General features: G+C 33.6%; 9 protein-coding genes, 1 non-coding gene and 1 pseudogene across 12 annotated transcripts in view; 4 read left to right on the forward strand and 7 right to left on the reverse strand.

Annotated features, from left to right (window-relative positions):
• Positions 1-3,113: 3,113 nt before the first annotated feature.
• On the reverse strand, positions 3,114-5,146 carry LOC11430587 (protein ECERIFERUM 26-like). The gene is made up of 2 exons (XM_003588652.3): positions 4,374-5,146; positions 3,114-4,151 (listed from the first exon to the last, which is right to left on the reverse strand). Exons 1-2 carry the CDS (start codon positions 4,791-4,793, stop codon positions 3,225-3,227), a joined length of 1,347 nt encoding a protein of 448 aa, XP_003588700.1. The 5' UTR covers positions 4,794-5,146; the 3' UTR covers positions 3,114-3,224.
• A 2,189-nt stretch (positions 5,147-7,335) lies between these two features.
• Positions 7,336-7,452, reverse strand: LOC112418848 (U5 spliceosomal RNA). The gene has a single exon (XR_003008924.1). It is a non-coding gene; the product is annotated as a U5 spliceosomal RNA (small nuclear RNA).
• LOC11432840 (AAA-ATPase At3g28540) lies at positions 7,363-9,695 on the forward strand. Of its 2 annotated transcripts, none has more exons than XM_003588654.4 (2): positions 7,363-7,772; positions 8,917-9,695. In XM_003588654.4, exon 2 carries the CDS (start codon positions 8,941-8,943, stop codon positions 9,475-9,477), a length of 537 nt encoding a protein of 178 aa, XP_003588702.2. In that variant the 5' UTR covers positions 7,363-7,772; positions 8,917-8,940; the 3' UTR covers positions 9,478-9,695. The 2 variants fall into 2 exon arrangements, with proteins under 2 accessions (XP_003588702.2, XP_039687944.1); XM_039832010.1 differs by lacking the exon at positions 7,363-7,772 and having other exon boundaries at positions 8,939-9,052; positions 9,223-9,695.
• A 701-nt stretch (positions 9,696-10,396) lies between these two features.
• LOC11434211 (6-hydroxynicotinate 3-monooxygenase) lies at positions 10,397-13,532 on the reverse strand. Its single transcript, XM_003588655.3, has 4 exons — positions 13,208-13,532; positions 12,478-12,782; positions 11,840-12,050; positions 10,397-11,112 (listed from the first exon to the last, which is right to left on the reverse strand). Exons 1-4 carry the CDS (start codon positions 13,457-13,459, stop codon positions 10,594-10,596), a joined length of 1,287 nt encoding a protein of 428 aa, XP_003588703.1. The 5' UTR covers positions 13,460-13,532; the 3' UTR covers positions 10,397-10,593.
• A 1,635-nt stretch (positions 13,533-15,167) lies between these two features.
• Positions 15,168-17,596, forward strand: LOC11434662 (6-hydroxynicotinate 3-monooxygenase-like; annotated as a pseudogene).
• A 1,352-nt stretch (positions 17,597-18,948) lies between these two features.
• LOC11433350 (protein STABILIZED1) lies at positions 18,949-22,269 on the reverse strand. Its single transcript, XM_039832016.1, has 2 exons — positions 19,347-22,269; positions 18,949-19,161 (listed from the first exon to the last, which is right to left on the reverse strand). The coding sequence occupies exon 1, from the start codon at positions 22,157-22,159 to the stop codon at positions 19,472-19,474; it is 2,688 nt and encodes an 895-aa protein (XP_039687950.1). The 5' UTR covers positions 22,160-22,269; the 3' UTR covers positions 18,949-19,161; positions 19,347-19,471.
• A 2,287-nt stretch (positions 22,270-24,556) lies between these two features.
• Positions 24,557-34,987, forward strand: LOC11433351 (carbon catabolite repressor protein 4 homolog 6). 2 transcript variants are annotated; one of them, XM_024775235.2, is made up of 16 exons: positions 24,557-24,705; positions 24,789-25,221; positions 26,130-26,296; positions 26,702-26,767; positions 27,725-27,777; positions 28,773-28,854; positions 28,995-29,026; positions 29,835-29,916; positions 31,730-31,822; positions 31,910-31,942; positions 32,027-32,115; positions 32,211-33,073; positions 33,175-33,362; positions 33,540-33,625; positions 33,912-33,996; positions 34,661-34,987. In XM_024775235.2, exons 1-16 carry the CDS (start codon positions 24,622-24,624, stop codon positions 34,742-34,744), a joined length of 2,520 nt encoding a protein of 839 aa, XP_024631003.2. In that variant the 5' UTR covers positions 24,557-24,621; the 3' UTR covers positions 34,745-34,987. The 2 variants fall into 2 exon arrangements, with proteins under 2 accessions (XP_024631003.2, XP_003588706.3); XM_003588658.4 differs by having other exon boundaries at positions 33,175-33,356.
• Positions 34,988-46,628: 11,641 nt separating this feature from the next.
• Positions 46,629-50,309, reverse strand: LOC11429815 (probable histone H2A variant 3). The gene is made up of 2 exons (XM_003588661.4): positions 50,105-50,309; positions 46,629-47,234 (listed from the first exon to the last, which is right to left on the reverse strand). Exons 1-2 carry the CDS (start codon positions 50,210-50,212, stop codon positions 46,938-46,940), a joined length of 405 nt encoding a protein of 134 aa, XP_003588709.2. The 5' UTR covers positions 50,213-50,309; the 3' UTR covers positions 46,629-46,937.
• A 4,471-nt stretch (positions 50,310-54,780) lies between these two features.
• On the reverse strand, positions 54,781-57,825 carry LOC11442215 (probable histone H2A variant 3). Its single transcript, XM_003588667.4, has 2 exons — positions 57,632-57,825; positions 54,781-55,344 (listed from the first exon to the last, which is right to left on the reverse strand). The coding sequence occupies exons 1-2, from the start codon at positions 57,737-57,739 to the stop codon at positions 55,048-55,050; spliced, it is 405 nt and encodes a 134-aa protein (XP_003588715.2). The 5' UTR covers positions 57,740-57,825; the 3' UTR covers positions 54,781-55,047.
• A 5,155-nt stretch (positions 57,826-62,980) lies between these two features.
• LOC11430590 (probable boron transporter 7) lies at positions 62,981-67,240 on the forward strand. Its single transcript, XM_039830920.1, has 11 exons — positions 62,981-63,146; positions 64,066-64,258; positions 64,476-64,614; positions 64,716-64,881; positions 65,097-65,263; positions 65,341-65,514; positions 65,599-65,694; positions 65,976-66,101; positions 66,173-66,480; positions 66,651-66,921; positions 67,103-67,240. The coding sequence occupies exons 2-11, from the start codon at positions 64,182-64,184 to the stop codon at positions 67,238-67,240; spliced, it is 1,662 nt and encodes a 553-aa protein (XP_039686854.1). The 5' UTR covers positions 62,981-63,146; positions 64,066-64,181.
• Positions 67,241-70,598: 3,358 nt separating this feature from the next.
• LOC25481920 (potassium channel AKT1) overlaps positions 70,599-70,652 on the reverse strand; it is a 5,696-nt gene continuing 5,642 nt past the window's right edge. The window contains exon 12 of the mRNA XM_024773974.2: positions 70,599-70,652. This exon is cut by the window's right edge and continues 185 nt beyond it. Coding sequence (XP_024629742.1) covers positions 70,599-70,652 — 54 coding nt within the window.

Genomic DNA, 70,652 nt, shown 5'->3' on the forward strand with positions numbered 1-70,652 from the left:
GTTACACGATAGAGATGGCCAACCAATAGAAGAAAGCAAGAGTTTTCATAATGGTATACCCTCCAAAAGGAAAGGAAGAAAGAAAAAAAACTAACATGGAAAAATAGTCCATAAAGTAAGCAAAGGTGGAAAATGACTATAGCATACCTCAAAATTGTTCCTTAGTAATAATCCTTTGCGTCACTTGTTGAAGTTGTTTTCATGGAAAATGTAATCTTATCTTTTGATGGCAATATCATCATTACTTTCTTATGATCACACATTGATTCTTGTACTACAATGCAACAGAGGGTAGGGCGAAATGCTATAGTAAGAACAAAAAAATGTGGGGTAAGACTTTAGACTTATGAGATAAATTATTGAAACAATATTATAACAAAAATCCGTGATATACGTAGGATTAGGAATTATTCAAGCAATGCTTAATGTGTGTTTTGTGTGTGCTTAATGTGAGGCTAGAAATGAGCTTGAAGTTTAAGTCATTTTTGGTATGTACTCTGCTTTACAAATTGCAATTTTATGAGAGGACTCTTCACATTGTCGGTTGTCAACTTTTTTATATAGAGTTCTTTTTTTTTGTTGACATTGCCTTTTTCTACAATGATATTTTTGAAAAATAATAATAAGTGTGAAACTTTTTGGAGTTTAAGCTTCTTCCTCGCTATTTTATATTTGGGTGTTACTTTAATGGTTCAACTGTTTTGATTTAAAAGTTGAAGAAATTGAAGGTCATAAAGTATCCCGACTCAAATTTTAGTAAAGAAAAAGTAATTGTATGTAATTTTTTTTAGAGTTTTAAGCTTCTTCCTCATTATTTTATAGGTGTCAGTTTACAATTAAATTGTTTTGAATCAAGAGTTGAAGGAATTGAAGGAGTTAAAAGTATCTAGACTCTAATCTTAGTAAAGTAAAAATACTAAAATAATAAATAATTACTAGCATTTTCTTTTGAAAATTTCATTAGTGTACTACTTTTCCTTCTCTTAATTCTAAGAAAAGTGTTTTAAATTGATTTAACGATATTTGTAAAAAAATAATAACAAGGATGTAACTTTCCCTTCTATCAATTCTAAGAAAATTGTTTTAAATTGACTTCTTCCTCGCTTTATGATTATACTTGGATTGCTACTTTAGGGTTTAAGGGTTTTAAATTAGGCTCCTTCTACCGTACACCCATATATTTGTATGTACCAATACTCCTAACTAAAATGGTCAATAGTTTTTGACAGCATGCAACAAGTAAGTTTGACTGAATTATAGAATTAGCACCACCAAACTTGTGAGTTTTGCACTTTGGAACTTTTATTTTATGATATAATTAATTTTAATTTGATTTAACAGGAAACAAATTTAAATCGTTACTTCCTCTCCTTCATTGCAACCAGCGCTGCAGTGGTCTGAAAATTGAAAAGGACAGCAAGAAGAAGAAAGAAGCTACTATTAGTTTTAATTTGCAATTATTTTTTATAGCAAAAAAGGGGATAGCTACCAAAAACACTCACGGCAGTACAAAAAAAGGGGAACAACAAGATAAACAACATGGATTGATAGATATTTAGAAGTAATAGCCAATTGGATTGATAAGAAAGATGGTCTCTTTAGCAAAGGATCATGGATTATGTTTATGTAACAACATTCCAAACGTCAAGTATAAGAAAAAACAAAATTGTGCGGGTAAAATACAAGAAAATAGGTCACCTACAAGAAAGCCATGCCATCAATTTTTCAATTAAAATTCATTAAGCAAAAATAATGGTGAGAAAGAAACGAAGGAACAGATATAGTATCTGAGTGAGAAAGAATGTTATTAAAGGAAGCCTTGTTCAAAGATGTTTGAGAGAAAATTGTGATGGTGGTTAATGATTTGGTTTTATTTTGATTAAAAAAATTAATTAATTAATTTACTGAAATAATAATTTGTACAATTTTTGGGGGTTAAATTGAATATAGAAGTGTACCAAAACAAAACTCTTTCTCTTAAGTTAATCTTTAATAATGTTGACATAGATCATTTAATTGAAATGACATTATTCTATTGGTTAAACATTTGAGAGTACCAAAACACTCAATTTTATTTGGAGTATCATAGAAATTGCCTTTAAATTAAGGGTTAATGAATTGGAGGAGTTAAATGATTTGCATTCAAAATTAGATAAAGGAGAAAATATTAACTTAAAAATTATTACTAACATACTTAAAAAAATAATTTGTATATTAGTGCCTTTTCTCCCATTTCTAACAAAAATCGCTTAAGTTAATTTTTTCAAAATTGCCTTGATGGATTTATTTGTTCAGTCATTCGTAATACATGATTATAATTAAGGGGTTCCAAACCCCCTCTCTCACTCATTATTTTAAAGCATACTTATTATTATTATTTTAAATAAAAGCTTAAGTTGGTTTGATCCTACGATATACCAAGGTTAGAGAAATCATACCATCTTATGGGATTTGAGTTTAAAATGTGGTAACTTTTTATTTCTAATTAATATTATCGAACGTCGATGAAATTTTTGATAATTTTAAATAATGAACTGTGATGAACCACTTATGAAAGTGATTCAGCGAGTAAACCTCCAAAGTTCTTCCCTCTAAAACTCTCCAAAAAAAAAAAAAAAAAAAAAAAAAACCTCCCAAACATATCCTTAGTGTACCACATTGAAAATTGGAGTATTAGCATATTCGATGTATGACGTGCAAAATACTTTTATATCAGTTTATAAAAAATGCAGCAAGAAAACTTTCAAATTGTTTGACTAATGTTTATTTCCCTTCTTTTTCTAGTAATATTAGGATGGTAAGAAGTTGACCTAACATGAGCAAATGAGTTTGGATTATTGGATTTAATTCATTTTTCTTTTTCACACTTAAAAAATAAAATAAATTGGGTTGTAATAAACTATTGAGACTTAATAATTCGATGGTCAGAAGAACATGTCCAGCACATTGATTAGTGTCCTCCATACACATATTATTTATAGTATCCATCATCATGGAATAAACTATATTTTATAATTCTTTTGGTGAGATGATGACACAAAATACCACCAACCTAGCTGATTAGCTGGGATATCTTAGTAAATTAGTAAAAGATCATCATTTTAAAGTGTTGATGATAACAATACGTGCATGTTCTTAGTAAGATAGGGATAGGGATACAATTTTATTTCAAGATAATCTCATCATTATTGACATTGACACACACATATATGCATAAAGCACTATTAATATTTCATCAAGATAGTGGGAGAAAATTGTAAAATAAATTCATCTTCACAAAGCTTAATTGCCTCCTCTTCTTGAAGTGTTACCATTACCACCCTTCCTAATGGACCCTCATCATTTGATGTTGGAAGAATCAAAACATGTCCTTCTCCAAAAACTGGCTCAATGTAATAAGACACATGAATTGGTTTAAACTTGTCTTGAAACATAGCTAAATAAGGTTCAACATTCTCTAAGCTAGTAAAAACCAAATCATGGCCGTTCATCATTGCTGATGAATTTATATCATTATTTTCAAACCACTCAATTAGACCCATTATTTCTTCATTGCCAAATTTAGTTACAACATTTCTTATGGCCTTGGTAGCTTGTGGAAATTTGTCATAATCTAAATTGAAATTTTCATCTAAATGCACCTTGTTATATAGCATGGAGTTCCCAAAGAATCCTTCATCTAAACCCAAGATTTTTCTTACATCCAAATATAGGGATGTGTCAACAAGTCCATTTTTTATTCCTTTGATTTTGCTTAAAGTGACCCAAAACAAACCTGCAAGTGCTTCAAAGGGTGTTGGTGTTGATGTTGGGCTTAATGAATCATTGGGCTGGGCCATGGATATGCAAGCCTGAACCATTTGGTCTGAGAAGCCCATAGAAATGGTAGTGTACTTGGCTTCCTTAATAGAAATGGGATTCTCAATTAAGGATTTATAGTGAGATATTAAGCTCATATATGAGTTGTTATTAGGCTTTCTGTTTTGTGGTCTTTGATGAGGTAAAGGGTGGAATATTGGAGGAGAAGTTATTTTGTTGCCTAATGAAATGTCAGCCCAAGCTTTCATGAATTTTGTTGCACAAATGGAATCTGCTAAGAGATGAGTGCAGCTTAGGCCAATTGCTAATCCACCTTCTTCAAATTCAGTCAGCTGAAATTAAGATCAGAATTTAAGATGATCATTTTAAAACATGAATATGAATTTATCTGACAAAAATGTTAACAAGAAGCTGATTCAATTATTAAGATGATCATATTGAAGCATGAATATACTTAAAAATTGAAAAAGAGTGTATTATTTATTTGCTATTAAGATCTTTAAATCTCTTAATATATCTCATCAAAAGCATTTTTCAGTACAGAAAATTCAAACCTGGACATAAAAAGTGGACCAATAATAAGGCTTTTGAAGCATATCTTCCCAATAAACAAGTTTAAGTTCTTTTTCCCTATCCACGCTTCGTAACCACTCTTCGACACTTCCTTTGGCTTTTGCCTCGACCATTCTAACACCAGCATCATTGCATTTGATCTTCCAATGTCCCATTTCATCTCTCAACAACCTTCCAGTAACTATAGGGAAATGACTGAGCATTTCTGACAAAGTCTCTCTCAACTTCTTGGTCAATTGACCAAGCTCTAAGTCTCCTGAAGTTTGGTAATAGTACACCATCCTAATATGATTTTTATCCATGAAACGATCCAAAACTGATAAGGGTAAGTACTTTCCTGGTTCAACTGCTTTTGTACTCACCACAGTTCTTTTGCAGACAATACTTACTGTGGTTGCCATTTTTATGCAGAAAGAATAGGAGGATATAACAACACTATGCACCTATTGTATCAGATCAGTAGTACAAGAGTGACTAATTTGGCTATATCTGTGATATAAGTAATGATCTTATATATGAGGTTTTACACATATCTAAGCTATATTAAGGCACAAATAGTCATATCATGTTATATATGTGAGAAATGAATAGGTGCATATAATTAGCGGATTTCAACGGGAAACAAATAGTGTGAAAGAAAAACAAACAGTCAATACATGAGGAAATGATAATTTCATGTTCCTTGAATGTTGGCTTATTTGGCAATGTTGATGAAGGAAGTTCTAGGTTAGGTAATAATAATATAGAAAAGATTAAAGTATTTAATCACAAGGGTAAAATAGATAATATTCCTTGTCACACTATATGCATTTTGAAATGTTGCACATGCTGCTACTACAGAAAAATGAACATCCAAAAAAATGTCTAAGTAATAAATAATATGCGAAAACTCGTTTGAACAGATGAACATGTGGAGGTAACATAACCATAAGTCCACAACTATCAAATTCTTATGGATTTCAATCTTTATATGGTGACCTTCACAATGCACATTTATAGATACTTAGGTTGATATAAGAAAACTTGAGATCTTTACTGATTTCGCAGCACAGAGATTAAAAGCATAGTGTAAATAATAACTTGGGAGCTAGAATACTTGTATGCATGCAAGTGAATTTTGTAAAATTATTTGGATAGGCCACTAGGCAAAAAAAAGTGAAAGGTTATCAAAAATTACATGAATTTTTATTTGATGATGAGTCTGTTATACAAATACAATAGAGGTATTTTAAGAATTACAATATTGGCATTATTCAACCTGTGATAATTGTCTCAAAAAGTAGTACAGGATTGTTACATTATGAAAGATGCGCTATGTCACTTCATTTTAGCTTCTCTGTAAACTGTCTTGGTTTCCTCTTAACATAAAAGAACCCCGTTCCAGCAGCAGACACAAGTTTTACAAACATCTGAGCCTTCTTCTTTGCATTACCCATTTCTTACTCTACAGGGAAAGAAAAAATAAAAACAAATGAATTATACAAAATCAATATATTACGAATTCAGTTTCTATCAGAACTGCGTAAGTAAGCTTTGAAAACCATAAAATCAGCTTCTGGCGGAAGACAAGAATCTCCGGCTGCTTTTGATTCAACTGCTCAGTTTTGGCTTCCTCTGTAAACGTGTATATTTTTGTCTTCATGGGCCTTTAGGTGGAAACAAAATTGCTCTTTACACACCTATGATTGCTCACAAGCACCTCGAACTACTGGAAGTACCTTAGCGGCAATTAATTACTGTTCAATGTTGACCTGGAGTTAATGTCCATTTTTGGAATGACATTTAGTTATCATTGGCTTGAACGGTAGTTAAGTATGAATTACAGAGAAAATGCACTACTTGGACATTTAGTTCATATTTTTTTTTGGGAGGGGAGGGGAGGATTTTGGAAATAAGAAAGGAGTAAGTGAAAGAAATAGAAGATATTGGGAGGAGGGAGAGGGCTTTCGAGGTTAATTTTTTACTCATAATAAAAAATCCCCCTCATCTGGGAACTCAAAAATTGTATTGGGCGAGTGTTTTGGGGTGGGGGGTTATGGAGGGTTTGTATGAATTTTTCAAATTCAATCTATGTTGTTATAATATTCTTAAAATTAAAAGTATATTAATCATAAATATTAGTTTATCATTCTCTAAAAAAATTGTTCTTTCAAAAAATGTGAATTTTTTTTGTCCATTTTTCTATATATTTCGAACCCCCAAAGTCCTTCCCTCCCTACCCCTCCAAACTCCCAAACAAAACCTTAGTTCATCTCTTTTCATATATAGTGGTGAAATCCGTGTAAATTTCATTCAATAAGAAAATAAGTATTTTTTAGACATAAAAAAAGAATAAGTGTTGAAAAAGGAATATTGTTAGCGCTCAATGATCAAGAAAACATATCTACGTACACTTTCACAAATTATTTTAACTAATTCAATATTTTTTATTTGTAGTTACAACCCAGAAATATTAAGTTACCCAAACTATTTGAAATTTAATTATAAATCATACCCTATGTTTTGTACCAAAAGAAAATAAAAAATCATACCCTATGTTCATCTTTCACTCTAGTCTTATGCTCTAGGATTGAAGAATGTTTATGGTTTAAAACTGATGACCACAATGGAGGTTGTTGTTTATTGGTTAAGGAGACATTTTAATTTGGACAAATGATTTGATTCTGAAAATTTTATGGGATATATTTTAGTCATTTTAAGATGTGTGAATTAATATTGAAGGGGCGTTATTAATAGAAAAAATGAGAATTAAAAAACTGAAGCATAACTGAACTTTTTTATTGGAACTAATCCATAAATAATTATTTTTGAGGTGAAATATTGTAGATATAAAACAATGTACAGTGTCTTATTTCAAAACCCTCCGCAAAGAGGACTAACAAAGACAAAACATTGAAATATACAAGGTCAAAGTTGGTAACTAAAATTTTAACTATATTGCAGAGTCCTCCGTTAAAAAGACTCTTCCAAAAACTAGCGTATGCCGCTAAATGTGACACTGACACGGTATTCTTTAGTAAAAGGCGAAAGAATAGTTCGCTATGTCATTATCACACGTCTCCGTGCTTTGCAAGAGCAAAGGTCATTTCATTTTATATGCAAGCAGCTCAGTTTCTCTTATACATTAGTCGATGTGGGACTTTGGTCTGAACATAACACCTCTCTCAAAAAATAACATGACTCCAGTTTCATTTCATATGGCATCTGAAATTAAATGCTCTTACAACATGTACATAACTCTACGCTCAACAGTGAAGAACCTTTTGCCATTTTAAACAAGCATTTCATGAAACCAATTGTATGGATCAAGGTTTGGAGCATGTTCTTTGAGTGATATTTCATACAACAAACTTGATATATCAGAGGAAGTTCAAGAACAGGTAAATTTATCTTACATTGGTAAACTATATGCAATTCCAAAGCATTTCAATATTTTCCTGTCATTTGTACAATATATATTCCCTTGCTGTGATTTTGAATTTCTTCAAAGCATTGTTTTTTGCAAGGATAAGAAGGAAGCATCAATTTATTGATAATTATATTCCACATATTTTAACTGTTTTAATCTCTTTCATATTGAACTCGTACATGTACATGCTCAATTCAAAAGAGCCAAAGCTCAAACAGTATTTGCTAATTTACAGTTAGCCTTAGAGAGCTACAAATGATCTCAAGAAAGAGTCCAGTGAATTACACGAAGTGCTCATAACAAGTGACGGAGAGCTAGCGGACAGTTTTGAAACGGTCTCGTCCCTTCTTAGGAAATTAAAACTTGTTGGTATTTTTAAGTACTAAATCACTGGTCATATAAAACTTTTTAATGACAATTTTTGAGACAACCTTCTTTCTCTCTTTTATTTATCAAAAACCATTGAGAGAGAGAAAAGGAAGATAGGATAAGAATATCATACGAGCATGCGAGAGAAAGTTGTTCAAATCTTGTCACAAAATGATTGGACAAATATCATTTCTCGTAAAAAAAAAGTACCTAATATTGGTGTTTATTCATTTATAAATAAAACAAATGTGAATTAACTCAAAGAGCTTGGTCCGGGGGTAAGGTGACGGGTCTTCCGGTTTGCGCCCGCCCCACCAGAGTCTTTGAAAGAGATAAATATAAATAGGTCAGATATCTCATAGAGTCCTTTAAATTTAAAGTTAGGATCATATTAATTTTTAAGTTTTTTTAGTTTTGAATTGATCCTTTATAAGTTATACAACGTTTACTACTTTGCCAATTTCAATCCATGTCGGTAAAGCAATGATGACGTGGTCGTTAAATGCTGACGTGACACGTCAAACTCATAAAAAAAATATTGTATGGGTTTCACTATCACATTGAGAAAGCAAAGATTGGTGGACATGAAGTTTCAGTGACAGAACTTGTACAGCAATAGCAGCACCGTATGACTCTTTAACTAATGTGATAACCATTGCTGAGTCAGTTAAGGAAACTTTTGATTGGAATCAAAAGTGAATCGGTTGTTGTTATTGAAGCTATTGATTCTTTGCTTGATCTTACAGGTTAAAGGAAGACAGGTTCTGAGAATGGAAAAGAAGGAATCACAAGCAGAAAATGCAACAAAAAACAATAAAATGAGTCAGATAACACTTCCAGGATTGTTGAATTTCATTGATGGGATTTGGTCAGCTAGTACTGGTGAGAGGTTAATTATATTCACTACTAACTATGCGGAGAAACTTGATCATGCTTTAATTTGTCGAGGAAGAATGGACATGCTTATCGAATTGCCTTATTGTTGTTTTGATGGATTCAAAATGTTGGCAACGAAGTATCTGAGTCTTGAATCTCATTTTTTGTTCGACAAGATTGCATGCTTGTTGGTAGAGACTAATATGACACCAGCTGATGTTGCTGAAAATTTGATGCCAAAGGTAGATAATGAAGATGTTGCGACTCCATTGTTGAGGTTGATTCAAGCACTTAGAAGCATTGAGGAAGAGGCTGAGAAAGAAGAAGGAACTAGTGCAAAGCAAGAGTCAGATGGAGAGGATTCATCAGCGGAGAAGAAAGAAGATGCTGAGATGGTCACTTCATCGATGCTAAGATTAGAGTCGTATTAAAACATTAGTATGAATATCTATTTCCATGCTTACATTACATTCTTATTTTAGATTATTATAGTTAGATTAATATTCTTAATTTGAGACATTGTTATGCTGAATTACAATCTCAATAGTCAATATCTGTACATCAGGCATTATAGTAGAGTAGGTTGAATATTTAGTATTAAGACATGGACAAGAATGTTAGAATTATGAAGAAGAATTTTAGTTTGTAATGCAAGTTTTAATGTGTGAGCTTTTGTATATTTGTTACCTAGTACTAAAAAATGTATGTTCTTGTGCAAGTCATTAAATTAGTAATGTCATCACTCATTGTTGGCTTCATTGATGTGAAGTGGTGGATGTATAATGTTTCGTTTTCTGCAGAATTTTGACTTCATTATTGCCTAGGTGATGCAGAACTTTGGCCTCGTTGTTGGCCTTTAATTTTGATCATGTTTGTTGGATGATGCTGAGGATAAGAAGGACCGGTACTTAAGAATGTTCATTTAATTTTCATTGGTGACACTTTTGGGAGGTAGAAGCTCATGGTCATTCTTATCTATGCAGCTGATACAAAGACCTGATCGATGTCAGTTCTACAAACCAAGGAAAATGAATGAGTTGAGTTTTGAGGCGCACATATTCATCTTCTCTTGTTTGTGCCGAATCAACACCAACCAAATCACTGTCTAATTTGTGAGGACGAGGTTGTGCGGACACGAAGGACCGTGAGCTTCTACTTTTGGAAAACAGCGTCTATTGTCGTTGGAGTTTCAAAAATTCTCAAACATCGCTTTAGTAAACATCCATTAAAACTAATGAAAGACCTACATATTTAATTGAATATCCTTCAGTACATGAAAACAAGTATAGAACCTTCAAAATTGTGATGCTAATTTTGGAAAAAGAAAAGTAAACGGATAAATGTTGTTCATTTAAGGGACTAAATTGACCGACTTTTACAATTTCAAGTAAAATGTCGATTCGTGCATTTGATATTCATCAGCAAAAATTAATTGCCATAATCTTAATTGTCAAATTAAACTGCCCAGGGAATCGCCTTATTAGTGTAACAATTGCATTGATGGTGAAGCAATTATTCATCAACAAAAACTATACTAACACATACAATCAAATTGAAGATGTAACAGAAGCAAATGACAAAGGAGCATCATTGAAAAAAGGTGTGTTCGTTAGTATAATCTCCTGACACTCCTCTTGCCTTGCTGACTTGGGATCAAAAGGATCTCTATCGGGGAGCACCAGACCTTGTTTTATGCGACCAAGACGCCTTGCATGAAGAACTTGCTTGGAAGTAACTGGTAGTCTAGTGAGCTGATACTCTTCCAAAGCCGATTCAAGCATTTCTGTTCCCCATTTCTCTATGCATTTGCCTAACACCGCTGCATCTAATATTGTCATATTTGTGCTTCTAAGGTAGTGAGGTGTAGTAGGGTGAGCTGCTTCCCCTACCAATACCACATTGTCCCAGAATATCTTCTCTAAGGGGTCACTATCATATATGAAATTTAAGAAAGGTTCCTTGGTTTCTTTCATGACCTTCGCTAACTCAGGAATCCATATTTTTTCTGCTTCTTGGTGCATCTTCTGGATCATGTCACTAGTTACTTTTGTCGTCACCGAGGTTCCCTGAAGAATTTTGAAACCAAAAATTACAATACAATCAACACTAGCTTATCTGGAAGCATGAATATCAATGTCATCAATCACCGAAATACTGGTATATTAAAACTCGGCTACACTTCGCAGAACAAACAATAGTGCAGTTTGTTAAAATTCCACTACACTATAGTGCTGCTATAGCCTCTATTTGATGACACAGTTGAATATCAAAATAATTGAGATACACTGATATGGCAATAAAAGGAAGCATGAAAACTATAGATTTCGGAACAAAATAGGGAGTAGGCCTGTTTGATTTAAAGAAATGTTCTCTCTTTTCTGCTTTTACTTTCAATTGTAAAATTGTTCCGTGTCTTCTCTTTGTTTTCTATAGAAATATTTGAAAACGGGAAAGGGCGGCTTAGTGTACAAGGCTCCCACCAGATGGAGTCTGGGGATGGTGAGTGTACGCAACCTTACATCCGCAAGCAAACTAAGCAAAACAATGAGAAAATTTGTTGTTAAAATTAAAAATCGAAAATAAAAACAGAAAACATATTTTGAAACTAAAGAGGCCTGAAACTAGAAAGCTTTTCCAATATCGTAACTAGGAACATAATTTAAAGACCTGTTTTGAATTGAAACATGTTTTGAAGAGCAACATGACAGCAAAATCCATTTAAGCAAATGAGGATGGTATTTATAAATTATGATAACTGTTATTAGGAGATTTGGATTTGAGGAACAATCTTACCTTCACTTCAGGCTCTGGCTGATTCACATACCAAATCCAATTGAGTTTTTTATTCGGAAGCTCATATAACACACTGTGTGTACCCGAGGCCAAGTCAAAGTACAAGCATTTTCCTAAATCAGGGTATGCCTTCTTGATACCTTTGATGGTTTCTGAATTCTCAATTTCTGAAAAATCAAGAACCCCTCTCCAAGCACAATAGCCTGAATACCTGTAAGACATAATTGACCTTAGAGAGCATTCTCCATATAGCCTGAGTACCTGATTACCTTTGATGCACTATCAGTTAGTGTTGTCAAATTGGCGGATACAGCGGCCCTATATCACTATAGCATAACATAAGTTTAACAAACTTCTGTTGTTCCGCTATACACAATTTAGTACAAAGTGTTGTCAAATATCAGCTTTTGCAGCCCTACAGCCCTATAATGTAGCATAATTTGAATAAACTGCCATGTTCTGCTCTTCGCGATTAACAATGCTGCTATTAGGGTAAGATTGTATGACTTTTAAGATAGATAAGATTGTAATCAAATATTTTTAGTGATCAAACGGATATGATTGACTGGCAGTGTAAAACGTGTATCAATTAAATCCATGTAAGAAAAGGGAAAGTTAAATTCAGTTCAAATACAGACCTTAGTTTAAAATCAGGGAGATATTTCCGGCGGATTGAAGAGAGACAACCATCTGCAGCAACAAGCAAATCTCCTACAATCTCAATAACCTCTCCAGTTTTCACAACTTTAGCCTTTACTATGACAGGACCCTTTTCATTTGCAACATGGAAAGAAAGAAAAATATGACCCCATAAAAATATTTGTGGTGGAAGTGATTCATAGAGAACACCATGAAGATCACCCCAATGTGCTGCTCTGAAGTTTAAACTTTCATCTCTTGTCAATGTCCTATTAACCTTCTTCTCACTATCAGTTACCAGGTTCTGTTCAAGATTAAAAAAAGATACAAAAACAAATAACACTTTCGTTAAGTTTAATTTTCACGCATTGTCATTGTTAAACCTTTTACACTGTCAACCCAACACAACCAATCATGTATGTTACTTTAGTAGTGATTATGATAAAAATCAAATTATTCTAATGATTTGACTGTTATGATTGATTGAAAATGTAAAAGTTCTTTACACTGACGAAGTATATGATTAAATCCTTGTCTCGTTCTTTACACCGTAGATTTATGATCAATCATTTTACAATTGTCCTACATGAGATTGGAACTCTATCAGTTAAAGTTATAAAGTCGAGCTCGTACCACTAAACAAACACTTCATTGACAAATGAGATAATTGATATTAATATAGTAACATTAAGCAAATAAAATAAAGATAAAGAGATGGTGGAAATAGACCTGATCAATAGTTAGTGGATGAGTGGTGTTGTGTAGGAATTGTGGTGGTTTTGAAATCCAAGATTGAATGATTTGTTGAGAGAGGGAGTTGAGTCCAAGACCTGCACCAGTAGGACTTCCAGTTGGAGGTGAGGTGGTTTTTTCAAGGACAAGGACATCCCAACCAGCTAAGATAAGGGCATGTGCACTTGATATCCCTCCTATGCTACCTCCAACAATCACTGCCTTTGGTTTTCTTCCTTCTCCAACCATCTTCTCTTCAATTCAATCACCTACTCATCACATTAATACTTATGGTTAGGATTTGGTCAACAATAATAAATTTGACACCTGGTGTCATGATTTTCTCCCATATATATATGCTCAATAATAATAAATCAAATATATTCAAATATTAAATTTTTTTTAGGTAATTCCTATTATTTTACTTTATTTTTTAAGCGAAATTATTTTTTTATAAATAAAAAAATTAGATTATTGAATATTTACAAACAGAATTTATGTAAACTTACCAATTGGGGAATTCCAAACACCAATGTCATGAATTTATTTTGAAAATTTTATAGGAAATAAATCAAATGCTCAAAAAAAAAAAATCAAATGCTCAAAAAAAATAAATCAAATGCATATGTTCCATATGTCTCAAACACAGAACATGATTGAAGAGTTGATGTATCAGCCTCTCAAATTGTTTAAAACCCCCTCTGATTTATTAGGTCGTAACTCCCGATCACATAAATCTAGCTGACGTTACGACCCGATCATTGTTTTTCTTACGAGGACGTAACTTTTAATTGACTTATTTTTTAGGGTTGGGCAATTTATGGAACATATAGAGCAATCACCTTTAGCAATGGAGTTGCCAAAATCCAACAATTGGAAAGACTTTTTTTTAATACTAAAAACGGGAAAGGTTGGAAAAGGAAGAAATATTCCCTTTGATACATATAGGCCAAGAAATTATAACCAAAAATATATAGGCCAAGAAACATTCCTGCAATGAAACTACAAATCTATCATAAATGATCACATGAAGAGTAGAAAAATAGAGCAAATCTGGACTCAAATTTCTTTGCTATGTTTCGTAAAATGTTGTGCTCTTTTAAAAAAAATTGAGTTACCATCTAGTTCCCGTAGGAAGGAGGTCCTGATAATTCAGATTTCAGCCAAAGATAAATAAAGTGTAATCTTGTTTCATCCATGAATCGAAATGCTTTTATAATTGTTTTGGTGTTGCGGTTACGTGACTTTACTTCAAGGCTCAAGCGCAAATATTACATTAATTTGCTAATTTTGACTATTATTTTTTATCTTTACCATCCTTTTTATCAATGAGAAGGAGATTAGTAATCTGAAGTTTGATCGGGAGGTATGTAAAGTTTAATCAAAGATTGTCTTAGCTGTGATTGAGTTCCAACTTCCATAACCATCCATCCTTAATTTGAGTTCATTAACCATTTAAGTTCATTAGCTAATTTTTGTTATGGTTTTTATAAAATCTTTTTCGTTGATTTTAATAACTCCAAATTTCATAAGTATTGTTTATCATCACCGTTGTATAAGTAATTTTAGTTTTGGTATATGTGATTTTTTTTCTTCAATGCACTAAAATTTTACATCACTATTTTTTGTCTTTTTAACACTCATTTCTGAATAGAATTCATTCGAGGTCAAGAGAATGCTAACTTGTTAACATGACATCATACATATTATAATGTGTCACCCTAGTTGAAAAAAAAAAAAAAAACAATACTTTTAATTTTTGAATGGATAAAAACCAAGAAAAATATTTCTTAAAGAACAAAACCAAAGTTTGTTCATTTTAAAAAACATATTTAACCATGTACTTATAATATCATTTTTTCAAAAAATAATTGAGTCTAAAGCAAATTAATTAAAGTTAATCATTGACCTTTGTATAATATATGGGATATATAATATGACCAATATGTCTGCAATAACCAGGTGAATGAAGAGCAAATGGATAGAGAAGGAAGAAAACCAAAAGCAGTGATTGTTGGGGGTAGCATAGCTGGTATATCAAGTGCAAATGCTCTTACTTTAGCAGGTTGGGATGTTATTGTTCTTGAAAAAACCATTTCACCTCCAACTGGAAATCCCACTGGTGCAGGTCTTGCTCTCAACCCTCTCTCTCAAAAAATCATTCACTCTTGGATCTCACATCCTCAGCTCATACAAAACATCACTGTGCCACTAACCTTTGATCAGGTCAATATCTACTACTCCCTTCGGTATCAAAATATAAGCAAAAAAACTCAAACAAAATTGTAGTCTTTCTCAGGTTAAAAATGAAAGAATTAAAGTGTTATTTGTTCTCTTTTTAATCTTGAATAGAACCAGGTTACTGATAGTGAGAAGAAGGTGAATTGGACATTGATAAGAGATGAGAGTTTCAACTTGACAGCAGTACATTAGGCTGATCTTCATGTTGTTCTCTATGATGCATTGCCACCACAAGTATTTTTATGGGGTCATCATTTTGTCTCTTTCCATGTTGCAAATGAAAAGGGAACTTCTGTCATTGTAAAGGCTATAGTTCTTCAAACTGGAGAGATCATTGAGATTGTAGGGGATTTGCTTGTTGCAGCAGATGGTTGTCTCTCTTCAATCCGCCAAAAGTATCGTCCTGATTTAAAACTGAGGTTTGTATCTTAGAATGATGGTGAGATTAACTTTCTCTTTTCTTCTATATAAAGAATGTCCTCTAAGGGTCAAGCATATATTCAGGCTATTGTGCTTGGAGAGGGGTTCTTGATTACTCGAAAATTGAGAATTCAGAAATCATCGTGGCTATCAAAAAGGCATATCCTGATTTAGGAAAATGCTTGTACTTTGACTTGGCTTTAGGTACTCACAGTGTGTTATGAGATTCAGAACAAAAAGCTCAATTGGCTTTGGTATGTGAATCAGCTAGAGCCTTTAGTAAAGGTAACATTGTTCAACAAATCCTATCTCCTAACCAGATATCTGTATCTTTATTGATCATAATTCTCACTGTTTTTCAATTAAGTTTTTCTGTCATAATGATCCTCAAATCAGAACTGTTGATTTAAAGCTATTATGTTGTGGTAGGAACTATGAAGTACTTACACACACAAACACAACACTTACCATTACATTTTAACACTGATAATCATTTGATAAGTTAAAAGTGATTGAATGTAACCGCGTGTGTTAGTGTCACAGGAGTGTAAGACACAGACGCGTGTCGGTCACTAGAATCGTGCCTTCGATCTAAGTGCTGGTGCTATAAAGGATAGGAATCTGATTTATATATAACAGCAGTGCTCTTTTATTTTTTCTTGTCAGCAACAAATCTGGGTCCATTTCAAATAGTCTGTGGATTACATTCCTAGTCAGGTTATCGGAGAAGCTGTCTAGCATAATCGTCATTTTTTTAATAGGAAAAATTGTATTAATATGAACTAATCAAAGCATAAGTTATGCTAGGATTAAGAAAAAAAAAGCCTACAGCAGAAACAATGTTTAGTTTAATTTCACTCCAGCAGTCTTACACAGAAAGAGTATCTGAATTTTCAACATACTGCTGCCGCACACTATACAAACTAAAGCAATTCAAAACCAGTTTCTGTTTACGGCCCTATACAATCCATTTTGACCCTATATCTGCAGATTTCATGCTTCCTTCTTTTGCCACGTCAGCTTCTATTGATTGTATTTTGATATTTTGCGTAGTCATTTTTCCTTTTGTTGATTGTACTTGATATTCAAGGGAAAAACTTTTTAGGGAACCTCAGTGACAATGAAAGTAACTAGTGACATGATCCACAAGATGCACCAAGAAGCAGAAAAAGTATGGATTCATGAGTTGGTAAAGGTTATAAAAGAAACAAACGAGCCCTTCTTAAACTTGATATATGATAGTGATCCCTTGGAGAAGATTTTTTGGGACAATGTGGTATTGGTTGGGGATGCAGCTCACCCTATTACTCCTCACTGCATTGGAAGCACAAACATGTCAATATTAGATGCAGCAGTGTTAGGCAAATGCTTAGAGAAGTGGGGACCAGAAAAGGTTGAATCAGCTTTGGAAGAGTATCAGTTCATTAGGCTGCCAGTTACTTCCAACCAAGTTCTTTATGCAAGGTGTCTTGGTCGCTTAAAACAAGGACTGGTCCTTCCTGATAGACATCCTTTGGACCCCAAGTTAGCAAATCCAGAGGATTACCAGGATCTTCTCCTGAGGAACACTCCTTTTTTCTATGACGTTCCTTCGTTATTTGCTTTGATTCTATCCTCTATTTGATTTTATGTGATAGTGAAATTTTTATTAGTGTGAAGAAAATGAATTTCTTATTTAACACAACTATTTGTACACTAACATGGAAATTAGCATAGCTAGCTATTTGATCAATGAAAATTCTATCCTCTAGGCAATACTATGTACTTCAAAAATAAATAAATTGCATTCAAATGTATGCTCAATTTCAAGCTAAATAAGGGCCAACTTGTTCTTTGTATTCCCTGTAGAAGATGTGGAGGCAAGAATTTTGGTTCCCTACTTGCAAGAAGTGAACTGTACCTTGATCGTCGAAGCAATCATTTCAATAGATGGGTTCTCAGATGGGCCGAGGCAAAGGCTGAAAAATGAAAGGTCTTCCATTGAGATTGCTTGTGGTTGACAGAGAGAAGAAGGACCTTTGGGTCTACAAAGAAGATGAAAGGAAGAAAGGAAGGTGTATCAACCAGCAAACAATAGAAGCAGTAGATACGCCATTTAACCAATTAAATGTTAATGTAAAAAAATGTGTTGCCTCCATTTTTAAAAGATTAAAAAGGAGCTTTATGTGCTACATAGCTTTAAAATATTAAAGAGGAGGTTTATGTGCTACATAGCAATGAACAAAACAAAATTTATAAACCCAAAGCAGCTTACTTGCAAATATTGAGATTTGATCTGATCTGCTATTATACAGTGTGATAGATGAAGATGGAAATTGGTACTACTTGTGAAAACATCATAGATATTAATAATACATATTATTTCAATGGTTTGTAACAAATACCTTCTGCCAGAAGAATATAGTGGTTGTGTACAGCCTTAGAAAACACATGCCAGAAAAGAAGAATCCATACATTTTCAAATCACACATTCAATGGGAGCATAAATGTTAAATTAGTAATTTGACAACCAAATTGTCAATGTAAAAACTTGTTAAATTATCAGAATTGGTTATTAAATAAAATATCAGAGAAATATTTTATAAAAAATTTATGCCTCGACTCACAGTGAGTTTGCAAGCCTGCACCTGCTGTGCATGCTCACGCTGTAGAAGCTTAACTGGACTAATAATTTCAGAACATTTTTACTGCAAAGAATAAAAAAGCGAACTGAACAATGATTTGCTAAGATCAGGTTTAGATTAACTTTTACGTTATAGAAGCTTCATAGGTAAAATGAGTTTGTAGTTCTTTGTTAATGGAAAAGTTGAAAACCTACAACACCATCTTATAACTTAGCCTTCAAAAACATAAGCAGTGATGAACTTCAAAGTCAGAAATCACAACTTTATAAAATAGAAAGAAGACAGACAGAAGACAAATGTTGCATTCTAGTAAATAATATTCAAGACAGATAGTGAATTATCTTCATAAAATTATACCTGAAAAACTAACTGAATTAACTATCTGAATAAAGCCACTGAATTATGAAACAGTAGCTTGACCATAAAACATAGTTACTATCATTTACTGCGTACTAAAAGCAAAAATAATTATTATTTGCCATTTGTTAGGAGAATATAATCAAGTGACATTGTTAACCGGTTTTTGGATTGGCCTTACAAAGTTATGATCAATCCATCCAAAATCGAAAGTACCAACTCAAATGCTGTCGATGGAATACATCCTTCAGTTGTACATTAATAGTGTTGATGGTCTGATGCCATCTTTCTTCATATACAACACGAATTCTGCAAAAACTTTTATAGAGATCACTGCAATATTATCCATCTTATAGAAACCAATGCTGAAGATATGGAAATTAAAATTAAGATAAACGATGCGAATAAAAATGTCACTTATAATACGTCAAGCTGACATAGCCATTAAAATAACCGAAGACATTCATTGAGAAAAGACAACCTCTACATCTCACCTTAGGATACCTATGAAAAATGGTTATAAAATCTGCAAAGTGAAAGAAAGAAAAGCATTAATTACAGGAGGAAGCTGCAAAACTAATATTTAAAAATAGCACAAGATGGATGCTCAGCTGCATTCTCATCCTTCTGAAGTGTACTTCACAACTTTCTTCAAGATGGACTCTGTTGGTTGGTGAGCGTTCTCCAATGCCTTCGAGACTGCTTGCCATTTCTCCCCGTGTTTCGGTTCAGCAGCAACACATCTCTTCAATACATCCTTCTGATTCTCCTCAGTTCCATGCTGCAGTTCAAATTTGTAGCACAAGACCCAAAAATCACCGATGTCAGGAGCAAGTGTCACAGCCGTATTCAGCAAAGTCCTGGCTTTCTCCACCTTCCTGTGGTGCCATAATAATTTGGCCGTACCAGCTATAACATGGGGATCACTGTTACATTTCTTTAGTGCATCCTTGCTTTTGGTTTTACGCTGGGGATGAGGGGCCATCTCGATTGAAGCTGCCCATAGAATTCCACTGTTGGGACACTCCTGCAATGCTTTTGCCATCAACGTATCAGCTTCTTTCTTGTATCCATGCTTTAATTCTGCTCTAATAGCTGCTAGCCAGAGTTCGGGGTTTTGAGGATTCTTCTTGCGAGCCATTGTGAAAATTACACGAACTTTACTCAGCCCATTCATCTCCTCTTCAAGATTAGCAAGAGAGAGCCAAAGCGGCACAGAATTAGGACAGTTTTTCTGTCCAGATTCATAGACCTTCTTGGCTGTCATCATGTGAGAATGCCGCTTCTCAGGCTGATCTTGTCGCTTTGTAGTCTTAGCAAGCCGTTCCTCAAGCTGGCCAAGCATCAACCACAATTTATAAAACGAAGGGAATTGCTTCAATCCTTCATTTAACATTCTCCTTTCCTCTTCAACGTTTCCGAGTTCTCTCTCAACTATAGCTGACTTCATCCAGACTCTCTCTGTACCTCCTATCTGATCTCTTGCTTTAGCCAACAACATTCTAGCTCTTTCAGGTTCGTGATTTTCAAATTCGAGCTTAAAAGCCGCAAGCCATAATTCCTCTGAATTTGGTATGGCAGCATAAGCTTCTTGGAGAAGTGCTCGAGCTGCAGGCACATCTCCGGCAAGCCATTTTTCCTTGGCAAGCATAAGCCAAAGAACTTCAACCTGTGGTATGTAGGTGACCGCTCTACGAAGTAAACCATCAAAAGATTCCCTTGTACCGTGACTTCTTTCAAGTTGTGCTGCTTTGATCCAAATGCTCTTCTTAGTTAAGAAGACATTCAAGGCATGATCATATATAGCTCTGGCAGTCTCAATAGAATCTCTTTTCTCGCATTCCTCAGCATCTGCTACCCATGTTCTCTTCCTATCTTCTTCTTCAACTCCAATTCCAATTGTATTTTTTATTATTGCTCGGCAAGTTTCAATCGAACCACCTCGTTCTGCCACCTCTGCTTCCTTCATCCAAGTTTCTCTATTGATCACCACACCTCCTTCCTCCAAAGCCTTCTGAATTCTCTTGCCAACCTTGTCTGTATTCCCATTAGCTTCTTCCAACTTGGCCATCGCTATCCATATAGTCGCCTCCTTTGGCAACCTAGAAAGTGCCTTATTGAGAACAATCTTAGCATTGTCATAAGTTTCCAACCTGGCCAGTGCAAGCCACAATTCCGCATGTAAAGGACAACACTCCACGGCTCTATGAAGTAAAAGCCTAGCATCTTCCTCATTCGCAAGCTCCACAACCGCCTTCCAAAGCCTAACCGAATTCGGAACACACTCCAACCCTTTCCTCAAAACCCTACTCTTATTCACATCATCATCTTCCAAATCCGAAGCCCGCATCCACAACTTAACAGAATTCGGAATAAACTTAACACCTTTCGCTATCACACCCTTCGTTTCATCTGGATTCACCAGCCTACAAGCCTCCAACCAAACATCCTCATTCTTCGGACATTCTTCACATCCTTTCTTAATCAATAACCTTGCTTCCTTAACCTTCCCCGCCAACTCCTCCAACCTGGCAGCCGCAATCCATCCACAAGCATACTTCGGATTCGTTCGAGTAACACTCTTTAACAACAACCTCGCCTTATTAAAATCTGAAACCTCAGTATCACTAGCAATAACATTGTTACAAAGAACACTAAGATACCCCTTTGGATCAACATTAGTCATCCCCGAAACCGAATCCGATAACCTATCCAATTTCAATGACAAAACATTTCCTCTACCCTCACCAACAGCATTCAAATCATTTCCACCAATTACTGACACATGTTGCTTCTCTTTCATTACTTTCTCAAGAAGAGTATCAGGAACAGGAACAAAACTCTCAAACCTAGTTTTCTTCTTATTCCTTAATGAATGAATACCACTCTGAAATTCATCAAGACTCTCCCAATCCTTCATAGATAGCGTATACAAATTCCGTTTCAAACCAGAAAATTGTTCAGTAAATTTAGGTTTTGAATTTTCCTCTGTTAGAACGCGATCGTTTCTCTTAGACCTACTCATTCTCTTATCAATTGAATCCCAAATTTCATCGGCTTCTTTATCATCAAAATCGTAATCATCCGAATTGAATAATCCAGCGTTGTTGTAACCTTCAAACTCGTCGTATTGTGTATGATCTTCATCGTCTTCGTCGTTTGCGGGTTCTTTTCCTCTAAAGTATTCGGGATTGCCTATTGTGGTGGCGCGTGCGGGACCGATGTCGGAGCGGGTGGTGAAGCCGGTGGCGCCACGACCAAGTCCGGCGACGTAGTTGGGAGGCGGTTTCGAATTTAGAAAATTCATCGCTAATCTCAAACAGTTTCAAAATAGGTTTCTATAACGAGTAAACCGACATATTTATAGGTTCGTTCTTAGATGAGAACAGGCCAGAAGCATACGTCAGCCCAAACCCAAAGTCAGATTTTTTTTTTTTAATTGAAAATGTTTAATAGCATGTTTGTGCAAAAGGTGTTCCAGCCGTGATTCCAAACACACAATAAGTCTTTTTAAAAGTATTTATCTAAGCCATAAAAGAGTATTTATCTCACTAAAAAGATCAATCATAAGCCATAAAATAAGTCGAGTGAATTTGTTTTTTTTTTTTTCACGAGATAAAATGGAATATATTAACATTCTCAAAGTGTATGGCAAACAAATCCGCACCCATGGATATCCGCCACGGATATGGAGCGGATACTTTAATGGATATCCATGGATAAAATAAACGGATATTTTATCTACCTGTTAATTAATGGATACAGATGCAGATTTAATGGTATCCGCACCCGCAGATATCCATACCTGCTATTAAACCGAATAAATTACATAAATAACCTTAATACTTTTCAAATTTCTAAGAAAAAACCTCGGTAGTGTGAGTTGTTATTAGTTATTACACGATTTTTCAAGTTTGTATTACACTCTTTTAGAAGGTAGTGAAAGTGGTCGGGATTGTTGAAGCAAGAAGTTTTGTTTTTGTTGAATATGATGAGAGTTTTATTTATACTTTTGTCAAATCAAAGAACTTTATTTATGTTTTTGTTGAGTCAATGATTTTTGTTGTTATTGTAATGTAGTGATATTATGTTTTACTAAAAAGAAAAGAAAATGCATGTGGTCAACTTTTTTAAATTTCAGCTAAAAAAAATTAATATCTTTTTTTTTATTATTATAAATAGTATTCATGGATATCTGTATAAACTCGCAGATACCTCAAAATCTGTGGATTATCTGCTAAATGGATGTTCGCGCGGATATGGATAGGACATAGATTTCATATTTGTCTAATGGAGCGGACACGGATATCACATTATCCGCATCCATGGACATCCATTTACATCCCTATATCAGACAGACTTATCAAATTTTACAACCGTAACAATCCAATAGGAAAAAAGCAACCTATGCCGAGGCAAATAAAATGATATAGCCATTAACGATGATAACCTAAGGCAAAATTAGCATATTTTGCCTTCAACTATCAAATTGAAAGCAATTTTTACATTATTGAGAATCGAAGGTATTGATTTTTACTTGTTCTTGAATAACCTTTTTTTTTTTTTTTTCAATCCATGAAACCCAAGTGCAAGAGAGCTAAATTAGATGCGAAAAGAAACATCACGCTTTTATAAACACCTCATGAGTAAACGAACTGAACAAAATGATTTGAAATATGATGAGGATCAACCGAAGAGGAACCTAACTAAATATGCACGAGGTATCAAAGAGTTATAAATAAATCGCAAGATAGAAACAAATGATGAGATGTTTCTTCGTTACCACGCCCACTCACACAAAGTTGTGGTTCGTGAGAAATTATGCCGCGTTAATTTTAGCTTTTTTGTCGATTGAGTTATGATTTATGGACTAAGAAAAGTCTTTTAGGCCAACAAAATTTACTTACTTAAGTGAATAGACTAAACTTTGGATTAAATAACAAATTTGTCACTTTTTTAATCAAAGCTTAAGTATTTTTTTTTTCTTGTCGGTATACAAAGTGACAAGCACGCCTAAAATTTACACACAATCGTAATTTTGTAAAGTCTTAAGTTTAAATTCGAATTAAAGTGTCCAACTTAACATACCGTAGAGGAGTGTTAACAACATTGTCTTTTCCTCCCTTAGTTTTAACACAATCACTTTTATTACATGAAACTTACGGGAGTTTCATTACTTTATATAACTCTATTTAATTTCATCCAATACAAATGAGAGGGTTGGAGAGAATATTAAAAAAAGAGTGTTGGTGGTATTGACTTGATACTTCAGAACTTCAATTTCTCCAATGCTAATTTGGATGAACTAATTTAACATCTTCAAACAAAAAAATTGTTGTCAATGTTATCACTCCTTTTAGTATCTTTTGACAAACACTCCTTTGTTGGCAAAATCAAATATTATTCAATTCTTAAATCAAGGGTCTTGTTAATCAATGCCCTAAGAACAATAGTTAAGGATTCTATTAATAGAAACTTTATCTTGAAAATATAAATCTTTACTTTTTTCTTATCAATGATTACACCACTTTTCGATGTAAATTTACTTATTTTAATACTTTAACCAATGCCACAAGGGCAATGGTTAACATTTCCATTAAATCAATTCTAAAAATATAGTTTTTTCTCTCAAAAAATAAATAATTTTTTTCTTAGTTTATCTAGATTCGTGCATAACCTCACGCGTCTAAACGAGCGTGAATAAACGCGCCAGTTCACTTTCTGACGCGCTTTTTTCCACTCTCATAGTTTCAGTTTCACTCCCAAACAATGCGACGCAATCCTCCGTCCCTCCATCTCCTCGCCGCAACCGACGCCGCCTTCTCCACCGCCACAATGTCTTCACGCCCCTACGTACTTTCTCCCTCCCTCCCTCCCTCTCTCTCTCCCCTTCTTCATACTAACAACGGATTCATTTTTTCCTTCAAATTTTGCAGCACCGAGGTCACCGGAGAGGATACTCCGGCCGTTCATACTCCGGCGGAAGAGACCAGTTAGCTACCGGAGACGATCACTTACGGTCAGTCCGCGACGCCAATTCAGCAATCCGGCGAGGTGAGAGTGAAAATGTTGCGAATCAAATACAGTACAATCCTCGTCCATATCCACCACCTCAATATCCACCTTACGATCTTCATCGTCATCCTCCACCGCCGTTTTACCATCATAATCCACTTTACAATCCTCGTCCTCATCCACCACCTCAATATCAGAATCCTTCTTATAATCCTCGGCCTCATCCTCCGCCACTGCGTTTTCGGCCGCCGTATGATAACCGACGTGAATTTCGTCCGCAACAGAATTTTTATGCAAAGCCTGCAGATTATCGAGAGTGGGAGAATGCATTGACGCCACCACCTCCTCGTTGTGGTAACTTCACTCTTGTACTATGTGATTTTATTATGATTTTGGTTTAAAACTTAGGGATTGGGTTGATTTTGATTTTTAGCAGTCTGAATTCATAATGTTGCTGTTTTGCATTGTTCATATTTACTGCGTCATGTAAGGGCGTGTTTGAATTGATTTATTTGAGCTTATCCACCGACATAAGCACTCTGAGACTGTTTTTAGCTTATTTTATAAGTTTTTAGAGATAGCTTATAAAAACAACTTATAGCCAATACAAAAACACTAACTTTATTTTATCTATTGTTATAGAAATAGCTTATGCATAAGCTGCAAATTAAGCTGTTTATCCAAACAGGGCCTAAAACTGTCAGATTACGAAAAATTAATGTGAGTTGTAAACTTGCTAATATCAAGGAAAAACCACATGCATTTAGGCATTAATTCAAGAAATCAAATGACAATTCGAGATACATGGTTTGGTAAATGGCATTTCTAAATTTGTGATGCTATTGCTTAATGGACGGAGCACACAAGTTTAATTGAAAAATGAGGGTGGTAAGAAGAACCATTGGGTTCAAAAGTTCAATATGTTACTATAATTATGTCCTAAGTAGGACCTTAATCCACTACTTAGGTGAAAAACATTGAAAAGATGAGGGTGGTAAGAAGAAAACTTGGTTCAATATTTCAATCTTTTGCTAGAAGTATGTCCAAAGTAGGAGTCTCAGAGCTAAATCTACTACATAAATGAAAATATTGTAACTCTCTGATGATTTGGTGAGTGAGAGGACGATAGGTTTGAGGTTGATTGTTTATCACTCCTGCCTCTTCCCAATCTTTGTTGCTCATGATTTGTTGTTTTGGAGTTTTACATCAATACATCGCCATACTAATTTAGCTTCTGTATTTTTTCTTTCTTTGTACAACAGAAAGGTTTAAAGTCCTTTCCTATAATATATTGGCGGACTACCTTGCTATGGACCACTGGAGAAAACTTTATTATCATATACCTTCTTACATGTTGAACTGGCAGTGGAGAAAGAGTAAAATTGTTTTGGAGCTTGGCCTGTGGTCTGCCGATATCATGTGTTTACAGGTTATCAATCTATTACATATTATGCCACAATGCTAACTTCTTGCTCTAATATGCTATTTGACATGTTTGTGACCATACACTGTAACACTATTGTAAAATTTGGTTCGATGACATATTGCAAGAGAGATTCTTCACTTATAATTTTTGGCTTCAGACTTGAAATTTTACATATCATCACATATTCTACCTCATTTTCCAAAAAATGCTTTTACATTAATTTGTCAAACTGGGTTTTTGAGTTACATTAACATCTCAGCAAAATTTGGAATTTTTTTCATGCCTTCTTTGCTGATCATATCATCATTATTTCTCAATTGTGTTACATGCATGGATACTGCACATCACATGGAAAATCTGATTAACTGTAGAGTTTAAAGAAAATTTCCTTTCGATCTTATTTTCCAGGAGGTTGATAGGTTTCACGAGTTGGAGGAGGATTTGAAGTTTAAGGGATACAGAGGCATCTGGAAGGTTGGTTAGATGATCTATATGTTTGAAGGCTACATGACATAAGCATTCCTACTGTAATTTTTTTTTTGTTCAGTGCTGCTGGTGCCACTTTTTATTAGTATTGTTCTTTTTCTCTCGGGCTTTGGTTCTACTTTGAACTTTGTTAAGATGACATCATTTTTATGTCTATGCGATAATCAAACTATCATTGATATATTTTTGGAACTAATACTTGCCTGAACCTTACAATGTTGATTAATCCATGTAGCCATCCCACTTTGTGGAAAATGTTTGGCTGCTTTTGTTTTTATGATGATTAGACCATCAGACATTACATAATATTTATTCATAAATATATGAATGTCCCTTTCATTTGGGCTTTTATAGTTCTCTGTCATTTTTGGGAGTAGAAATGCTGATATTAGCTAGCTATTTAATCAGAGAACTTTGCTTTTACTTGAGAAGCATGTTTGTATTATTATTATTATTATTTTTTTGAACAGCAAACAACTTTTATTCAATATGATAGAATATAAGTACAAGTGATGCTAGATCCACCAATTTAGATGAAGTACAAGTAGTACTCTAACTACCAAAAAATCCCAACACACCCTCTTACTTTCCTATACAAAGTAAAGGGTTGGCATACCATTCATACAAAAGACAGAGATACCCCACTTTTGCTATTTTACTTGAGAAGCATGTTTGTATAAGTGTGTGTATCATATAATGATAGATTGGCAGTATTTCCACTTCTCTCCATATTCCACATTCCACTTCTCTCTATATTCCACAAGTTGTAACTTGTCGTGTGATGTGGACTGACCTTTCTTCTGCATCATCACTTTCAGCAGTTTTTTTTTTTAATTTCTTTTGGTACGATTTTTCTCATTTTGGTTTGCTGTATCAATTATTTTGCAAAGAAAAATGAATTGTTACGCTTCATTATGAATTCTAACGGCATTTCTGTACTTATAGATGCGTACGGGCAATCCAGTTGATGGTTGTGCAATCTTTTGGCGAACATCAAGGTTATCTGGATGCTATTTATCAAACTGTGATTTATTTTCTCTGATAGTGACTAAACATTGACTGTATTCATGCACATAGCGATTATCTTTTGGAAAAAATCACATGCTCCCCCCCCCCCCCCCCTTCAGATTTGGCTTATGCCTTACACATTATTTTTATCACTGAAACTTACAATGTTATTATCATAGGGCACTAATCTACAATCATATGATAATTAAGCCAGATACTTGTCAAGTTGTTATATCGAAGCTTTAATTTCATTCAGTAATTTTCTTTTTTATAAACAAATGTTAGCCATTAGTATGTTATGTTAGTATTTGGACCCTGTACCACCTTCTCGAACTCCTTCAGGTATCCCAGCTCAACCGCATGAGCTACACCTTGAGGATCATTCAGTAATACAATCTACAATCATATGATAATTAAGCCAGATACTTGTCAAGTTGTTATATCGAAGCTTTAATTTCATTCAGTCATTTTTCTTTTTATAAATAAATGTTAGCCATTAGTACGTAATGTTAGTATTTGGACCCTGTACCACCTTCTCGAACTCCTTCAGGTATCCCAGCTCAACCACATGAGCTACGCCTTGAGGATCATTCAGTAATACATTCTTAACATATTCTAATTACTTTTCTCTAGTAAACTGATAGAACAACTTTTGTTAGGTAGTTTTAGGTTAATTGGGGATTTAGATAAGGAAATAAGGCATGTTACCGATAAATAGCAATATAGGGGTTGAGGATAGTTAGTCATTTTGTGGGAATTAGAATTGGGAGAGTTCTGGATCTCTCAAATATTCACGGTTGTGTGTTCTTTCTTTCTATTAATAATCTGAACCTGAACCAGTTCCTATCATAGCCTGGACTAACTTTGGTATTATTTGCGGCTACTTTCTTTTATACTTTTTACTCTTGATCTTGTTGATATTCAACATCTATCTCATTCCGTGCTTCTAACAAATAGTAATATTACTTATCATGCTTTATCATAGGTTCAATTTGGTATATGAAGAATGCATTGAGTTCAATAAGTTGGGACTCAGAGACAATGTTGCTCAAATATGTGTACTAGAGGTGCATAAAAACTCCTATACTGGCCTTTTTTTACTTGTTCAATTTCTATGGAGACAAACTGTAAATCTTCAATTATCCTACTTTTCACCCGTTTATTGATGTTCTTGTATTTCTCTCTTATATGTGACTCTATTGAACAGTGCATTAATCAAAATGGATCTCTCCCACCCAGGTAATTACTCCATGTTCTTGGCTAATCAATTTTTTATATTTCTATTAGTATCAGATGGAGTTTGATATTTTTTACCTAACAGTTTAATATTATTCAAAACCTAACAGTTTTCAACGTGGGTAAAAAATATCAAACTCCATCTGATACTATGCATTAACCAACTATTTGAAATATCAAATTTTTATATTTCTATTAGTATCACTTAGTTAACCCTAATCTGTTAGCCACAACCACACCACCATTACCTCCTTTTTTTCTTCTAGTGCAACATTTTGTAACTAAAAGAAAAAGGGGGAAAATTGTGCATTTCCCTGGACCGGGCGGTTTCCACAAACCGGACCCAGTTCGACGGCTCAATCTGGGTTTTCCGGGTCTTATCTGGTTTTGACCCACCAGCGGTTATTTGAGGCAGACCAAGACGGTACCAGCTCCGGTTCCCGGTTGAACCAGCTGATCTGGTTTTTAAAACATTGATATTCATCACCAGAATGTGGTTTTAATTAAGGTCAACATAACTGTGATCTTGTTTCAAAAGCTTGGATGGAATTTCCTTAAATCTAAGAGACCGTGTTTAGGTTCACAAGAGTATTTTATGCCGCTGACATAAAGCTTTAGAAGGATGCACAAGGTCGCGAAATCATTTTAATTGAGCCTTGATTGTATTAGGATGCTTGCAACTTTTCTTCTAATGACTTGGGGGTTGATAGCCTTATGCGGTTTCTTTTTTGTTTTTAAATTATCATTCATATTTTATGAATTGATGAATATCTTTGTATGCTCAAAATAACATAAATGCAGCATTCTTCAGCTTGACAGGTTCTCGTAAAGTTGTGGTTTGCAACATTCATGTGCTTTACAATCCGAATAGAGGAGAAATTAAACTTGGCCAGGTATGCACTGTCTGTTTGTTATAACATTTTCCTGTTTTGATTAAACCTCTGTGCCACTGATACTGTTTTTTTTTTGGATGCATCACTATTTAATGCTATGCAAATGCTCTTTTACTTTGATGGCTATTGACACTGTATACTTCATTCTAAATTTAGTGTTATTTATTTTTTCTTTATTTTGGTTTTCTTTTCATCCACTACTTTTATTCTCAATGCAGACTGCATACGACAATGGTCCTAATTTTCTCTATTTATTATGGTTTAAAGGCCTGATATATTTGTAAGAGTAATTTTATATGAATGAACATCTAAAAATCAACAACTTTTGGACAACTAGTATAAAAATACATCAATTATAACTATTGATGTGACTATAAGAGAGAGAAACAACTAATTAAAAAATGACGTAGTATCTATACGGTATAGATATACGATGTTGGACAACCAAAAGGTTGTCAATATATCATTTCTCTATTTGTAATTGTTCAATATTGTCTCTGAAAAATATGACATAATTTGTCAATAATTTTTCTTACAATCCTCGGCAATTTTTAATTCCATCCCATACTTCAGTACTTCATTGGAAAGTGGAAACATTTGTTTCTAGTGTATTGTAATCAGTAAGAGGGTATGTTGTGAATAGCGGCACTATAGTGGAGTGGGAATAGCCCATGGTGCAGTACTTAACACTGGGTATCCACGTTTTGCAGTAGTGGCTGCAAATTGCCGTCAAATTGCGGCAAAATAACCCTTTGGTGGCCGCAAAATGGGTAGGCTTTGAATGCTTTTTTAGCCCCTGATATATCCAAGTTTGAACTTTTTAGGGCCGTTTTGTCATTTCCAAACTAACGTTTAAGTTTCCCTACCTCCCTAGTTTTTAAAGAATTTTTTTAGAGTTGCTCTGTTCTGGTCTGCGTTTCTACGACTTCAAAGACCAGAAATAGCACGCCGACCATTTGTTTCCTGTGACGGAAAGGTATTTTCCGGCGACACCAGCTGTGTTTGCGACCGTCACCTTCACTTGTTAATTTGAATACATTTTGAACTTGAATTAGTAGTTAAGTTATATTGTGTTTTGGTTTTGAGTGTTAGTGACAAATTATAAAGGTTAATTATAAGTTTCAATTATAGCTACCCCTTTAATTTTGTACACTGTTGGAATTTATGTTTAGTCAGTCAGTGTTAGCGAATGGCGGTTATGGTGGCGCCATAGCGGGTTTTGACCTCACCAATATGGCGGGTTTTCCCCTCATAACTGCGCCATAAGGCGGCTGAAATTGCAGGATTTTGGGTCTTCGCCACAAACTGCCATCTGCCATACACAACACAGTTTAGTTTGTAATGTTTTTAGTCTTCACAATAGCTGCCATCCCATTATCCACTATACCATTTTAGCGGTTTTGGGTTCAGGTGCTCCATGGTCCGTGCTGCCATCCGAGATTAAAAAAAGTATTGGTTACATGATATGGTTGTATGTTTAGGTGTACTACTTACTGCCAACACCTATTTTAACCTGTTGATTTTAATGTTTACATTAACTCGTCCCTCTATAATTTCCAGTTCAGTATTGCATGCAGCTAAGAACCCTTAAATGTGTGCAATTTAACTGAATCGTGAAAATCCATATGTTATATATGTTGGCCATCTGTGAAAATTGAGTAAAAAAATGCCTTCTGTGAACATTGACATCTCACCTGACTCTGATTATATCCGTTTTTGAACTGATAATATCAAATTCTCAAGCTGACTTTGCCATCATGTGATTTCGAATTCTTCTTGTAATTGTTTTTCACTTCATACTTTTTTCGAGCAGGTGAGAGTCCTGCTGGATAAAGCTCAAGCTGTTTCTCAACTTTGGAATAATGCCCCTGTTATTTTGTGCGGGGATTTTAATTGTACGCCTAAGGTATTTTTATTATTATGCCTTTTCAGTATCATTTTGTAAAGTTTGGCCATAGCCTGTGTGGCATTAACATTCATTATCTTGTTGCAGAGTCCATTGTACAACTTTATCGCAGAACAAAAGGTATACCCTTTAGTTTTTTACTTTGTCGACTTTGATGATTGACAGATACAAAGATGTAGATATAATATTTTTGTATTATCACAGCTAGATTTGTCTGGAATAGATAGAAATAAAGTATCAGGGCAAGCTTCTGCTGTAATTCGAGCACCATGGACCTATGGTCCTAAATCTAGGTAGACTTGTGCATTTGCTTTGTTTGTGTGATGAAATGTGTTAAATTTCTTGCGTTTACAATCAATATGTGCTAAAATCTTCGAAATTAATGCAGTGAAAGAAGATCAGCTAATGTTTCGGTTCAGGCCATATCCGCTGAAGGTGACAAGGAAGTTACTGTTGAACAAAATAGTTCTTCGTCAGACAAGCAGAATCCGGTCACTGAGAGTAGCAGTTTAGATAAACAAAATACTCGCCCTGTGATGATTATGTCTGATAAGACAGATGTGCAGTGTAGCAGGGAGACTGATACATGTGCAGGAAAAGATACTCGGGAGGCGGTTGACCATAATAAGATTTTTGTTGAAGTTGATGGCACAAAAGAGGGGCCAAATCCTTCTTATAATAAAGGTATAAATGATGATGAAATTCATGACGTCACACCTATAACATCTTCAACTCTTGAGACAGTTCGCACTGACCCACCTGGGATGGGAAGCACAGAACGTATATCAGATGCTATCTCAGCTACAGATCAAGAATCATTAAGTGAAAAGTCCAACTTGCACGACCATAAAGGGACCACGCATATGGAGTCTAACTGTTCCCCAACCTCTCTTCAAGAAGGTGATCAAGCTTCAAAGGTGAAGATAGATATTGAGTCAACAGATCTTATTAACCTAGAAGCATCATCAAATAAACCATCCAGCAATACTTCAGTTTCTGATGATTTTGAAGCCCCTCATCCAGGGTATAGAGAAAGCTCATCTTACGAGGCCATTGCTAATGACCAAATGAATTTATCTTCAACTGAATATGTAGTTGACAAATCACATAAAATTACCAACATTGACTTTCTACTAAATGAAAAGCTAGAGAAATTTTCCTTTGATGAGATAGATCAAGCCGATGTAAACAGTGGGAATATTGGTGAAGATGCCGTCGATTTCATAAATGCCCTGCATAGTGCCAGAGAAGGTATTGATCTTGAACTTGGCCTATCTGTGAAATCATATCTTGGAAGTCATATCAGTTTTGGGTATTGAATTCTGCTTCTAACGACTTGATGCCACCTGCAGAAAGCAATGATACAGAGGATGACTTATCTCCAAGTCCGATGTCTAAGTATATTGATGCAGAGAGAACTACTTATAATCCATCATTATGGACTCCTGCTGAGATAGAAACTGCGACAGGAAATGCAGAGTGCACGTTCTTGGGGCACCCTTTATCGCTTAGGAGCACATACACAGAAGCTATGGTAGATGTAAAAGAATGGCTTGCATTCCTTTCATTTTCTTTTCCTTTTTAAATTCACTTTTATAAGCTGGCACGTCGTACTCATATTTAAAAGCTGCTGTTTGCTGGCATTTTAATATTTAATTTAAAATTGTGGCTCTCTCATGTTCATGTCATTGTCTTCGGCATTCTTTCGTATATGCAGGACTCTTCAGGGACTAGGGACCCCAATGGTGAGCCCTTGGTAACTAGTTACAACAAGTGCTTCTTGGGCACTGTTGACTATATTTGGTAAGTATTAAGCTCTAAAGATTTTCTGCAACTGTTTTGCTCTTCCGTGCTTCTTATTTTATTTTGAATTTTGAATTGTAACAGTGCAATAAGCAATGCATGTCATCAAAAAGTGTCATTGCTTAAGTAATTGAGTTGCATGATGTTTTTTCAGTTATCATTATTGATAGATATATTTAATTATTAATTAGCATTCAAAAGAAACTATTGTGCACAATGTTTGTTTAACTCTGAACAAAAGAAGTTGACAGAAATACACATTTTTTCCTTGATCTGGGTCACACAGGCGATCTGAAGGTCTGCAAACAACCAGAGTTCTTGCTCCAATACCTAAACGAGTCATGGAAAGCACTCAAGGATACCCAACAAAGGTAAGAATCGATTTGTAGTTTTTGTGTGAAAGTTAGCAGATGGATGGGTTTATATGGATGCTTTCTAGGGAGTAGTTTTTCACTCCCATAGAGATTAGAGATGATGTTACTCACATTCCGGCAAGAGGCTCTTGTTGTCAGGATAGTATTAATGTTACGACTTCAATGATGTACTTTTTTTAGTATATATGCTTAAATCACCAGGGGAGGGCGGGTGCTCTCATGTGTTTGGTTACAAAATTGTTGTGGTTAAAACCAATTTTAGGGTGGGTATAAATGATTTTAATGAGAGCAGCTATTTCTAACTATTCTTCTTGAGTAAAAGTGATGGCGAGACCATGAGACTCACCATTTTGTTTACATTTCCTCATCAAATGTGGTTTTACTTTATCATTGAAGCGAAACATATTCTTAACTCAATTTTAAAATATTATTCCGAAGGACAAATAATTTTGTTTACCTTGATTTTTCAAAATCATATTCTATTAAAGTTTAAAACAAACCGGTTGAGATCCTGCCTGACTGGACCCATGTTTCAGTACAATTTATATTTTCAATGTATGATCACAGGTCCTCGTGATCGAAATGTACTTCTCTTTCCTTATACTCCTTACTGTTGCTTGAGACATGCATTTATTTATTTTTCCGTTCCAAAACTTTGCAGAAATGGGGTAGCGATCATATTGCCTTGGTTTCAGAGCTAGCTTTCATGGAAGATGGTACTGCCATCAGCAAGGATGTTGTATAGCTTTTCACTTTGATGAATAAATTGTTGGCTTTTGCCATTGTAAGATCTTAAAATGTGGTTCCAGGTCTCGGTCTAACAGTCCCCTTCAGGTTTTATGTTGTGGGGGAAACAAAAGGTTCTCCAGAGGCTAGTCGTATTTATTTGTAAATATGTAATAATATTGATTATCAAATTAAATCTGTACATTATGTTATGATCTTTGAAATGAGAGCCTATATGATTATTTTGAGCTGTTAGTCAACAGGTTAAGATGTGATCCTTACTCATTTGAACTCTTTTGTGTTATTTAAGATGCATATCATAAATATTCAGCTAAGTTTTTGTTTGATTGTTAACTATTCAATACGATCTTCTCCTTTCAGCGAGAGTCACCAATTTCATCTTCTCTGGTGTCAATCAGAGCTGCCCTTCCTCACTCTCAACGCATACAGGGAGTATACGATTGTTGATATCATTGGCCCACACAACATACCACTTAGGATCATCAGAGCCAGTATCAAATTCATTTCGGGAAGCACAAGATTGATGAAACTCAAGCTCCACTTTTTCAACACTTCCCAATACAACTTGACAAATTATAATATGCTTCAGAGGGTCTTTATCCACCTTATATTGCATACTTCTACAATAAAAGCGCACATATCATAAATTCACATCAAACATGGGATTTGGATTTGATGCCGTCAACAATCCATGCAATTAACTATGTTGCTAGTTGTTATCAATTTCAATCTAACAACTACTGACGTAATGATTGTGTGGATTGTTGGTCACATCAAATGCATTCTATTAATGATTTAAAACAAACAAAAAAATTTATGGTGTGTGTGGATGTGCTAATGGAAATTTTAGAGAAATATGAAAAATTCTAAGCAGTTAAATGTTTCAACTGAATTTCCTTCATTTATAATTGTATGTTTGGATAGAAGAATTCAATTTCTTAATTTTTATAAATTTTGAAAGTTTTGGGGTAAAGTAATAAAAGAAGGTTTAAAGTGAGAATTTTAAAGGTTCTTGATTGAATTTAAAATTTTGGAAAAGATGAGGGACCAATTTTCAACATTAGGAGGGGCAATTTGCAAATTTTGACAATTATAGAGTCCAATGTGCATTTTAAATAAGAATATTGAAGTGTAAATTTTGAAACATATAGCCGCAATTTAGATGATTTGAAAAGGAAAAAAAAAAGTAAAAGGACCATTTGAGGTTCATATTGTATAAAGTAAGAAGAAAATTTTAGATTCTTAATTTTTACGATATATATATTTGAAATTCTATAAATTTAACTCTAACAAAATACTTGATAAAATATTTTATTTTAATAACTCTCCAAATTTATCATTCAAAACTATGCAATTTACACTGGAAGAGTTTAAATTACTCTCTAAAGTTACATTACCTCATAATATATCTCCATCCAAAAACGCTCTTAAAAGAGAATTATATAAATACCTGTGTTGGGGTGACTCTAAGTCAGCCAAAAAAATACCTCAAACCCATGAGATAAGATTGATGCCACTTTCTCCATAAACAACAGCTTGCATATCAATTTTGGAAATGTTGGAGAAGAAAAGATCTAGATCTCCTCGAGAAGAATCTCTCCCTTCCCCTTATTATTCGCCACATCTTGAATTATTATATTATCTATTGAGAGACTCGACAATGAATCTTTTGGGAAAGAAATGGTTACCTTTTACATCAATCCAAGTCCAAGCAATGGATCTCCAATTCTCAAAGTAAAGATTGATTTGTTGCATTGCATGCGTAGAAAGTCAACAATGTCTTGCCACCTGTGAAACCAGAACATAACGACTTTAGAGTTTCACCCTCAAAATCATGCCACTGCGTGCCAAGTTGTGATCATTATGGAAGAGGGCCTCATCAAAACAACAAATGCCTTCAACACAATAATGGATTGGATTTGAGTCGATGATGAATATGGAGGTGGTGGTGGTGAAGACATCGATGGCGGTGAATTAGAGTGGGATATAATTTATTGTCAATGGAACAATAACCTTAACTCAGTTGAACAAAATTTAATGTATAGTTTTAGGGCACTGCAAAATAGGAGTGATCAAGTTGTATTATATAGAGGATGGGTTTTTAATGACAATTATTAACCTCGCAAAGTTTTTTACTTGTATTTGATATATTTAAATATATATGTTTTGTTATAAGTTGCATTTATGATTTACCATACTTATAATTTTTTATATAAATGCTAAAAGTTAATAATTTAATAATTGAAATAAAAAGATAAATATCATATAAATGTTTTGGATCCCTTACCAACAGCGAAATCATGATCACATAAATAAGACTGAAATCCTATTTATTTTGTATTTATGAAAATCACTCCCCATATAGTATCCTAACACTATGACAACGTAAGACTGATCTTTGCTCACTTGGGGATGAAGTAAAAGTTGACCAACACATTTTTAACTATGTGAGAGTCAAATCTTGGAGCACCAGTTCGACCCACGAGTTTAAGAGAAAATAAAAATATAATATGAGTATGAAAAAGAAAATTGTCACAAAATTATTGTACAAGTATCATTTCTCTAAATAGTATTTCATCCAAAATTTGAGGATGACATGGAAGTTTTCTTTAAGGAGGGGCCTGAATTGAATAAAAAAAGGAGGCACCTAATTACCGCTAATATTATACTTCCAATGATTTTTATTATAAGAAACAATTCACTTTTTATTTTTAATAAAATACACTTATAGCATTTCATTAATAACAAGAGTGGTAATACAATGTAGTACTTATAGATAAATGTTGGGACTGGCGGATAATGTGGTTTCACTTGCAAGAATATATGTTACAACATTAACTTGTCGCGGATTAAACTGCACCCTAAAGTTTGCAAAATCTAAAATGCAAATTATTTCTTATAATAAAGATCGGATAAAGTATGAGTTGATTATGGAGTGATAAAATGATTTTAATCGTTTCCATTCGACTCTAGTAATTTCATATTCTTTTGCTTTTGAACTTTGATGGAATTTGGTCATCTAAAAACGCTGAGGTGTCAAACACCGCCAACCATTTTTAATAATACAGTATTTTTTAAAATTTATGACTTATAATTTATCTGAAAATAATTAAATAAAAAGGTTTTCTTTTTCCTTTCCCTCTCCCGGAGATCTGAACTTCAATTCTCAACTCTCCTCCGCGAGGAAAATAGATTTATGGATTTCTTTTAGTTTTCTCTAAGTTTAGATGAAGATGGGCAAAACTAGATTAATTTTAATTAATTAGTCTTTAATCTTATTTAAAAAAGTTTTTTTTTTTTTACAAGATTTAAAAAAGTTGTTTGCTGCAATATTTTAATAGGGTTAATTAAGTTTTTGGTCCCTATAAATATCTGCAGTTTTGTTTTTAGTCCCTATAAAAATAAATCACACTTTTTAGTCCCTACAAAATTTTCTATTAGTGTTTTTAGCCCCTGTTAAATTAAAATTTGTTTAATTATACTTAAACTTTTAAATTTTTGAAATATTTTTTACATACATGTTCATAACATCGTAAGACACTCTTTTGTAAATTTTTTTAGTTTTTTTAACATGTAATGAATTTTTCTAAAAGCCAAATTTTCAAAATTATATTAATGAAAATTTGGACCTAATAATAAAATTTTAAGTTACTTTTTTTGCGGAGGAACTTAGTATAATATTCTAAGTAAGTATGTGAAAAATATATGTTACAAATTTAAAAGTTTAAGCACAATTAAGCAAATTTTAATTTTACAAGGACTAAAAGTATGTGTTGGTCCCTATTAAATTGAAATTTGTTTAATTATACTTAAACTTTTATATTTTTAAATTATTTTTAACAGACATGTTAAGAACATTATAATAATCTCTTTTATAAAAAATTATAATTTTTTAACATGTAATGAATTAAATATAATTTTTTTAAAACGCAAAAAATTCAAGATAAAACTAACGAAAATTTGGACCTAAAAATAAAATTTTGAGCTAATTTATTTTGGCGGAACCTTTTATAATGTTTTAAACAAGTATGTAAAAAATCATTAAAAAAATTAAAATTTTAAGCATAATTAAACAAATTTTAATTTAACAGGGACTAAAAACACTAACGGAAAATTTTGTAGGGACTAAAAAGTGTGATTTATTTTTATAGGGACTAAAAACAAAACTGCAGATATTTATAGGGACCAAAAGCTTAATTAACCCATTTTAATATAACAAAATTTATTAAAAATGATGAGACAACGTGCCAAGTAAGTAATCAATCTTACATAATCAAATTTTATAAAGATCCAAAGTAAAAATATCTGAAATTATTTGTGCGGGAGGCATCACCGTTGGTTTCGTAATTTATCTCATTTTGATTTGTTAAAAATAAGAGCTTTTTTTGGTGGTAGCTGGGGTTCGAACCCCGGACCTTATATATAATGCATTGTCCAAACCAACTAAGCTATCTTCATGAGGACAAAAAATATAAAAAAATAAGAGTTTTGTGAATAAAGTTAAATTTGTTTTTCTATATCTATTTTTATTTTACTACAATAATTATTTTAAATCAACAGTTTATCTGGTAATTAATTAATTAATTTTCACTATTTTTCCATATTTATTTTTCTTTGACTACAATAACTAATTAATTTAAACCAAAAGTTTATCTGGCAATTAATTTATTTTCACTATAAGTCTTTTTGACTATAATTATATTTTTCTCTATTATAAAAAATTAGTGACTACTTTTGCTTAAATATAAAGGACGAAAAAGTGTAACTAAAATAATTAAATAAAAGATGGACATTGAATCTAAAAGATATAAAATATAATAAAAGTAAAAAAATAAAAATAAAAAATGGGCGCTATGTAGACACCTAGAGAGTTTTTTTTTTTTTTGAGAGAAGAGAGAGTTTTTTTTTTGTCAAGTAGTCTAATGACTATAATTCACCAAAGTGAATAAGTGGGATGTCTGGGGTTTGAACCTCGTCCCCTGCATATAATAATGCATTGTCCTACCAATTGAGCTAAATTTATGGGACATTGAGAGAATTATTTAATAGATGTAATATGTGAATGATTTGATATAAAAATAGAAGTAAAGATAAACTGAAGCGTCTAATTGATGTTAGGCAATATGCGGTGTTCATATTATTTTTTTTTTACAAGATGTGGTGTTCGTATATTATTGTTTTTTTATGTAGATAGACGAAATGACAAAGTCATTATAAACTCACATACAAGTGGAGGTATCGGGATTCGAATCTCAGTCATGACATCCGATCTAACAATTTCGGCATTTTATCAGTTGAACTAGAACTTTTTGATTATATTATTGTTGTTTTAATTAAGAGGAAAATTATTTTGACAACCCAAAAGCTTTTTGATACCATATTATTATACGGTTGTCAATTTAATAATAATTTTATCTTTCTCTTTTGATCAAACTTACTTTATTTGTATTTTTGCATTGTTGTTTCAAAAGTTGACTAAGAGTATAATTGTTGTTTGTCATCGTGAGCTTAACTCAGTTAGTAGGAACAATGCATATATATATGCTAGGTCCGGGCTTCAAACCCCGACCACCACAAAAAGGAAGAGTATAATTGTTGTTTTAATTAAGAGTAAAATTATTTTGACAACCCAAAATTTTCCTGACATTGTAATTTTATACAATTTAATCATAATTTTTTCTTTTTCTTATAATCAAACTAACATTTATTTTATGTGTATTTGTACGGTTGTTCTAAAAGTTAACTAAGTATAATTGTTGTTTTAATTAAGAGTAAATGTTTTTTTTTAAGAGTAAAGTTATTTTGACAACCCAAAATTTTCCTGACATCGTAATTTTATACGGTTGTCAATTTAATAATAATTTTTTTTTTCTTTCATAATCAAACTAACACTTATTTTATGTGTATTTATGTACGGTTGTTTTAAAAGTTGACATATTTTATTTCTTGGAATAACAATCAACTTTAATTAATGGTAAAACTTATAGAGTGAAAACAATCAAGGCTGGGTTGGGGAACCTATGTTCGAAAGTGAAAAAATTAGTCTAACCACTAATGATTAATATCTATCATTTAAGGTTGACTATTTTCTCGTGCATGCATATCTACAATATTGACCCTTCAAATTTTAGGCTAAATTGAGCTTCAACACATGAAATAGGGTTTCCAGAGTCTTTAATACACCTTGATGACAAAAGCAATACATCATGAAACTCCCACACGATAAAATCTTCCATCTATTGAGGGCCATGATATTGAGGATATAATATGTTCAATTGAATAGTAGTGAATGATCCTGATGAATTTGATAAAGAGGATGGACTTAATTTAGTCTGACCTGTTTTGAACTTAAATCACTGATTAACTTCAAGGATACTATAACATGGTAGTAGTCCGTATTTAATGAGATATTTTAATTTTAATTTTAATGAAAAATAAAGGCTTTTTTTTTTTGTTGAAGAATGAGAAATAAAGGCTTGAGTGGTATTCAATACTCATATACATATGCTAGGTATACTTGCTCTAAAAAAAAAAGTGTTAGGCATATTTTTTGTTATGAATTCGTTAACTTAAAATCACACCAATAAATTAAGATGTTTGAAGTAAAAGGAGTAATCAAGAGTAAAGTAGTTTCAAGCAACAAAAATAACAAATCGATCTAGATCTAAGTGTGAAGCAACATCGTAAGTATAACCAAAGCAACCAAGATAAGAAAGAAGAGAAAAACAACAAACCAATATTTGTTTACTGACTTTACTCAGTTCGGACAAATTTATCCAACACTTAAGGGAAAGAACAACTCTCCAATCCACTATTATAAGAGTGGTAAAAAGAGGTTACAAGAAATTTCTACCCATGCTCACAAAGATCAAACCTTAATTTCTATCCATTTTTGCAAACTGCTCAAACCCAAAATGAATTCTAAGAGAAAACAATAAAGAAAACATTTTTGATCATTTCTCTAATGAGATCTCACTACCCAAGGTGATTGTGAACTGTTTATTAGCCCAATAATCTCCACCAAAAACAATCAACTTTAAAGTTTTCTCCTTTGGTTTTTCCAAAATTCTCTCTCTTTTGGCCACCTAAAAAATAAAGAATGAAGACTTATATAGTACTCAAACCCAGACAAAATCACATCACAATTATCCTGGATCGCACCACAATTTGGAGCCAGTACAAAATACAAGACAATACTAAACCCGATCCACAAATCGCGCCACAATTTGGCCACTTCACGCCACGAAAAAATGTGAACCAAAACCTCCAAATTGCTAAACCAAGTCACACTACGATTAATACCAATCACGATACAATTTTGACAAACCTTCGACATCGAATTTTTAGGCAATTACAACACTTTTAAGTAAATGAGTGTTATTTGAACAACCGTTTGATTGACAACTTATGAGACAGCCATAGTTTACAAAGAAACAATAGGTATTTGTACAAAAACTAAAGCAACAAGAGAGATAAAATAAAAAATAATGTGAGCATTAGAGAGAAATTTGTCACAAAATGAATATTCAAATATCATTTGTCTTTAAATATGCACTTTGTGTGGATAAAAAAAATTATCATCGATATTTGTTGATGTGGTATCATATCAACAATCATGCTCATACTTATTTTTAATTCATTAAGTAAATAATATCGTTTGAATATAAAAAGAGGAAGTGTGAGGGTGAAGAAGAAAGAAGGTTTGAATGGAGGTGGAAGGAGGAAGAAGAGGAGGATTGGATGGAGCGATTTTATCTTCTTTTCTTTTTTTAAAAATATTAATTTTTATATTGGCGAACATAAGATGTTACATCATTAAAAAAATTGTCACGTCAGTGTTTTTTGTCAAAATGTGTATGAGAAATTAGTAAATACAGAAGAGCGTAAAGTTGAAGAATCAAAATTACTCGTTTTAAACTTGGTGAATTATTTGGGAAATATTGAATTTGTTTTTCAAAGGAAAATGAGGCATACTAATATTATATGAACAACACCGAAAAACTTTTATGTTAGCATTTCATGGGTATTGTTACCATCTACTTTGGGTGAAGAGTTCGATCAAATAATCAATTCTTTTTGGTGGAGGTTCAAAAATGTGGTCAAGGCAAGGCAAGGTACTAAGTGGTTAAGTTGAATAAAGCTCACCATAAGAAAGGAGTATGGAGGAATGGAATTCTGACAATTTAGCCATGATGACGAAGCAGGGTAGGAAACTTGCAACCATCCATTATGCACGTGATGCGCGTTTTCAAAGCTAAATATTTACCGAAGGATAACCAAATGAGAGTTTCGGCCAATTTCATACAACCTCAACAACAGGCCGCATCTCTGCAGGCAACATAGTAGATGGTTTTTCTGCTGAATTTGCAGCGGGTCGTGCCACGGGTAGCTTTTCTGCAGTATTAGCAACAGGCAGCACATCAGACGGATCTTATGCAGTAGTAGCAGCAGGCCGTGCAACATACGACTCTTATACAACGACATGCCACAAATCTATATATGGGGGCTGGAAAAACCGTTAGCTGGAATGTTATCATACAATTTAGACACCGATTTGTTTCCTCACCAAAACATTGTAGACATTATATGTGCATACGCAATGACAACAGTTAATTTGCTTGAGCTAAAACAATGCACAATCAACCAATCTTTTCACTAAAAGAGGCGGAGGAACTTATGGAACCTCTAATTTTGTTACATGAAAGAGTTTCCAGTGATTCACTATCGCGTAAGATTGCAAAGTGGTTGTGGATGGTACCAACAAACGCCTTTCCGGTGTCACTGAATTCAGGTCACTTGTTCAAATTTGTAAGGCTTTTATGAATGCAAATCAAAGCTATAAAGTTTATTTTATTAAAAGGAAAGCAAACATTGTTACTCACACCCTAGCTATGACTTCAAGGTCTTATGCTAACCCTCAAACTTTTGATTATGTTCTAACCTGGATTGCATACATTATTCTGATTGAAATGCAATAAATTTGTTCCGTTCAAAAGAAAAACACTAAAACACAATATGTGCAAGGATGAAATGAAAACATTACAAAAGTATCCAAAAAAACAGCCTTACATCCAAGAGCCTTTGAAGCCATTACCAATAATTTGATTTTAATGTTCCATAATTGATAATACTTGTTTTTGTACCTTTCAAATTATGCAAGCAAACCATAAAATTAAAAAGTTTATCCTCCATTACATGTGGGTGCAGATTTTTTTGTCATGCATACACACAACAAAATTTCACATTATGTGTTCAACATCATATGGTTTCAAAACATTAGGTATATTCATACTGAAAAATAAAGTAAGTGTAATAGTAGTCTATTAAGACCCAATATGTCTCTTTGCTAAAACTTGAACCACACTGACATCATGTATTGTGGCTGCTTATACATATTTGTTCACTGAGAATAGAAGTGCTTTGACATGCTTGATGAATACATCGCTGGTCACTCTTTGCTTCTAAAACACACCACAAAGAATTATAAGGAATCAAGTTAGGTTTATATCAAGAAATATACACTCCACTAATAAGTTATAAAGCACTAACATCTTGTCGTGTTCGACAAACGTCGATGTCCAAGACTCATGCAATACAGGTCTAACATGTCAAAGCAATAAAGATCAACGAATGGTTTTATTTACTCAATGAGTGATTAAAAATATTAAATTTGATGTTTAGATATATATGTTTCTGTGTTTGTCAATGTCATATGTCGAATGGAAAGAAAAAGAAAGAAAATATACGTGTGTTGATATCATTGGCACACACTACATACCATTTAGGATTTTTAGGATCATCAGAGCCGATATCAAATTCCTTACGATTAGCACAAGTTTGATTCAGCTCAAGCTCCACTTTTTCCTTCCACACTTCCCAACACAACTTGACAAAGTATAATCCACCTTATATTGCATACCACTACAACAACAAAAGAAAAACACAAATCATTAATTCTCATCAAGCATGAGTTTTGATTGTGTAAAATAGCTGTGTTTTAGCAGTGTTATATAAAGGATGAGTTTTTTTTTATGAGAATTATATGAACCTTATGTGATTTCATGCATGTATTGTGATATGTCAATATATATTTTTTCTTATTAAAGTTGAAATTTACCATACTTAATAATTTTTTTAACAATGGTAAATTTTAATAATTTAATATTTGAAATGTGCCCGTTTCGACTATATATGCGGAATAATTTTTTATGTATCAATATGAGAAAGTTGATACGATAAAAAAATTTATGTACCATATTTATTTTATATGTCTGCACTTTGGTGGCGTCTCCAATCTTTTCAGTTGAGTTTGCTTATCTCTAGACTTGTGTTTCTTGTTGAGATCACCATGTCGGGAAGGGCCATTGTGTTAGCTATGTGCTGACCTTGCATCATCACGAACAAATTTATTATCTCTTACAAAACTATGTGTTCTTGGACTGTGTTGTGATTACAATCAAGGTGTGATGAGAATGAGAATCTGGACTTGTTTTTTCTCCATTCTAGCTGGTCGTTAGTTCTGATCTCTGATGACAAATCCTCTACAAAATTTCCTATATCGATCGCGCAATCTCACGAAGGAGATTCCTCGCTAACATAGTGATGGAGGTACAAGATTTGGAATAGGAATTATCATTGATGATGGTTGAGGAAGTGGTACTAATGTCTCCACGAGAGGTGGAGTTTATCGAACCATGATTTCTAGTGTCCTAGATTTGGTTGCTATAAAAGTCTTTGCACCTTTTCAAGCCATTAATTTTTGGTAAAAATAATGATAGGAATTAGGAGTTTTGTGAAAAATGTCATTCCCATAGACAACACCACTGATGCAAGCTATTATAACTACAAGTTATGAACAAAATATTGTTGATTACTTGATTTAAATACCGTTGAACAAAATAGTTAAGCTAGTGTCTTGGTCAGTAACTCTCGTTAATATTTTAGGTGAGCCCATGACCCTTGATTATTTAAGAACGCCAAAGTAAGCATGAGAAAAGATCGTCAGTTGATGATTCTTTGGCTCCTAAATGGCTTTGATCGCACCAATCCTTTCGAAATTGAGTTTCTGCCTTTGTGTGCTCGTCAAAAGATGTTTTCTACTAACCTAAGGGTTCAATATTTATAAGCGTACATTTCCTAAGTTGTAGGAAACATTGGCTCGCAATGCGAGGCTAACAAAATCGGTCCTTTTGGCATGTCGTTCTATTCTTGCGATGCATGACTCCTAGCATGTTGCAAGATATACAGTAGCTGACTCCTTGGTTTCTTCACCCCTGTTCTATTCTTTTAACCAAAACAACCATAAAGACCATGCCCCAAGAACCATCTGTGATAAACTTGAAAAAGCATAGCACATTCACAAAGTTGTGTGGTTCATATGGATTTTTGTAACTTCAAGACTTTCACTCATTTTTTGTCCTTTTCTCACGTTTTGAACGATTTCTTTACAAAACTCCTACTTTTACTCTAAAATGACACTAAAAATGACTAAAAACCTTAATAAAAGATAAATAAGATCAACTTAATGTAACTTTAGTTTTTTTTTTTTTTGAAGGAATGTAACTTTAGTTCTCAAGTAACTCAACTGTGTAATTTTAATCCCTGCCTTGTTTTTGCTGAGCAAATAAATCACTTATTTCACCCTCTTTAGCAAATTCAAAGTCTCCTCTATTTAGTGCAGTTATGGCATAATTTTTACATCATGACCTATGTTGCACCAACATAGATCACATAAAAATACACGACCGAAGTCCAACACTTGTCAATGTCCAACCTCGACATGATTCCTACCTACACATGTGATTTCATTCAACTATTTCCTTACCTCAAATCAATTATTTTATTCTTCCTTTACTCTTTACTTGTAGTCAAATATCACATGGTAAGAAACCGGCAGCAAAAGACTTTCCATTACTCCATTGCCAAGCAGTTCAAAACAGACACAATTTAACAAGATAAAAAACCAACATAAATCCTAGACATGCAGGTATCATACCACAAAAGTGAAGATGTTAGTTAATACAATCCATATCAAAAGAGAAGAAAAATTCAGATAATCTAAAGAAGGATGGCTCAATCAATCAAACCAACGCAAGGAGCGAATTATCCACAAATAAAGTTGTTATCACCGAAATTACATTAAAATCCATCTTTTTTTTTTTCCTGCGTTAATTAGAACGAATTATGAACATTCATTCCTTTGAGGACTTGTTGATAAGAGACTTGTGGATATGAGGAATAACACCACCACCAGCTATTGTTCCTTTGATGAGAGTGTCAAGTTCTTCGTCTCCACGGATAGCAAGTTGTAGATGTCTAGGTGTAATACGCTTCACCTTCAGATCCTTGCTTGCATTGCCAGCCAACTCCAACACCTCTGCAGTTAAATACTCCAGGATAGCAGCAGAATAAACTGCAGCTGTAGCCCCAACTCTTCCATGTGCCATTGTCCTCGACTTCAGAAGACGATGGATACGTCCAACAGGGAACTGTATGTAGAAAGATATTCATGATGGAAAACCAGATACGTGAGATAAATCTAAACAATACTAACAAATTCAACATGATTTACAGCCAGACAACAAATTATAGCATGCTTAAAATCTGGAAAACTAATGCCAAGAATCAAAGAAATACAATAATTAACCGCTTGCAAAAAATTCCAGTGGCAAAAGGACAAAATCATCACACGGCATCCAAAGATACTAGTCACTCACATGGCTGTATCCATAACACGTGTTGATGAAGCAAAAACAGAAAACCTATGACTTACCGGAAGCTGCAGCCTTTCATGTCAGGCTGCACTTTTTGGAATTCATCACATCAGTAATCCAAAAACGAGAAGGAATATGTATTACATAAAACACAGATGTATGCATAGCAGCACAGAATAAGTAATAAAGAACAAAAATGCTGTGTTCAATTAGACATGGTTGACTACATTCATTAAAAACTGATTTTCACATATACATAGGTTAGCGGCTTAGCGCATCGCTCACCTTATCAGTGGCAGAGCTTGGATAGTGTTTTAAAGGGGGGAAACAGTTATAAAATAATACTACAATTTAAATACACAGAATTGCTTAGTGATTCATTGGGACGAGTCACATGTTTTAATTGTCAAGACCAAGGTTCGAATCACATCTCCAACATATTTTTTATGTTTATGCGGAAAAAAAAAAATACAAACAAAATGTAAAAGTAAGACTCAAGCTTGTATCGTCATAGGAGCCAAAAAAGCAGATTACCACCGCGCCACCAAAGATTATGTGATAACTACATAACGTATAATATACATACAAACATTTTCATTCTAATTTATATGTAAAATGCTTATGTGCACGACAAAGTTTTCGTGTGAATCCCACAAATGATGCTGCACACAGCACACACTATTCAATACTTGTTTAACATTGAATTGCCAATATAGCCTTCTATAACTAATTTAACATTGAACGACCTCTCTTAGAACCTCACCCATATCCTGTTTTAAAAATTTGTCATGAAGGTTGACAACTGAAAATGGAGTTTTTTAGCAAATTGTCGAACACTCTCTCACAAGACATGCAAGTATTCTATAACTAACTGTAACATAACAAGTAGAAAACAAAGCTAGAGAACAAGACCCACACTAATCCACCCCATTCACATATGATTATCTAACACCTACTTAAAACAAACAAAACAACAATCAATCCATTGGTTTGAGAGTGAAGCATTCAATTACTAATCTTGAATGCAACGTAAAAGATGGATTTGATTTCTTCCCCCACCCAACCACTTCAATATTGATTAATTAATGGACAACATGATTTCAATCCAATGATCATTGGTTATGACAGTGTGTGCTATCAAGGGATGGTAGTTAAAGCTTGTACAGTTTACGCGGCAAGTTGTTGATAATGGTGGCAGCTATAGCAACATTTTTTTAGCTGCCTATTAGCTAACCCATGCGGTGTGGAAAATGAAAAGATAATTTGGTGTAAGGGTATTCACAAACTAAAGAAATTATTCATCAAATATTATTATAAAAGACAGACCATTTGGTTTAGCGCATTCGTGGGGGTAATTTGCCGCGTCATTTAGCATTACTGAATATATATACACCTATTAAGAAGGGAAATAGTAATTTTGGGAGGGCTATGGCCACCCTATATCCCTTCTAATATCCGCCAAGGCCACTTGTGCATTTTCTTTTTTCGGAAAAAGGTAAAACAATAAACATGATGAAGAGAACAGAATTGAGAATATGAAAATTAAGATCTTTATTTCAAAAACTTAGACAAGGCCCATGACCACAGAGAACATATGCAAAATAAGGGATTTGTCTCCTCAAAAGTGAGCAATTCATTTTACAACTTAAGGATGAACAAATCAACCATTGATATTATAAATCATAAATTAGTTAATTACTTTTAAACTGAGAATTCAATGTAAAAGAAGAAATCAAATCATGGCCTAGTCTCCGTTAAAAGTCCAAAGATATAAAATGAACAACCATAAATAATGTAGCACCTATGAAGCACGGATACGGACACGAACACGACACAGATACACATAATTTAGTGTAATTACAAGTGTCGGTGTCGTGTCCGACACTAGGACACGCCTAATCTGAGGAGTGTCCGTGCTTCATAGTGTAGCAACAACACTTTGGATTAAAGACATCTTCGGTGTAAAACATGTGATGGTAAGTCAGTATACACAACACCAACCCTGACACAACACCGACACATGTGACCATATTCAACTATTCAATTCTCTCAAACTATTACTTATCAGTATCGATATGTCAGTGTCCGCGTGTGTGTGCGTGTATCATTCGCCATGAAACAAAACAAGGTAATTACACTATAAACAAAAAGAATAGTAAAAACGGTGGACTAAACCCTTCCAAAGAAACAATATACACCACCAATGTGACACAATAAATCGGTTAAGCAGATTGTAAATGGGTCAGTGAAAAAACAGTAACATGAGAATGAAAATCACTATACAGACAACGGTAAAACAACAATACACCCACATTTCAATCTTGGTGGAAAAAAAAAATCAATCTTTTTACCCCAATCTTCATCTTAGATAAAAACCCAAATCTAAAAATACAATTTTTCTCTACAAAAAGTAAAACCCATTTTCCAGTTACAATTTTTTTAACAAAAAAAATACATAAAAAGGTATAAATAAATAAATTAAATAAAAATCAATACTTTAGCAATGTAACATAAGCCAAATGTAATGAACTATGTAGATCCAAAACAAAAGAATGAAAAAGGCGAGATCTTAAGACAATTCGATAGCTAAGAAACAAGAAAACAATGAAACGAAAGGATAGAGAGAGAGAGAGAGAAAGAAGAACCTGAAGACCAGCTCTTGAGGAACGAGATGTGGGTTTCTTCTTGTCCTTGTCTTTGAGGTTTGCTGGAGTTTTACCGGTTGTCAAACCCTTCGCTCCTTTCCCCGACATGTTTTCGCACTCAAACACTTAGAGAGAGAGAGAGAGAGAGAGAGAGAGAGAGAGAGATTTGGCTTTTGAGGTTGTTTGGTTTCTTCTTCTAAGTTCCCCCCACGACCCTTTATATTCTCAAAAATCTAATTACACTTTATGTCCACCAAATACCTACATATATTTTTTTTTTTTTTTAAGAATATTAAATACTCCCTCCGTCCCAGATTAATTGAACCATTTTTTCATTTCACACTGATTAAGTAAATTGTATAAATGAAAGAGAGAGAATAATGATTTTGAGTGTCTTTATAAAAGATTGATGCATTCTTCTTTATCATAAATGTAAAGTAAAATATATTGAATTGGAAGTTGTGAACGTAGTATTAATTAGAGTTATAAAGGGAAAAAGTAATTAATATTGTATTGAAAAGTGAAATGGTTCAATTATTTTGGGACAATTATTTTTGCAAATGGTTCGATTATTATGGGACTGAGGGAGTACTAAATTTTGTTATATCTCTTTGTTTTTCAAGGGAAAATGGAAAATGGGTCATATTCGAAAAATAAATAGATTTGATCAATGATTATGATCAGTTCGGTGAAGATTATAGATGTAGAACGGTGGTTTACGGTGCTTTGGTGTGGTGGAGGTTGAGTGTTCACCCTGGAGGAAATGAGAAAGGTGTCTGCAGACATGTTAGTACTTTAACTCCCAAATCACTATTTGAGAGAAGTGGTTATATGCAAAAGTGGTGAAAAGTGAAATGTACCTTGAAGATGACAATGAGTCACCTTGTAATTGGAGAGAGGGCGAACCCACTTGGGTTGTTCTGGTGGTATTGGCTTGGAACCTGAAAGTGTGCTTCTCCTCGAGGTCTCAGGTTCGATTCTCTCCAATGTCAATTTAAATGGGCTAATTTAGTTTCTTCAAAAAAAAATTGGAGAGAGGGTTTTGGTTTTTGAGACATGTTGAAAGTGACTCGCGACATGAGTCATGGGGACGTTGAGGTTTCCTTTTTTTATACGAGTGAGAATTCATGCCCTAAATTGAACGTGAAGGCGGGTGTTGGTTTTCTTTCAGCGGTATTGTGATGGAGAATCCTGTCGAAGTTATTGACTTTGAGAGTGACGAAATCTATCAGTCCATAAAGAGAGCCTTAGAGATGCAATTTAGGAATCTTCTCTCCCATAAAGAGATCGTATGGTGATTGGAGGAGTTTTCCATATGTCATATTCATGGTTCTTATTTTCTTTTTATGGACAAAGACGAAGAGAGGTCGAAAGAGGCAGATATGAAACTCCCTCCCAAAACCGTGAAGTACGGTTGGTTGAGCGATGATGGTTTAGGCGTCCCTTCTTATTTTTGAGGATTTTGAACGGTCGGATTAGATCTCCTGGACCAATAATTTCAAAGGCCGTTGGCAAGTTGAGACGCCATGAGAACGGAAGAGGGTATGCACCAAATTCAAAGGTTGTTGTTTCATCAGTTGTGATATTCTATTTTGAGAGCTCCGCATCACGTTCTCGTTTGATGCCTTTGTGTTAGGTTTTATAAACCATTAGCAGCTTCCCCTTCACGACTACGTCCCTTGGTTTAGGAATTTGTTAAGGTTTTTCAATATTGGTGTGAGTATCAGGTGAGTTTTCCCACCCTCAATCTTTTCTTTGCCTTGAACCAGGTACAACAAAAGAAGTCTACATGAAATCCACATGGCTAAGTGTTTTTCCAACAAAAGACTAAAAAACTTGTAAATTATTCTAATTCCTTAATCCTAGAAGGATAGGTATGTGGTGATCCTCACTCTTAGCCGGAATGCCCACGAGTGTATTTGCAACGTTCCTTTGGGTAATGAGAAGCAGTTTTATGATTCTTATGGCGTGGAGGTGAGGGACTCTAAGTCTACTAACTCTGATGAGTTCATAGCCAAATTTTGGAGGGTAAAGTCTTTCGCGGCTGCTTTCGGATGTGTTGGCGGCTTCGCTTACCATGAGGGTGCCACCAAAGAAATTAAACATGAATCCTTGTCTTATCACTTCTGGACGGAGGAGCACTTCGCTTCTCGTACCAGCTCGTATATTTTCAAGGAAGGCGTTCTTGACAAGGAAGAACGCGAGGTCAAGTTCTCTCTTTAGCAATTCATCAAGATTTTTGAGTTGGAGCTTGCTCCCGACCCCAAGTTCCCTTATGACCCAACCAAAAATGAAGGAGAAGGCAAGGTTTGAGTTGGAGCCTGTTCTCGACCCCAAGTTCCCTAATGATCATCGACACACTCATTAAGAAAAAATAGTAGTTCGAATCTCCCTCTTATGTCGTGGAGATGCTACCGCCTTCGGGGTAGCTGTAGAAATTGTCGAAGCTGGAGGCGTGGTTATTTATGATGTCGTTAAAATATTAGAGGTGGCGGCTCAGGATCCCCTTTTCCGTTTATGGCGAACTTCTTTTGACATTTCCTCCCACAAACACAAAAAGGGTTCTTCTCATGTTGTCAAGGGAAAGAAGCATGATCACGAGATGTGTCGTAAAAAGCAAAGGGGTAACATTAATGCATATAGGTTGAATATGGGTGGGAGCAATATCCCCCATATTCCAAGGATTCCCTTTGTTGTCGGGGTTGTTGATGAGACCGATTTAAAGCATCCCTTCAAGCTTCTCAACCTTTTCGTAGGTAACATTCCTAGTTCTATTTCTATTTTTTAAAGAGGTGTGTCACAAAATTGAATTCTTAACGCACACGTCTGAAGACGAAGAACCAAAAGTTTCCTCATAGTGTCACTTTGCTTGAAGGAGAGATAAAGTCATGGGACAAAAAGTGTAAAACCCATTACGACAAAACTGACCCTGTACGAAGTAGGTCATTTAAATCATAATTTGTAGTGACAAAAAAAAAATCATAAAGGCTTATATTGTATTTCTTAGTTTTCCCTCCAATTTCATTAGTTTCCTTAAACTCATTTATACTTATAAATTTGAAGAACGTACTTCTTCAAAGACGTTCTTCAAATTGTCTTATATATATATATATATATATCCTTTTTTCATATTATTTTTGTGGAACATTGTATATGACTATGGATGAGTTTTTCTATCATGTGAAAATTTACACATGTTAAGAAATTTAATAATAACTTTATCTTAAAACTTGTGTATTATGATATTAAATAGTTAGCTTTTTAATAAATAATTATTGTTTTTCAATAAAAGTTACTACTTTTAGTTGTTTTTTTAATCAACTTTTAGTTGTTTTTTTTAGGAAATTTTTAGTTGTTTTAACATGTGCATTATTGCATGTTAGTCAAACCCTATGAAGCCCATATACATGATACAATACGACACGACACTAATACACCAATACGGGAAAATTTTAAATTCAAGATACTATACGACTGAGATACTTCAATAAAAAATTAAATTTAAACTACATATTAAAACTCAAAATACAAAATATGGACTAAAACTCAAAAGCAAAAAAATTGGCGCAAAACCTAGACCAAACAGACATAGAAAAACGATAAGGCACAACATTGAAATTGCCTTCACACAACAATCAACAATAACATTGTTCTCAAACAAATAAAGAGACACAAAACAAACGGCGGAAACAACAAAAATATAAATGTAACTAATATTGATAATAAAGAAAGCGACAATTAATCAATTACATATATGATATATCCTAAATAGAAAACATAATTACTTAGTCAATTACATTTATACCAAATATAATAGAAACACCAGGTAGCCCGCACATATCAGTTTTCCACCGCCTACCCCTCGTATCCCAGATGTATCTGAAAAATATCGGATAATTTTTTTTTTTTTTAAATAAAATTTAATCTTCAGATACTCTCCTGATACGTATCGGAAAATATCAGACAGGTATCGGTGTAGGATACACATGAAATACGTTACATCATCTATTTTAAAGTATCTGAGCTTCAGAGGTCATACCCACTGTAATATGAATTATTTTACTTTATTTTTATAAAAACAAAATTCATTTTGATGCAAAGTTGGAATTTTTTTTTTGGCAGATTTACATCTACACTACGTTTGTAAATAAGATATTTTTTTTAAGTACTTAATATAGTCTTTAAAAACTCCACGTGATAAAAAAATCAAACAACCACATACATTAATTGTACTATCCAATCTAGTATAGCATTTGTAAAAGGAGAAATTTTTTCTTGGTCCCAAAGAAAAAATAAAAAGTGTTTAGACACACATAATTGAATAAAATTAAAGAAAAAATAATTGAATGATATAACTAAATTCTTTTTTATTTATTTTTCTCTACTTATGTGGGTGTGGCCCAACCTTTATTATTTGTATTTATGTTCAACAAATACAAGATCTGCTTATTATAACTCTTCAGTTCTCAAGTATCTCAATCAACTGTGTAATTTTACTCCTGCATTGTTTTCACCCCTCTTTTGTGATATATTTTTTACATGAAGACCTATGTAGCACTGACATAGATCACGTATAAGTGGCATGTCCGAAGTCCAACACTTGTCAATGTCCAATCTCAACATGATACCTACCTACACATGTAATTGCATTCACTTATTTCCTTTCCTCAAATCAGTTCAAGCAGTTCAAAACAAAGACAGTTTAACAAGATAAAAGCCAACATTAATCCTAGACATATGCAGTACCATACCACAAAAGTGAGAATGTTAGTTAATACAATCCATATCAAAAGAGAAGAAATTTTCAGATAATCTGAAGAAGGATGGCCCAATCAATCAAACCAACGCAAGCAGCAAATTATCCACAAATAAAGTTGTTAACACCGAAATTACATTAAAATCCATCTTTTTTTCCTGCATTAATTAGAACGAATTATGAACATTCATTCCTTTGAGGACTTGTTGATAAGAGACTTGTGGATATGAGGAATAACACCACCACCAGCTATTGTTCCTTTGATGAGAGTGTCAAGTTCTTCGTCTCCACGGATAGCAAGTTGTAGATGTCTCGGTGTAATACGCTTCACCTTCAGATCCTTGCTTGCATTGCCAGCCAACTCCAACACCTCTGCAGTTAAATACTCCAGGATAGCAGCAGAATAAACTGCAGCTGTAGCCCCAACTCTTCCATGTGCCATTGTCCTTGACTTCAGAAGACGATGGATACGTCCGACAGGGAACTGTATGTAGAAAGATATTCATGAAAACAAAGCAGATGATGTGAGATAAATTTAAACAATGCCAACAAGTTCAACATGATTTGCAGCCAGACAACAAATTTTAGCATACTTAAAATCTGGAGAAAAAAATAGTATCAAGAATCAAAGAAATACAATAATTAACCGCTTGCAAAAAGAAATAATCAACACACAGCATCCAAAGATACTAGTCACTGACAACAATATCATTGTTATAGATGAACCTGCTGTAGCCATGACACATGTGGCTGATGCAAAAACAAAAAACCTTTGACCTACCAGGCAGCCTTTTATGTCAGGCTGCCACTTTGCGGAATTCATCACATTAGTAATCCAAAGGCAAGAAGGAAAATGTATATTACATAAAACACAGATATATGCATAGCAGCACAAAATAAGCAACGAGAACAAAAATGCTATCTTCAATTAGACATGGTTGACTACATTGTTTGAAAATAGATTTTCACATATGCATAAGTAACACTAAACAGTTATAAAATACTATTTTTCTTTTTTGGATAAAAAAAAGGGTTATGCTAAAGTCAATTTTTAAAGTTTCAATGTAATGGAATGCACAATTTCCAAAATAAATTTTTTTCATAAGACTTCTTATCAAGCACCCTTGCAACACTTGTTAGCATTTTCCTAAAAATAATACTACTATTAATTAAATACACAGAATTTCTTAGTGATTCCTTGGTAAGAGTTGTATGTTTATTCGTCAAGACCAAGGTTCGAATCACACCTCCAACATATTTTTTATGTTTATACGAAAAAATACAAACAAAAGTTTAAAGTAAGACTCGAGCTTCTATCCTCATAGGAGCCAAAAAAGCAGATTACCACTGCACCACAAAGATTAAGTGATAACTACAGAACGTATAATATATATACAAGAGGAATGCTAGTAACACTCAATTTTCAACACTCTCTAGCACCCACTCTTTTATTGGATGAAATCAATGTATGTCCCACCACTTTGTGTGGGTTCGGTTTACAAAGTGTAGACCGACAGTGATTTAAACCAATAAGAAAGTGAGTATCACAAAGCGTGTTCAAAAGAGAGTGTTACTAGCCTTACTCACATATTCATGCTAATACATATACACCTATTAAGAAGGGAAATAATAATTTTAGGAGGGTGGCCCATGGCCACCCTCTATCCCTTCTACTATCCACCACGGCCACTCATGCATTATCCCTTTTCGAAAAAAAGGAAGACAACAAACTAGAGGAGACTTCGAATCAAGGCCCATGACCAAATCAAGGCCTAGTCTCTATTAAAAGTCCAAATAAATAACATAAACAGCTATAAACAATGTAGCACCAACACTTAAGTAAGATTGAAGGCGTCTCCGGAGTGAAACATGTGTTGGTAAGTCAGTATACACAATACCAAGCCCGACACCACGCCGACACATTTGACCATATTCAACTATTCAATTTTCTCAAACTATTAATTATCTGTGTGTAGGGGCGGATCAATTTGACAATAAGCGATATAACTCAATGACTAATTTATTTGTCAGTGCCATAATTCTGAAACAATTTTGACCGTAGATTAGATACAAGTTAGGAGAAGGACCAAGTTGTTCAATACAATTCAAAATCAAAGTTTTTATTTTCCATTTGCAAATTTCATGGGTGTAAATGTTGGACTCCTACAGTTTCATGAGGCGAATTTACTCAAAAGTTTTTCCCCCTAACTCAAGGTCTTAGATACACCACGCCACTGACTGTGTGTTTGTGCTTGCATCATAAGCCATAAAACAAAACAAGGTAACTATACTATCAACAAAAAGATACACCATGTACACCATCAGACACAATAAACCAGTTAAGCAAATTAAAAACGGGTCAGCGAAAAACTAATAAGATAGAATGAAAATCACTATATAGACAACGGTAAAACAACAGTAACAACGCAATATCAAAATAAAATACACCCAAATTTGAATCTTGATAAAAAAAATCAATCTTTTTACTCAATTCTTCATCATAGATAAAAACCCAAATCTAAAAATACAAATTTTCTCTACAAAAAGTAAAACCCATTTTCGGTTACAAATTTTTTAACAAAAAAAATACATAAAAAGGTAAAAAGAAAATAAAAATTAATACTTTAGCTATGTAACATAGGGTAAATGCGATGAAATATGCAGATCCAAAACAAAAGAGTGAAAAAGGTGAAATCTTTAGACATTTCTATAGCCAAGAAACAAGAAAACGATGAAGAAAAAGAGTAAGAGAGAGAGAGAGGAAGAAGAACCTGAAGACCAGCTCTTGAGGAACGAGATGTGGGTTTCTTCTTGTCCTTGTCTTTGAGGTTTGCTGGTGTTTTACCGGTTGTCAAACCCTTCGCTCCTTTTCCCGACATGTTTTCGCACTTCAAACGCTTCTTCTTTGAGAGAGAGAGAGAGAGAGAGAGAGCTTTTGAGGTTGTTTTGTTTCTTCTTCTATGTTCCCCCAACGACCCTTTATATTCTCAAAAATCTAAAATATTTAAATTACACTTTATGTCCATTAAATATCGATTTTTTTTGTGCCCTAGTTTTTGCCAAAAAAACACAAAAATACCCCACTTTTTTAAAAAATTGCAGAAATGCCTTACTTTTTCGGGGGTTTCTGGTACCACTCCAGTTGGAGTTGCGGGGTACCCTGAAAGTTGGTGAAAATTTTGTCCTTATTATACCCCTCCATTTGGAGTTGCGGGGTATTTTCCCTTTTTTTTTCGATTTTTTTAAATACCCCTCCATCTTGACTTGCGGGGTATTTTGTGGTTTTTTTTTTAATTTTTAAATACCTCTCTACTTGGAGTATATTGAGTGGTTGACAACCACATGCAACCCACGTCTAAGGATTTCAATTGACACAAAACCATCAGATTCAGATCTAGAAGAAGAAGAAGAGTCGGAACATGAACCTGAAATTCACAACAACCAAACACCAATTCATGATGATTTTTGGGATCAAGTTTTCTCAACTACAAGATCATCAATCCCAACCACATAAAACGCAAAACATACATGGTTCTGTAATGTATGAATTTATCGACACCCCCCAACAAAATATCATCCAACCACCACCATATACCTCCCCAAGAAATGCATATGAGCCCCATTATCAGTCAACTTACCAACAAAATTCAATGCCAAACTATGGTTACAATGACCCAAACCAAGCTAGCACATCCAACAGCAACTACTTCTCCTATAATGACCCAAACTAAGCTGGACTGTCCAACACCAATTATCCCCCCTACAACAACCCACAATACCCAATGTACACCAACCAAAACTACAACCACCCACCAACAAACCTACTATCTCACTTCTCTCCGGCTTCGTTGGACTCCAATGAACAATTTCTAGATATGGGATGGCCAACAAGGGAACACGATGTGTCGTTGTCGTTGTGTTATGGTAGTCAAATACAATCAACTACATATAACAATGACGAAGACCAACATGACCCTCAAGTAAATCGCGGAAGACATCGTCGAAGACGAGGGTGTGGGACAGCATGGCATTTATAATAATTGTAGTTGATTATTATTATTATTATTATTATTATTATTATTATTTATGCATGCAATTAACGTATCTCAATCCTTCAATTTTTTTTCCCTTATTATACCACTCTACTCCAGGTAGAGGGGTATTTAAAAATAAAAATAAAAATAAAAAACCACAAAATACCCCGCAAGTCAAGATGGAGGGGTATTTAAAAAATGGGAAAATACCCCGCAACTCCAAGTGGAGTGGTACCAGAGACCCCTTAAAAAGTAGGGCATTTCTGCAATTTTTCGAAAAAGTGAGGTATTTTTGTGTTTTTTGGCAAAAAGTAGGGCACCAAAAAAAAATTCTTAAATATCTATAAGTCTTTATACAAACCATGCAAATTAAGATCATTTAAAATTTGGTTTATGAATTTGCTAATTCTTTTTTTTTGCTATGGTAAAATTTAATCTTTAAAAATCGGTCTCTACACCAAGTTGATCACTGTCACGTCACTGGTTAGCTGACATGTCACTTCTGATTGGTTAAATGAGTTGCTGACTCATCAAAGATGGTGTGAAAGGACAAAAATACCCTCAAGGCTAAATAGAAAAGGACCAAAATACCCTCATCATTCTTTTTCTTCCATTGAACGATGCATATGGTGCACTGTTCATCTTCAATTTTCAGAAGTGCACAAGTGACCATGAACCCAGATCTAGGCCACAACGTGCAAAAGATCTGTCAGAACTATTCTCCTTCAAGTCACCATGAACCCAGATCGACCAACAACTCTTCCGTCGTTGCTCACATTCACCACCACCGGCGTGACAACAATCAAAACGGCGTCGTAGTCACCGGCGGAGAGAGGCACGACCAAGTGCAGATTGTTGTCGTCATCGAAAGCAGCAGATGAAAAATCACTCAGAACTGAAAATCCAAAAACCCAGGTCTCGATCTCGCTGGAAAATGAGCCTTGCCGGAGAGAGACAAGCAACGAAGAAACAGAAACACCAGAGAGTTGAAATCGAACCTACAAGTTCACTGTAACCCATTGCCTCATCCACCATCGTCATGGTCGCCGTCGTTGCTTCCACCCAACTTCATCCTTCTGTTTTTCAATTCCAAATTTGTTGCTTTCTACCAATCTCATCTTTCTGTATTTGAATGAACGAGAAATTATGTTATTGTGTTTGTGATGGATTTGTTGAATGGGTTGAATTTTTGTTGGAGAAATGAAAATGGTAAAAATAAAATAGACTTAGTTTAAGAAGAAAAAAAAATTATGTATCCATCTCAAAAAGGGAGAATTTGATTTTCCAGAAAGAAAAAAAAATGCCAAGCTTGAAGAAGGGTAGTGCATGAAAGAAGTGGTATATTTGTCATTTTGAATTGGTCTCTAATACCACTCTTGGATCATGTGAGGGAAGCTAGGGTATCATCTACATTAGGTTGAGAGCAACCACACAACTCAGTCGAACACCACATCTTAACTCAAAACTTTAAGGCATTTGGTTTATGAGTCCTCTCACTTATAATATAAAGTGGTCAACCTCAAATTTTCTAAGTAACGTGGGACTTCTAACTCACCTCACAGTTGTCACAACAATCTTATCATCAAGTGTGAGTCATTCCAATCATTATGATCCTCCCCAAGCGAAAAAAATTGCATCCACATATACTTGCTTGCATTGTCGTTGGTTCTCCTTCAATATGACACATCGCTTGAACATCGTTGATCAGGAAGACTTTCAATACAAGGAATCAATTGAACCGTCAACTCTAATACTACTGTTTGATCATGAGGGGAGTCCAAGAGATCATTCATATTTGGCCAAAAGTAGTCACACAAGTGAGTTGAACACCACATCTTAACCAAAACCTTAGAAAACACGAGTAAAAAAATCATCCATAATTAGATTGGATTAAAGACTCTGAATCTCTATAATTTTTGATTGGCCTTTATTCATGTATGAATGGAATGACTCACACTTGATGATAAGATTCAATAATCTTAACAAACCAAACTAATCATAGCAAACAAAATATAAGTCTCTTCGCATTTGTATCAATCACATAGTTGTTTGTTAAGAATTAAGATTCTCAATAATTTGGACATAAGATAAATGAGAGAACAAATTAAATGTTGTATTCGAAAAGAAAAATAAGGATTTATTCAAAAAATAAAAGGAAAAATAACACTTCATTTGAAATGAATAAACTTTTTTTGGGTTATCATGTACGAAGTTTTCACCGTCGTTCAACGATTATTAATTTTTGTTGGACAATTGTTGGACACACAAGGTGTTCTTTCATTCAAACAAAATTTTCTCCACACACAACATCAAGGAATCAAACTCGATTCCAAACCCTTGGACCAATCTATTATTTTTGGTTGAACTTAATTGAATCACATGCTTAAAGTGCACATGTGAGGAGGGCAACAACATGGTAGATATAGTAAAACAACTTTGATATTGAAACACACATGTGACGATACGGTGCAATGTTCATCACATTTATACGGTGGACCGTTTTTTTTTTTCTTCACTTATATTACTTTAATTTTTTTTTTAGAAAAGAAGAGAATTTTTGTAACAAAAAAATTGAGACGTGTCACTCACCAATTTCACAATTGTTGTATTTACCAAAAAATGTATCTTGTTAACCACTATTTTTAACATAAATCTCATTAATTATTTTGACTAAATGGTTAACAACTTGCATTCTTGTGGATAATGAAATAATAAAAATGGTTATTGAGATATATGTTAAATAAAGTTGTTAACATTGTATATTTTTTTTTAGTTAATTCAATTGTGAAATTGGTTAACGACGCAACTCAATTTTTGTATTACAAAATTTACCCTATATTAAAAAATTGACCAAAAAATATAAATATGGTCATGAGTGTAGCTGTTACCATATTTGTGTCAAGTGTGTTCCAATAACATTTTTGTTGTAAAAGGGTTATTTTTGACACCAAAATCTTGATGAGAACAAACTAAAATCTAATTGCAAAGGTAGACATTATGTAATCATTGTATCCGGATCATGCATGTATTCTGAGCTCATTTTTTCTGTTTCAACATTTTCTAATTTTTGCATGCATGCATGCTACCCTCTATCTCTCTCCCTCTCTGGTGATGTGTTACCTCTTTCTCATTTTATTTTCTCTCTCTCCTGCAACCTTCTATGATGCATTAGAGAGAGAAACACCTCAATCAAAAAAAAATCATCATCAGAAAAGAAAGAAAGAAAAAGTCACACCCTTCATTCAATTTCTGGAATCTGAATTCTCGAGTCGCGACCCTTTTCTTCCACATTTATCATTCTTTTCTCCAACCACTTGATCCTCTTCAACCATTTTGTTGTCCCTCTACCTCTCCAGGGTCCTCCGGGGCCTGAAATTCATGTGCGTCTTCAATTCATCTTTATTCTCATTGTTACAAATTCAAATGCAAATATGTTATTTATTATATATTATACATACATGGACATTTTATTCCTTTTCAATGTGTTTTATTTTTTTGAGTAAATCCAATGTGTTTTGTTGTTCACGTAAATATGACTTTTGCATGAAGATTCTTCATTATGTTCCTCAATAGGAAAATGTATAGAAATTTTTATGGTCAATATTATTGATACCAAGATTCGACATTAATGGGGTTTTGTAATTTTGATCCTTTTCCTACTATTTTATACTAAAATAGGGTTTCTTTCTCTATACATCCAAGGCCTTAATTAGTTGTTTAATTTTTTAGGTTATGAGACAACATTTTGTAATGTGTAATTCATTCAAACTGAATTGCTATATGATTCCATGTATTTAATTTGTGTAATATATCAAATGTGATCGAGTCTAGTGAAATGGAATAGTCCTATGCAATGTAGTGAAACATAATACCGGTTCAAATGGAAGAGATGTCCACATTTAGTGTCTGAGAAATCCTCGAACATAATATAGAGGGATGCTTGTGGATTATCTAAAAAAAATGTATTTTTTGTCTCATTTCCATTATACGTTTTCATAATATATGGTGATCATAGACTTGAATTGAATGAATAGCTCTATAGTTCATATATCTCAAGAAATCATTCTCTATTCAGCTATGGGACCATTTAGAGGAATAACTGAAGATTTCAAAGGAAGACTTGAATTTTATAAACAAGATTGGATTTGTGCAATTTGTACTGGTGTTAGAATATTGGCCCCAACTTTCTACATATTCTTTGCTTCTGCACTTCCTGTTATTGCTTTTGGAGAACAACTTAATAGAGAAACAGGTAAATGACCAAAACCTTTCAAATATAGTTTCAAAATTCAAATATTTATGTTATTTGATCTATGGATTTTTTACACTGTAATTAGTCATAGTCGTCTTATCATTAAAAACGTTTAACTTTAATCGTAAATACTTCATATGATTGGTTTTGTGAGAGTTAACTTAAAATCAGAAATCTGGAGCATCATGCCACGATGGAGAAGCATCGCGCCACGATGGTTGAAGCAAGATTCCTGGGAAGCTACTGGAAAAATCGTGCCACGATGAAGCAGGGTCTCGCGCTGAAGATAAAAATAAAACGTATTTTCAGTTAGATTTGTTTCAGTTTTATAAGGGTTTACTTTCCACTATAAATACAGCCTTGTATCAGATGATAAAAGTGTGTAGAAAAACAAGGTTTAGACCAACAAACAAACTAGGGTTTATAGAGAATCTCTCTTGGCAACAACTTTAGGGTTGGGATTGTTTTGATTCACCTTGAACAAAACACTATTAGGATTGAGTCTCTTGGTCACGGGAAGAGGCTGGGACTTGGGTAGAATTAGGTTTGAAGACTGATTCTTGAAACTCATTATCTCTTTGTAAAGAAACTCATTCGTGGATCGGAGAGCTGCTCTCTCCCCCAGACTAGGTCATCATTAGACCGAACTGGGTAAACAAATATCTTGTGTTCTTTCTCTCTCTCTCTCTCTCCTTTATCTCTTGTTGTTTTTGTTTGGATTATTTGCTACCCGCTTGATTTGATTACTTGGTATTAATTTGCTCCACTCATCAAGTTTTTATTGGTGTGGTTTTTCTCAACGAATTCACAACAGGTTTTGATTTGTCGACTGTGTAAAAATTTAGCACTGACATTGTTATAGTGTATCAAAATTAAACTCTTTGATCTATAAGGGAGCATTTGGTGATGTGTTTTACAGGTGGAATCTTGAGCACAGTTGAAACATTGACATCCACAGCTATATGTGGAATTATCCACTCAATATTTGGTGGTCAACCTTTGTTGATTGTAGGAATTGCTGAACCAACTGTTATCATGTACACCATTCTATACAGTTTTTGCACAAAAAGACCAGAATTAGGTGCCAAGCTGTTTTTGGCTTGGGCTGGTTGGTAAGTATATTTGGCAGTTAACCTTCTAACTACATTTTAGCTTTCCCTTTAGTCCACTATTGAGGTTCTATTTGGATAAACGACTTATTCAAGCGCTTATCGTATAAGTGCTTATGTATAAGTTCTTTCTATGGTAAAAGATAAAATAACGTCTAATGTTTTCATAAGCTCTCCCAAAGTGTAATGCTAATGTTTAACTTATATATATTTGTTGCAGGGTTTGTGTTTGGACATCATTGTTGCTGATGCTGCTTGCAATTTTCAATGCATGTTCAATTATCACTAGGTTTACTAGGGTTGCAGAGGAATTATTTGCCATGTTAATTACTGTTCTTTTCATGCAACAGGCTATAGAGGTATAGATATGGATATAGATATAGCCAAATCTTCCTAGCAAAATGGAAAGTAAATTTTGCTTTGCCGAGTATTTTAACTTCATAATTGTTTTGATCAATAGGGAATCCTAAGTGAGTTCAAGATACCGAAGGCTGAAAATCCCTTGTTAGAGGAATATAAATTTCATTGGTGCTATACAAATGGATTACTTGCAATCATTTTCTCTTTTGGGTTACTTTTCACTGCCATGGTAAGTAGAAGTGCAAGAAAATGGCGATATTTAACAGGTAAATGACTCCGAAGTCTAAATGCTTACTACTATATCAATGTTATAAATTTTGAAATGCATGTGAAATCGCACCTACAACGTCAATGTTTTTTTAGTTTCCGCATTGTTTGTCCACAAATTTCTTCAATCAATGTACTGTATAATACAAGACCATGCAATCAATGTTTTCATGTTAGACTTATCTTCTCCTGTCTCCCTTTGGCATTCAATCAGGGTGCATACGAGGTGTCATCGCAGATTATGGTGTTCCAATTATGGTAGTATGTTGGACTGCACTATCTTATACCATACCGAGCAAAGTTCCATCTGGTGTTCCTAGAAGGTTGCTTTGTCCACTTCCTTGGGAACCTGAATCTCTCTACCACTGGACTGTAGTTAAGGTACTGTTAAAGAAATGACTAATTTGATGTTATGCAAGTCCTAAAATCCATCTAAAGTGATTGACTGCAAACTGCAGGATATGGGAAAGATACCCTTGCCATACATCTTTGGGGCATTTATTCCAGCAGTTATGATAGCAGGTTTATACTTTTTTGATCATAGTGTAGCTTCCAAGATGGCTCAACAGAAGGAATTCAACCTTCAAAAACCATCTGCTTACCACTATGATGTTTTTCTTCTTGGAATAATGGTACACTATTGTGTTGTGAGACTTGTTTTATGTAAATTCAATGTCATAAAGTTTCCTAACATGTATATCCTTTTGATTCTTTAGACTCTTATTTGCGGCATTCTTGGTCTCCCTCCAGTAAATGGAGTCCTTCCTCAGTCCCCTATGCATACTAAGAGTTTAGCGACTCTTAGAAGGCAGGTATAAGCACCGTATTATATGACATAATTGTTTATGTATAACCTATTTCTATAACATAAGTCATTTTTTATATAAACTTTAAGTTGTTTTCGTAAGCTATACTAAAGAGCTTATGGAATAGTCTAAAAACAACTTATGAACATGTCATAAGTTGTTTCCACTTTCCATAAGTTCTCTCAAATTGTCTCACAAGTGATTACCCTGGTAGATAAACTCAAGTACGCCTTAAGTCTAAGGTATCAATTCAAATAGATTCTTACATTACTTTGTGAAATTTACAGTTGATCCGAAGGAAGTTGGTTAAGAGTGCCAAGGAATGCATTAAGCAACAAGGAAGCAACTCTGAATTATACGGAAAAATGCGAGCCGTGTTTATAGAAATGGATGCCGCACCTACCGTAAGTATTGTTGGCTTGATAAAATTTGTGTCTATGTGTATACATGTCCAATAGTGAACATTTTTATTATTTGGTCTTAGGTTAAAGAGTTGGAGACTTTGAAGGAGGCTGTAATGAAAACTAACGAAAAAAATGGTACAAACGAAAAATTCGATCCTATTAAACATATAGATGCCTATTTTCCTGTTAGAGTTAATGAGCAAAGAATGAGCAACTTGTTGCAGTCTCTCCTTATCGCTTTATCACTTTTAGCCGTTCCTATCATCAAAAGGATACCTACCTCCGTTCTTTGGGGATATTTTGCTTATATGGCAATTGATAGTCTCCCAGGGAACCAATTTTGGGAAAGGATATTGCTTCTTTTCATCAGCCCCAGAAGGCACTACAAGTAAGTATCTTTACCAGTAATCTTTGTTTTGAAATTGATAGATAACTTGATGTTTGTGGCATAATGACTTTCAAAGTTTTTTTCTTCCATATTTGTAGAATTAATAATCTATCTATAGAGTACACAATTTTATTAGTCAATTTTGTGCTAATATCTGTCTTTTCGCGCAGAATTTTGGAAGGCTCTCATGCCTCATTTGTAGAGTCAGTACCATACAAGACAATAGCTACATTTACAGTTTTACAGTTTCTATATTTTGCAATCTGTTATGGATTGACATGGATACCTATTGGTGGAATATTGTTTCCATTACCTTTCTTCCTTCTCATAGCTATAAGAGAGAGATTGCTTCCAAAGTTATTCGATGCAAACTATCTTCAAGAATTAGATGCTTCTGAATATGAGGAAATTATTGGTGCTCCACATAATATACCACTAATGGTAAAATTTTATCATCCATTTATTAATTTCAGTATGTTTTTTATTCCTATAAATCTGATAAAATATTACTCATTTTTAGTCCTTAGAGTTAACAAAAAAAAGTGTGTTTTTAGTCCCTCGTCGGAGCCTAAAAGCATATATATATATAACCTTCACTTATTTCTTGAAAATGTTTGATCAGGAAAAAGATGTGCGTACTAGTACCGATAATGATACCTCAGAAGAAGATTATTATGATGCAGAGTTATTGGATGAGATGACAACTAATAGGGGAGAATTGAAATGCAGAACAGTAAACCAAAATGATAGTAGAAGCTAAGCTCGAATCGTAGTAGCTTAACTTATGGCTTCAATGAAGACAGACATATTCAGGTAAAACACAAATAAGAAAACTCTTTGAAGGTTTCGATATGAGTAACTCACCGATTATAACTAATTCTAAAATTGCACATATGATTGATCGTGATTTGTTAATAATGTAGAATGTTTTACACACACTTTGATAGTGTATTGAAACTAAACTCTTTATTTTATGTTTATGGCTTGGACTTGTATAGGTTTACCCTGAAGAATCTACCGGGATATGAGGAGGTAGTCTCTCTCCATTGGCTTTATGTTAGAATGTAAAAAAAAAGGTTTGATATGTGAGAAGGATCCCCTCAAATGTTATGTTCAAGATTCTGGTAATATCAGCTAAGGTTGAATCAATCGATGTTGTGTGAACGAAGAAAAAGAAGATGAAGAATCGATTTGATCGGGGGGAAATAAGAAATCATTTGAACTTTGAGATAACATACTTCAATATTACTAGGAAAAATGCATTAAAACTTGAGTTCAATGAGTTATTTTCCTTCATTAGGTGGCTACAGAATTTAAGAAAAAGAGTGGAGAAGAGATTAATATGATATATTAGAAACAAGGCTTAATACATGCTTTGGTCCCTTAACTTATTTTCGGATTTCATTTTGGTCCCCTAACTATAAAGTGTCTCAATTTGGTCCCTTATGTCTTCTGTCGTTACCTCTTTTGATCCTCTCCGTTACATTTTAACTGTTTGATCTATTTTTCAAATAGAAACTGTTGGATCATGTAGGTTTATTGTAGCCTACGGTGAATGATTAACACCTGATTTTTTTGAAGCCAAAAATATATAAAAATTCATATTTGTTTATAAAATATGAAGAAAAAAATATTTCAGATTTATTTTTCAAAATTAAAAAAATTGCAAAAGAAAAAATTTTTACGAAATTTTTAAAAAATGTCAGATATTTTTTTTTGAAAAAAAAAGGTTTTTTTTAATTTTTTCCTACAAAATTCTGGAAATTATTTTAATTTTTAAAAATCTGGAAAAATATATAAAAAATTCAGATTTTAAAATTAGAAGAAAAAAAAATATTCCAGAATTTTTATAAAATCTTTTCCAAGATTTACAAATTTGAAAAAAATTTATTTTTTTACGAAATTTCAAAAAAAGGTCAGATTTCCGAAAAAAAAAGTTTTTTAAAATTTTTTCAACAAAATTCTGGGAAATATTTTAATTTTTAAAAATTTGGATACGAATTTTTCTACAAAATTCTGGAAAATATTTTAATTTAAATAATCCAGAATTCTGAATTTAAAAAGGTTATAAAAAAGGTCATATTTTTTTTAGAAAAAAAAAAGGTTATTTTTAATTTTTTCTACAAAATTTTGGAAAATATTTTAATTTTGAAAAATATATAAAAATTTCAGATTTTTATAAAATATGAAGAAAAAAAGTTATTCCTGAATTTTATAAAATCTTTTTCAAAATTTGAAAAAAAATAATTTTATTACGAAATTTTAAAAAAAAGGTCAGATTTTTTTTTTTCCTACAAAATTCTGAAAAATATTTTAATTTTTAAAAATCTGGATACAAATTATTTTAAAAATATATAAAAAGATGTAGATTGATGGTGATTTTAAATTTATAATTTTAGGAAGAAAAAAAAAATAGAAATGATTATATTCTGTGAGCCCATTGTATACTTGTGTATTTTTCAAATCTAGCCCTTGATCTCCAACCTTAAATGACATGTGGACAAGGATTAACTATTTTTGAAAACAAACTAACGGAGAGGACCAAAAGAGGTAACGACAGAAGACATAAGGGACCAAATTGAGACACTTTATAGTTATGGGACCAAAATGAAATCCGAAAATAAGTTAAGGGACCAAAGCATGTATTAAGCCTAGAAACAAAAGGGAGAGGAGCAAAGGAATGAGAAAATCCAAAATTACTGCTTTCTGGCTGAAATATATGAGAAAATCCAAAATTCTCTCTTATTTTGTAATTTTTCCAAGATTTGTTCTTTTAGAGGATTTGCAAGAGCATTATTTTATTTAGATCAAGTAGTAAACTAGCCAAAGTACTATGCATCATGATTTTTTCATTACTTTGTTCATAACATTTTACATTGTGCAATACTTAATTTATAAAATAACTTTTCCATTTAATTTATAGAGAATTAAATGCAGGAAAAAGTATAAATGTAAAGGTTTGTTTCAATTTATTCAATTGTTTACCTAAAAATTTGGCAAACAAATGTATATTTGATATTAATTAAGAACAAGATACTTGTTCAAAAAAAATTAAGAACAAGATAGATTCCTCTTTGTCGTGCGCGCATGTGTGTATAACCACTTCGAATAGAAGTGATAAAATTTTGAGCGAAAACATGAACGTGAATCATAAAGCTTCGAACTAAAGCGACTTGCTACTTCATTGCAAATATTCCCTTGTTAAACCAGAGGATTATGACAAAAAAAAAGAACCCTAAAAGGAACAATATCTCCATTGCAACTAGGGTCTAGCTTAATGAGGAAATATAACCATTGCAATGTTGAAAAATTGTTGATTTGTTGCCATATTAAAACAAAGAATAGCAAAGGAAGCATTAGCAATAGCTTCTATACAGTTCAACAATTCTTGCAACCTCAATCTCTCTTAATAAACTAGCCAAATCTTAAAGAGAACAAATATGGTATAAAAGGGAAAACACTTCTCGACGAATCAAAGACAATTGGAGAAAAAAATAGAAAACAACCATTTGATCTCTGTAACACCTATGCCCTTCCAGATTATTTCAGAGATTCATACTTGTAAATATATTATAGATTTAGTGTAGATTGTGGTAAGTCACTGATCAGAATTTCATACCTAGAGGTGAATAAGTGGTGAATCCCAAGTTCAAACCCTAGTCACTGCATATTGCAACGTCCCTACCAACTGAGTTGTGCTTACAGGGACAGAGATAATCTATTGTTCACATAAAAAAGAAAGCATGTGTATGGACAAAATTAAATATTTATTTATGATATTATGATCTCAAATTCAAATAAATTCCATAGAGAGAAATTCTAATATTGTTGTTCTTTAGACTCAAATATAATGATTGCATGTAGTATACAAAAGATAGGGTAACATGCTTTTTAATCCTTGTATGCCAAAATTCAAAGTAAAGTGAAGAAAATTTCAAGTCATTGTGTGAGGGAACAAAAGTATTATGATTGAAAAAAATAATTTAAATATATCTCTTCTATTCTAACCTACATTTTTGTGTACAATAATTTAAAAGTCTTTTATGTTTCCTTTCTTACATTCTAAATTTACAAAAGTGTATAGTAACCAATTCAAGTTTCAATGCTTAGTCTCATGATCAAGCAAGAATAAGATGATCACCCTCTCTTATCAAGTTTATTTCTTCAACTTC

This window comes from Medicago truncatula, chromosome 1 (assembly GCF_003473485.1).
Source record: "Medicago truncatula cultivar Jemalong A17 chromosome 1, MtrunA17r5.0-ANR, whole genome shotgun sequence".
In the NCBI taxonomy this organism is placed as follows: domain Eukaryota; kingdom Viridiplantae; phylum Streptophyta; class Magnoliopsida; order Fabales; family Fabaceae; genus Medicago; species Medicago truncatula.

Excerpts from the sequence above, each read along its gene's own strand:
- LOC11430587 (XM_003588652.3), bottom strand. The coding sequence starts at position 4,793 with ATGGCAACCACAGTAAGTATTGTCTGCAAAAGAACTGTGGTGAGTACA. Across the intron at positions 4,152-4,373 it reads GGTCCACTTTTTATGTCCAG|CTGACTGAATTTGAAGAAGG; the intron begins GTTTGAATTTTC and ends TCTTAATTTCAG.
- LOC11432840 (XM_003588654.4), top strand. The coding sequence starts at position 8,941 with ATGGAAAAGAAGGAATCACAAGCAGAAAATGCAACAAAAAACAATAAA.
- LOC11434211 (XM_003588655.3), bottom strand. The coding sequence starts at position 13,459 with ATGGTTGGAGAAGGAAGAAAACCAAAGGCAGTGATTGTTGGAGGTAGC. Across the intron at positions 12,051-12,477 it reads CTCCCTGATTTTAAACTAAG|GTATTCAGGCTATTGTGCTT; the intron begins GTCTGTATTTGA and ends TATGTCTTACAG. Across the intron at positions 11,113-11,839 it reads AGCCAGAGCCTGAAGTGAAG|GGAACCTCGGTGACGACAAA; the intron begins GTAAGATTGTTC and ends AAAATTCTTCAG.
- LOC11433350 (XM_039832016.1), bottom strand. The coding sequence starts at position 22,159 with ATGAATTTTCTAAATTCGAAACCGCCTCCCAACTACGTCGCCGGACTT.
- LOC11433351 (XM_024775235.2), top strand. The coding sequence starts at position 24,622 with ATGCGACGCAATCCTCCGTCCCTCCATCTCCTCGCCGCAACCGACGCC. Across the intron at positions 31,823-31,909 it reads ATTTTAATTGTACGCCTAAG|AGTCCATTGTACAACTTTAT; the intron begins GTATTTTTATTA and ends ATCTTGTTGCAG. Across the intron at positions 33,626-33,911 it reads GGCACTGTTGACTATATTTG|GCGATCTGAAGGTCTGCAAA; the intron begins GTAAGTATTAAG and ends TGGGTCACACAG.
- LOC11429815 (XM_003588661.4), bottom strand. The coding sequence starts at position 50,212 with ATGTCGGGGAAAGGAGCGAAGGGTTTGACAACCGGTAAAACTCCAGCA. Across the intron at positions 47,235-50,104 it reads CCTCAAGAGCTGGTCTTCAG|TTCCCTGTTGGACGTATCCA; the intron begins GTTCTTCTTTCT and ends TTCTACATACAG.
- LOC11442215 (XM_003588667.4), bottom strand. The coding sequence starts at position 57,739 with ATGTCGGGAAAAGGAGCGAAGGGTTTGACAACCGGTAAAACACCAGCA. Across the intron at positions 55,345-57,631 it reads CCTCAAGAGCTGGTCTTCAG|TTCCCTGTCGGACGTATCCA; the intron begins GTTCTTCTTCCT and ends TTCTACATACAG.
- LOC11430590 (XM_039830920.1), top strand. The coding sequence starts at position 64,182 with ATGTACACCATTCTATACAGTTTTTGCACAAAAAGACCAGAATTAGGT. Across the intron at positions 64,882-65,096 it reads AAAATGGCGATATTTAACAG|GGTGCATACGAGGTGTCATC; the intron begins GTAAATGACTCC and ends GCATTCAATCAG. Across the intron at positions 66,481-66,650 it reads AGCCCCAGAAGGCACTACAA|AATTTTGGAAGGCTCTCATG; the intron begins GTAAGTATCTTT and ends CTTTTCGCGCAG.